Source organism: Bufo bufo, chromosome 6, assembly GCF_905171765.1.
Source record: "Bufo bufo chromosome 6, aBufBuf1.1, whole genome shotgun sequence".
Lineage (NCBI taxonomy): Eukaryota > Metazoa > Chordata > Amphibia > Anura > Bufonidae > Bufo > Bufo bufo.
The window spans coordinates 297856263-297928351 of NC_053394.1; the positions used below are offsets into that span (position 1 = coordinate 297856263).

General features: G+C 44.6%; 1 protein-coding gene and 1 pseudogene across 1 annotated transcript; both read left to right on the forward strand.

Moving 5' to 3' along the window:
- Window positions 1-200: 200 nt before the first annotated feature.
- On the forward strand, window positions 201-16034 carry LOC121005686 (annotated as a pseudogene).
- Window positions 16035-43116: 27082 nt separating this feature from the next.
- Window positions 43117-56936, forward strand: LOC121005517 (keratin, type I cytoskeletal 12-like). Its single transcript, XM_040438286.1, has 8 exons — window positions 43117-43823; window positions 44324-44406; window positions 44506-44662; window positions 51947-52108; window positions 53469-53594; window positions 55384-55598; window positions 55686-55759; window positions 56694-56936. Exons 1-8 carry the CDS (start codon window positions 43194-43196, stop codon window positions 56789-56791), a joined length of 1545 nt encoding a protein of 514 aa, XP_040294220.1. The 5' UTR covers window positions 43117-43193; the 3' UTR covers window positions 56792-56936.
- Window positions 56937-72089: the final 15153 nt, after the last annotated feature.

The following is a 72089-nucleotide window of genomic DNA, read 5'->3' on the forward strand; positions in this document are numbered from 1 at the left end:
TGGGATAATGACACTCCACCCCTATTACCTGTTTGATTTAATAAACATAGTTGTAGGCAAAAATATTTGCACATAGAAGAACATATTAAATAGGAATAAATTATTCACCTGGGCACCAAATCCCTAATCTTACACAACAGTTATTTCTTCCAACTGAAGACTAAAAGAGGATACACCCATCATTATTTCATATAAAAAGAAGGGAAACCTAACTGCACTACCGTCTGGTCGCTACAACAGCCACAGATTGCACTGAAAGTTCATTTTCGAATCCACCATCATGACAAGCCAATATGCAAGGTCGTTAGGTGGTGGCCAAAGTTCAGGGTCTGCTTCATTTAGGAGATCAACACAATTCAGTCAGAAATCTGGGGGAAGTAGTGCAGGTGGAGGATATGGTGGGGGTCAAGGAGGAATAATAATGAATGGAGCAGGCTTTGGAAATTTTGGCTATGATGAATTCGGTGGTGAATTTGGTGAAGGTTTTGCTGCGGGGGGTGGTGGAGGTTATGGATCAGGATTTGGTGGAGGTGTTAGTAGTGGCTATGGAGGGGGATTTGGTGGAGCAGCTGGTGGCGGAGGTGCATTTGGTGGAAGTGGGGGTGTGAGATTTGGTGGAGGAGTTAGTGGTGGATATGGTGGAGGATTTGGTGGAGGCGCTGGTGGAGGATTCGGGGGTGGAGGAGGTGCAATGGATGGAATTTTAGGAACCAGTGAAAAACACACCATGCAGAACCTAAATGATCGTTTGGCTGCCTACTTAGAAAAGGTCAGGGCATTAGAGGAGGATAATGCTGATCTTGAGCGCAAAATCCGAGAGTGGTATGAAAAACGCCGCCCAGGCTCCACTACTGAAGGAGCACCAGACTACAGCAAGTATGAAAAAATAATTGAGGATCTCAGGAATAAGGTAAGACATTACCATTGAGTGATTCCAGTTTTTCATTTAATGTATGTTGTGTTTACTACTGTGCATTGGGCTGCTTCATAGATGGCTTCAAATTCCTGTTCCAGATGGGAAAATGCATGTATACAATGGCTGACCTAAAGGGGTTCTCCAAGTTTTAACAACATTGACAATGGCCTTTGGATAAAGCTTACATTTTTAAAACCCATATTTTAGAAAAGCCATTAAATGAACTACATAACTATTGATGTAGAATTATGTACCAGAAATGTTGCCTCTTGGGCCCACATAATTGATGTAAGCTAATGTTGTGATCCTCCATTTTGCTTGAAGGTTGAAAGGACCTGAGCAGGGTTGTTAATCCTTCAACTTGAGGGAGACTAACAGTTGCTTTAGTGTCATACCATAATTCTGTTCTAGACATGAGTTAGAAGCGTCAATTTTTCATGTTTGGTTTCTGTGTCATAATAGTATGAAATCATTGTTTACACCTCATATTTTAGATCTTAGCTGCCACTATTGACAACGCCAAGATCATTTTGCAAATTGACAATGCCAGGCTGGCATGCGATGACTTCAGACTAAAGTGAGTAATATAATCAGGTTTATATGTTTAAGGTGAATAGCTGGTTGCACTTGAACCCATAAAGATGACAGTATATTAATGGAGATGATGTCTTCACAGATATGAGAACGAGCTGGCTCTCCGACAGAGTGTGGAGGCTGATATTAATGGTTTACGCAGAGTCCTTGATGAACTAACCTTAGCAAAAAGTGACCTGGAAGTACAGATTGAAAGCCTTACTGAAGAATTGATATATCTCAAGAAGAACCATCAAGAGGTAGGAAGTCAAACTCTATGTGGCTTTTATTGTGTGTCTGCCACTGGCACTAGACTGGTTTATGTGCAAATATAAATGTAAATATGTTCTTAGAAGACTACTCCTCCAAAAGACCATTTTTCACTACAATTTTGGGTTGTCATCTCAATGAGGTTTTACTGTTTTTAAAACTGTATGTTGCTGCTTTGCACCATCCAAAAGATCGATTCTATGCTGGATCCAACCCTGTCAGATGCAAGAATTGCACTACTGGAAATATTCATCTGAACTTTGACCGCTTTTTTTCAAAATTGTGTAGATCAACTTTGAGGTCCACTATGACATCATATGCCACTTCTTTATAGCATGAACATTCAAAGGGTTGTTTAAGATAATAATAATAATAATAATAATAATAATAATAATAATAATAATAATAATAATAATAAAAAAAGCATTATACTTACCCCTAGTTCCAGTCCCAGTTTGGTCCACCTACCGTTGTTTTAAAAAAGACAGCAGTGGTAACGTGCCTGGATATGGCAGGTGGCCGCTGAAGCCAACCACTGCTTTCAGTGGTCTGCCGCTGAGGACAGTGATTAGCTGCATAAGTCACTATGCACATCATCAGCATGCCACATAGTGAAATCCTAGGAAAGGGCATGTAACCACTGCAGCCAATCACAGTACTCATCGGTACACTGCTGAGGACAGAGATTGGCTGCAGTGGTCCCATACCCTATCCAGGCATGTTACCACTGCTATTTATAAACAAACAGAAGTAGGAAGACCGCACCAGCTCCGCCCAGAACGGTGCTGGAGAAAGTGATGAATATAATATGATTACATTTTGATACATTTTTGTACAAGATTTTTAATTACCAGACAACCCCTTTAATGGCTTCTTCTAATTAAGGATAAGATCATTGCACATTTAGGCCTCTTTCACACGGGCGAGATTTCCGTGCGGGTGCAATGCGTGAGGTGAACGCATTGCACCCGCACTGACCCATTCATTTCTATGGGGGTGTGCACATGAGCGGTGATTTTCACGCATCACTTGTGCGTTGCGTGAAAATCGCAGCATGCTCTACTTTGTGTGTTTTTCACGCAACGCAGGCCCCATAGAAGTGAATGGGGCTACGTGAAAATCGCAAGCATCCGCAAGCAAGTGCGGATGCAGTGCAATTTTCACGCACGGTTTCTAGGAGACGATCGGGATGGGGACCCGATCATTATTATTTTTAAGAGAAAATAATAGCATTCTTAATACAGAATGCTAAGTAAAATGTGGATTGAGGGATTAAAAAAAAATAATAATTAACTCACCTCCTCCTCTTGATCGCATAGTTGGCGAGCTCTTACTTTTTTAATCATGAGCTGCCGGCTAAAGGACCTGTGGTGACGTCACATCACATGGTCCAATCACATGGTCCATCACCGTGGTGATGGATCATGTGATTGGACCATGAGATGAGCTCAGTGACGTCACCACAGGTCCTGAAGAAAGAGCAGGAGACTGGCAGCTACGCGATCAATTGGAGGAGGTGAGTTAATTATTTTTTATTTTTTAACCCTCAATTGACCTACTACTAAGCAATCTGTATTAAAGAATGCTATTATTTTCCCTTATAACCATGTTATAAGGAAAAATAATAAAATCTACACTACAACTAACCCAAACCTGAACTTCATTGAAGAAGTTCGGGTCTGGGTACCACATTCAGTTTTTTCTTACGCGCGTGTCAAACGCATTGCATTCGCGCGGAAAAAACTGAACCACGCAACACAATCACAGTCAAAACTGACTGAAATTGTGTGCTCACTCGCACGATTTCTCCGCCATGCACCCGCATCCTATCCGGCCCCAATCCATAACACCCATGTGAAAGAGGCCTTAGGAAGTTACACAAGACAAAGGTGTTGATGAACTTTTGGATGGATGATGCATACAGCATGATATAAAGGATGATTATGATTGATGTTGACTCCCATAATCTACAATTATCCATTAAATAAATAACTGAAATATGTTCAAGTAGCTGAAGTTTAAACATATTTTCCCTCTGGCAACTGAGCTTTTGATGTCTAGAACCTGCCTGTTTATGACTTACACCTGCAGGAATTCTTCAAATCTTTGATTATGGGTGCTCTGTAATTTACATTCTCTCCTCGGTGGTGTCAAGAAAGTCCCAAATTCTACAGTATGGAGACCCTGAGCAAAGTCTTCCCTTCTGAGTAATGGATTTATTTCAGACCCTTCAAATAATGCTTGTATGAGAGTAGGAACAACGGTCTGTCTGTTGTCCAGAAAGTGTCTTGTGTTTGGGCTGCATCTGATATTGCAGCTCACCCCAGTGCCTTGGTGGCTGCAATACCTGCCATAGCCATGGAAAAAAGGTGCCTTGGTGGCTGCAATACCAGCCATAGCCATGAAAAAAGGTAGCACTGTTTATGGGATGGGGGGTGGTGAAATGTAGACCCTTAGGCCTCATGCACACGACCGTTGTGTGCACCCGTGGCCGTTGTTCTGTTTTCCGTGATTTTCTGCGGACCCATTGACTTTCAATGGGTCCGTTGAAAACTCGGAAAATGCCCCGTTTGTCATCCGCCTCCGTGATCCGTGTATCCTGTCCGTCAAAAAAATAGGACCTGTCCGTGATCTGTGTCCGTAGGCTACTTTCATACAGACGGATCCGAAGATCCGTCTGCATAAAGCTTTTTCAGAGCTGAGTTTTCACTTTGTGAAAACTCAAATCCGACAGTATATTCTAACACAGAGGCGTACCCATAGTGATGGGGACGCTTCTAGTTAGAATATACTACGAACTGTGTACATGACTGCCCCCTTCTGCCTGGCAGCACCCGATCTCTTACAGGGGGCTGTGATCCGCACAATTAACCCCTCAGGTGCTGGACCTGAAGGGGTTAATTGTGCGTATCATAGCTCCCTGTAAGAGATCAGGGGCTGCCAGGCAGCAGGGGGCAGAGCCCCCTCCCTCCCCAGTTTGAATATCATTGGTGGCCAGTGAGAGGGCCCCCCTCCTTCCCTCTATTGTAATATCATTGGTGGCCAGTGTGCGGCCTCCCCCCGGCCCCCCCCCCCCCCCCTTTATTGTGTTATCATTGGTGGCCAGCGTGCGCCCCCCCCCCCCCCCCCCCCTCCTTTTATTGTGTTATCATTGGTGGCCAGCGTGCGGCCTCCCCTCTCCCCCCCCCACCTGATCATTGGTGGCAGCAGAGAGTTCCGATCGGAGTCCCAGTTTAATCGCTGGGGCTATGATCGGTAACCATGGCAACCAGGACGCTACTGCAGGCCTGGTTGCCATGGTTACTTAGCAATATTACAATATTAGAAGCATTATACTTACCTGCTGCGCTGTCTGTGACCGGCTGGGAGCTCCTCCTACTGGTAAGTGACAGATCATTAAGCAATGCGCCGCACAGACCTGTCACTTGCCAGTAGGAGGAGCTCCCGGCAGGTCACAGACAGCGCAGCAGGTAAGTATGATGCTTCTAATATTGTAATATTGCTAAGTAACCATGGCAACCAGGCCTGCAGTAGCGTCCTGGTTGCCATGGTTACCGATCGGAGCCCCAGCGATTAAACTGGGACTCCGATCGGAACTTTCCGCTGCCACCAATGGTCGGGCAGGGGGGGAGAGGGGAGGCCACACACTGGCCACCAATGATATTACAATAGAGGGAGGGGGGGGCCGACAAAGGCCGCACACTGGCCACCAATGATATTACAATAAAGGGAGGGAGGGGGGGCCGACGGAGGCCGCACACTGGCCACCAATGATATTACAATAGAGGGAGGGAGGGGGGGCGGGGGAGGCCGCACACTGGCCACCAATGATATTACAATAGAGGGGGGGCGCACGCTGGCCACCAATGATATTACAATAAAGGGAGGGAGGGGGGGCGACGGAGGCCGCACACTGGCCACCAATGATATTCAAACTGGGGAGGGAGGGGGGTCTGCCCCCTGCTGCCTGGCAGCCCCTGATCTCTTACAGGGGGCTATGATACGCACAATTAACCCCTTCAGGTGCGGCACCTGAAGGGTTAATTGTGCTGATCACAGCCCCCTGTAAAAGATCGGGTGCTGCCAGCCAGCAGGGGGCAGTCATGTACACAGTTCGTAGTATATTCTAACTAGAAGGGTCCCCATCACTATGGGAATGCCTCTGTGTTAGAATATACTGTCGGATCTGAGTTTCACGATGTAACTCAAATCCGATGGTATATTCTAACATAGAGGCGTTCCCATGGTGATGGGGACGCTTCAAGTTAAAATATACCATCGGATTGGAGAAAACTCTGATCCTATGGTATATTAACTCCTGACTTTACATTGAAAGTCAATGGGGGACGGATCCGTTTGCAATTGCACCATATTGTGTCAACGTCAAACGGATCCGTCCACATTGACTTGCATTGTAAGTCAGGACGGATCCGTTTGGCTCCGCACGGCCAGGCGGACACCAAAATAACTTTTTTTTCATGTCCGTGGATCCTCCAAAAATCAAGGAAGACCCACGGACGAAAAAACGGTCACGGATCACGGAAAAACGGAACCCGTTTTTGCGGACCGCAAAGAAAAACGGTCGTGTGCATGAGGCCTTAATATAATATGTACAAATTATGAACTCTGTAAGATGATAGGCTGAGAGGGGCAGGTAATCCTGGTGCCACTTTGAAGGTCTATCAGACATTAGATTATCAATGGGACCCAACAAAATTAGTATGATTGTCCAGCTACTGTCTATGGGCAACTTTTAGGCAAAGATTCATACTATAAAATAGTTAATAAAGTAAGTTTCCAAATAAAGCCAGAACTCTATTATAACCAGAGGCAACCACACTAATTAAAAAGCCTATGAAAATGTATACACTGTTGTCCACCAATATTGGGTTGTTCATTCAAAGAGGACCTGTCTGCTATTTTTCTAAAAATATTTAAAGCCCTTGAAATAGCTATTCTGTCACATCTTTGCCTAGAAGTCTGCAAGGTGTGGATCCTCTGTTATTCTTCCTAGAATCATACAATTAAATTGCCAACTGGGTGATAGCATTTCATCTTGTCAATAGGGTGTGTCCTTAAATATTCTGACACTGACTAACCACAGCTAACACTGTCAGACTGTGTAGGGACACACCCCATTGACAAGAGGAGTGGTAACACCCAGTTGAAAATGTATTCATACTTCTCTAGGAGGAAGAGCAGAGGAACAATGCAGACTTCTAAGGCTACTTTCACACTAGCGTTTCTATTTTCCGGTATTGAGATCCGTCATAGGGTCTCAATACTGGGGAAAAAAACGCTTCCGTTTTGTCCCCATTCATTGTCAGTGGGGACAAAATGTAGCTGAACAGAACGGAATGCTCCAAAATGCATTCCGTTCAGTTCTCGTACGAAGAGCAAACGCAGCATGCTTTCCGTAATGGGATGCGGAGCAAGATGGATCCTTTATGACCCACCATGCAAGTCAATGGGGGCGGATCCGTTTTCTCTGACACAATAGAAAACTGATCCGTCCCCCGTTGACTTTCAGTGGAGTTCATGACGGATCCATCTTGGCTATGTTAAAGATAATATAACCGGATCCGTTCATAAGATGACCCTATACGCTGATATTACAGTTGTATCTTATACAGGTTCTTTTCAAAAAATTTGCATATTGTGATAAAGTTCATTATTTTCTGTAATGTACTGATAAACATTAGACTTTCATATATTTTAGATTCATTACATACAACTGAAGTAGTTCAAGCCTTTTCTTGTTTTAATATTGATGATTTTGGCATACAGCTCATGAAAACCCAAAATTCCTATCTCAAAAAATTAGCATATCATGAAAAGGTTCTCTAAACGAGCTATTAACCTAATCATCTGAATCAACTAATTAACTCTAAACACCTGCAAAAGATTCCTGAGGCTTTTAAAAACTCCCAGCCTGGTTCATTACTCAAAACCGCAATCATGGGTAAGACTGCCGACCTGATTGTTGTCCAGAAGGCCATCATTGACACCCTCAAGCAAGAGGGTAAGACACAGAAAGAAATTTCTGAACGAATAGGCTGTTCCAGAGTGCTGTATCAAGGCACCTCAGTGGGAAGTCTGTGGGAAGGAAAAAGTGTGGCAGAAAACGCTGCACAACGAGAAGAGGTGACCGGACCCTGAGGAAGATTGTGGAGAAGGACCGATTCCAGACCTTGGGGGACCTGCGGAAGCAGTGGACTGAGTCTGGAGTAGAAACATCCAGAGCCACCGTGTACAGGCGTGTGCAGGAAATGGGCTACAGGTGCCGCATTCCCCAGGTCAAGCCACTTTTGAACCAGAAACAGCGGCAGAAGCGCCTGACCTGGGCTATAGAGAAGCAGCACTGGACTGTTGCTCAGTGGTCCAAAGTACTTTTTTCGGATGAAAGCAAATTTTGCATGTCATTCGGAAATCAAGGTGCCAGAGTCTGGAGGAAGACTGGGGAGAGGGAAATGCCAAAATGCCTGAAGTCCAGTGTCAAGTACCCACAGTCAGTGATGGTCTGGGGTGCCATGTCAGCTGCTGGTGTTGGTCCACTGTGTTTTATCAAGGGCAGGGTCAATGCAGCTAGCTATCAGGAGATTTTGGAGAACTTCATGCTTCCATCTGCTGAAAAGCTTTATGGAGATGAAGATTTCATTTTTCACCACTGGTAAATGGTTTACTGACCATGGTATTACTGTGTTCAATTGGCCTGCCAACTCTCCTGACCTGAACCCCATAGAGAATCTGGGGGATATTGGGAAGAGAAAGTTGAAAGACCCAACACTCTGGATGAGCTTAAAGCCGCTATCGAAGCATCCTGGGCCTCCATAACACCTCAGCAGTGCCACAGGCTGATTGCCTCCATGCCAAGCCTCATTGAAGCAGTCATTTCTGCAAAAAGGATTCCCGACCAAATATGAGTGCATAACTGAACTTAATTATTTGAAGGTTGACTTTTTTTTGTATTAAAAACACTTTTTCTTTTATTGGTCGGATGAAATATGCTAATTTTTTGAGATAGGAATTTTGGGTTTTCATGAGCTGATATGCCAAAATCATCAATATTAAAACAAGAAAAGGCTTGAACTACTTCAGTTGTGTGTAATGAATCTAAAATATATGAAAGTCTAATGTTTATCAGTACATTACAGAAAATAATGAACTTTATCACAATATGCTAATTTTTTTTAAAGAACCTGTATGTCGATGCTACATATTATTCTTCAAAAGCGATAATGAGCTTAATTCAATTTCCTTTTGTTGTATCTAGGAGATGAATTCTTTTCATGGTTCACAAACCGGAGAAGTTACAGTTGAGATGAATGCTACTCCGGGAACAGATCTGACCAAAATTCTGAACAACATGAGGGAACAGTATGAAGCAATTGCTGAGAGGAACAGAAAGGAAGCTGAGGCTCGGTTCCTTGAGCAGGTATATGGAGATATCATGTTTTTATGTAAAAAGGGTAATGAGAGGGGTAAGCCATGGTGTATGTGCCCCAGAGTCCAGGGTTCCAAGATGGAAGGCCACACAAACCACTCTAAATTGGATAGGGTCTTTACGGTAGATTCAGGACTAGGGGTGCAAACATATTTTTTGACTTTGGGAAAGCAAGTCCTTTCTACAAGTCTGGAAAGGTGCAGATAGGCCCAGTTTTGTTTGATTTAGAAACCCTGACGTAACCCTGTAAGGGTAACAATTCTCACTTAAAAGAGGAAAGTGCCTGTTCTGGATCCTTAACTATTAGTCAGCGGCATTACAAAAAAAAAAGCAGGGCCACATAGCAAATTTTTGAACAGGCCCCCCGCCAAGCAACTTCCCTGCAATCCCCATCCTGCAGCTAGTCAGCACTGCCCACATTCGCCTTTCAAACCCCCACTCACTAAGTCATGTAAAAAACATGAAAATGAAACACTTACTAGTATTGGACAGGAGGAGGAGTCAAGAGTTTACTTTACAGTATGCCACCTGGGCCCTGTATGCCCCCTTAGTATCCCACACAGTAGCTATTTCCCCTTAGTGCCCCCTTTACAGTAGTCATGCCCCCTTAGTGCTCCCACACAGTAGTTATGCCCCTTTAGTGGTCCCCACACAGTAATTATGCCCTTTAGTGCCCTCACCCTAAAGTTACGCCCTCTTAAAGCTTCCACCCAGTAGCTATGCCCACCTTAGTTCTGAAACACAGTAAAATGCCCACTTAGTGACCCCCCTCTAGTGTTGCCTCTGTAAAATTAACAAAAGTAATACTCGCCTAGCTCAGTTCCCCTGTTGAACAGAGCACATCATGCTCTTCTCAGCAGCATTGTAGTTGTTGAGGTAAGAAGAAGACCTAGCTGCTGTGTATGTTATCCATTATGGTGTGGGCCTCACCTGCCACACGCACCCACAGTAGTCATTACATCTGCGAGCCCTGTAGAGCCACTAGTAGTTCCGCCCCTGCATATAGCATTCATAACCATCATCTCTCACTCTGGAGATCTAGCACATCTATATGTCACAAGGACCGACCTATTCAATGAGAACTGTTTGCTGTGACTCTTTAATATCCCCTGCAGGGAAGGGAATTAGACACTCGCTGTCAGGTACCACCATAGTTTACGGGTAATTATTGTGGGTCCTAGCAGTATGTTACCCTCTAATGAGCTTATTGTCAATGGGCTCTTTGTACCTAAAAGAATCGTGTGAAGGACACAACTTCTTTCATACATACAATCCCCCAAAAAAAACTACATGTGATTTCATATGTTAATTTAGAATTGATTTGTAATTTACTACTTTGCTGTTTCAGAGTAGGGAGCTGAGAAAGAAATTACAGCCGGGGTGGCCGAGGTGCAGACCAGCACTTCTGAGATCTCTGACCTGAAAGAAGTCTTCAGTCCCTGGAGATAGAGCTACAGTCCCCAGTTGGCAATGGTATGAATATAATAGTGTTAAACAAGAATACTAGAGCCTATGAGTAATCTAATCAATCAGTCTAATGAATAGATGGGAAATTGATGCTACATAGATTTACCATATTACACAGCACAATAAGACAAATGCTCAAGGCTAGTGATCCTTGTTAGCTACAAAACTACAAGTTCTGGCCTGCTGTAAGCCGCAGCTTCCAACAGCAGGAACACCAAAGGTTACAGATTACCACTGAAAGCAATGGTGCCAAGGTTAGGGAACTTTCACACTTGCGGCAGAGGATTCCGGCAGGCAGTTTTACGTCGCAACGGATGCATTTGTGAGACTGATCCGGATCCGTCTCACAATGCATTGCAATACCGGATCCGTCTTTCCGGTTGTCATCCGGAAAAACAGATCCGCTGTTTATTATTTTTCTCATTTTTTAAAGGTCTGCCTATGCGCAGACCGCAAAAACCGGATCCGTTTTGCCGGAACACTTGGGGCCAGATCCGGCATTAATGCATTTCAAAGGAAATTGTTGCCGGATCCGGCATTCCAGCAAGTGTTCCGAATTTTTGGCCAGAGAGAAAACTGCAGCACGCTTGCGGTATTTTGTCCGGCCAAAAAACGTAAGAGGGACTGAACTGATGCACCCATTCGGAATGCATTAGGATAAAACTGATAATTTTTCCCGGTATTAAGCCTCTGTGACTGAACTCAATACCGGAAAACAAAAACGCTAGCGTGAAAGTGCCCTTAGTAATCTCTTACACACCACCATCATTTTCTCTGATGTCAAAGTTTAGAGTTCCAGTTCCTGGTGTTGATTTGTCTTCTTCCTGATCAATAATCTTTAGTGCTGGGAAGGAGCCATAATGAGCCTCATGATCACAACAAGTCTGTTCTTGAAAGGAATCTGTCGTTTTCTCAAGAGAACTGGGGGCTATAATCTGTCATTTGCTAAATTCTTTATGATATCAGGAACCACTGTCAGATGATAGATGCTCCCTTTTCTTTGATTTTCTAAGCAAGTGGTCCAACTATTCACACAGACATGAAGCCTACATGGCAGTGCAGAGGCCTTATGCTTCGCTTGTACCAGGTTTGTGGGCAGCCGTACAGGCTTTGTTGAGTGACAGAAGGAATCTCTGAAATCTTGTGTATGAAATCAAAGCTATACAGAGGTACAGTAGAGGTCTCATGCAGCTGTGTACAATACAGAGCTGTTGTAGGTGCATGTGTCCACCTGAAGGACATATGCTGCCATACCATATCCTATGCCTCAGTGATCGTCATCTATTTGCATCTTCATTGCAGGGAACTATCATTGAATATTTCTCCAAACATCACATATTATAGTATCTTTACTATACTTGCACCTATAAAAGGTAAAATCCTTAAAAGGGTTTTCCAAGACTTTAATACTGATGACCTATCCTCCGGATAATTCATCAGTATCTGATCAGTGGGGTCCAACAACCCGGGCCCCTGCTGATCAGCTGTTTGAGAAGGGCATGGCACTCCTGTGAGCACCACTGCCTTCTCTGTGCTTACCAAGCACAGCGCAGTACATTGTATAGTGGCTGTGCCCCATTCATTTCTATTGGGGTGGCATGCGCCTAGGCACGAGATTTAGGAAAAGGTGTGAGCGCCGCTGCCTTCTCAAACAGCTGATTGGTGGAAGGCCCAGGTGTCTGACCCCACCGATCAGATACTACTGACCTATCCTTAAAAATAGGTCATCAATATTAAGCTCAGAAAAGACTTTAATACATGATACATGATTACTTTTGTTCACATCTGCAGAAAAGATCCCTTGAATCCACATTGGCAGAAACTGAAGGTCGGTATTGTGCCCAGATTGCACAAATACAGAACATTATCAGTAGCGTGGAAGAACAATTGGCCCAGCTGAGATGTGACATGGAACGTCAAAGCGATGAGTATAATCGGCTGCTCGATATAAAAGCCCGGTTGGAGCAAGAAATTGAGAAATATCGTCAGCTACTCGATGGAGAAGGGTATGGAAGATAAATAAGAAAAAATTATGGTATGATGGTTTCTTCTCACATCCATGTTTTGACTAACAAAACTCTTCCATACTCAAGGTCAAAACTGGGCATTTCATCAAGTTCTTCTACAGTTAAAAGGTCCCGGCAACTTCAGTGGACTCCTCTAAAGGTAAGCTGTCTTCAAGAATTACCATGAAACAGAATAACCTGAATAAGGTGCTGTCTAAGACAATGCATGTACAGTATGCAGTAATAGTGAAAACCAATCTGCCATCTTGTACATGAAACAAAGACAAAGACAACTCAGACATAATCCTCAAATATGCTAAGTTAATTATCACAAAAACATTGAGAAACATCAAGTCCCCTTTAAAAATGTAATCTTTTTTTAGATACGGTAAATATTAAAATAGATCTTCGCAATTTTTTTGGTTGTTTTCCCTACTATTCACGAAGATCTATTTTATTATTTATCTAAATAAAGATTTAATTTTAAAGTGGACTTGATGTTACTCATAGTTTTTGTGATAATTAATTCATCTATTGAGTATTCCCATAGGATATATCTAGGATTATAGTGTGGATGATATAGAGTGAAAATATGCTAAGTTTAAAACAGACTTTGTAAGGGCTGTCTCATTAAGATATTGACCTCAAGGAACATCTCTCTCTTTGGGGGACCTGACCCATCCAGTATTACATGATCATTCATTTATTTGGATAGGTACATAGGAATGCAAGGCTGCCCATAACTGTGTGGTAACTATTATCTCCAGCTGGACCACAAAAATTCCCATTGGCATGAATGAAGATTAAGTGGATACTGAAAACTTCTAGTGCCGCCTCTCTGAAGGAAATGAATATGTCCAAACTCCTAGTTCCCCCCTTTGGTAGATGGCTTGGATTAGTAGGGCCATTTCTCATACACATCGGCAATGGCAATGTAATGTAATTAAACATATAATTAAACAAGTAGAGACATATTCCGACTCATTGGTCATGTATTTAGTCACAGCAACAATTAGTCAGCAACACTGAACTTTTCATATCCAAAAATGTATTTCCCCAGTTAAATTATCAACTTTATTTTTCCTCCAAAGATCCAAACAGAACGAGAACTGTCAGGACCATTTTTGAAGACGTGGTGGATGGCAAGTCGTCTCTTCACAGGTTAGGGAAGTAAAAGAGAAATATTAACACAGACCTTTGCAGAAGCTGAGGAAACTTCCATTTCAGACCTTCCAGACCATTATCTTTCAAGGACCTTCTATTGTGCCTCCTTTTATAATGCTTTATGTGTCCTTTGCATGTTCTGTCCAATAAACTTTTGCAAGCAGTTTATCTGTAATTGTGTAGGTCGTCTTAGGCTATTTTCACACTCACGTTTGGTGCGGATCCATCATGGATCAAGCACAAACACATTCATTCAGATAATACAACCGTTCAGAACGGATCCGTTTGTATTATCTTTAACATAGCCAAACGGATCCGTCTAGAACACCATTGAAAGTCAATGGGGACAGATCCGTTTTCTATTGTGCCATATTTGTGTCAGTGAAAACGGATCCGTCCCCATGACTTACTTTGTGTGTCAGGACGGATCCGTTTGGCTCAGTTTCGTCAGACGGACACCAAAACGCTGCAGACAGCGTATTGGTGTTGCCTCCAAATCGGAATGGAGGCGGAACGGAGGCAAACTGATGCATTCTGAGCGGATCCTTATCCATTCAGAATGCATTAGGGCAAAACTGCTCCGTTTTGCACCGCTTGTGAGATCCCTGAATGGATCCTCACAACGGAACCAAACGCCAGTGTGAAAGTAGCCTTAGCAACGTAATATAGTTTTTCATGCAGATAATTCTAGAAATGTTTCCAAGTTGTTTTTAGAAACATTGACAAGGCACATCCTCTTGAATTATGATCAGGTGTTGTCCTAAGCTGAGCAATCCCTTTTAAATATTTAGGGGGAGATTTATCAAACTGGTGTAAAGTTGAACCGGTTTAGTTGCCCATAGCAACCAATCAGATTCCAGCTTTCATTTTCCAAAGGAGCTGTCCAAAATGAAAGGTGGAATCTGATTGGTTGCTATGGGTAACTAAGCCAGTTCTACTTTACACAGGTTTGATAAATGACCCCCTTAGTTTTTTTTTTTTTGTAAATTCTTTATTTTCAGAATTTTCAAGATACAGACAAACAATAGCCTGTTGGCCATAAATTGGGATTACATCAAGCCAATGGCACAAATATATAAGCATAACAGATAACAACTACATGAGGTAACATCGCATAGTCGTACATAGTAGCTCATGTTGTAGCAATAAATTCGGACTCCTATATGACTCCTAGAGGCATAAGATATTGACCGAATGATAGCCTAGTGGAGTGCCTAAGGGAGCTATGGCTGCCTGGATAGTATGCACATTTATACATTACAGAGGAAAGAAGAGAAAGAAAGAAAAGAAAAGAAAAAGAAAATGGGGGTATAAATAGGAGAAAAAAAAAGAGGGGAGGGGTGGGGGGGGGGGAAAGGGAGAAGAGAAACAGTGTTCAAGCAGCTTCAGTACGCAGTAGGATTATATGCATGTTAAAGGGCAAATCCCTAAATTGAGGCGACGGTCAGGTGATGCCAGCCCACCCCTAATTTACTATGTGGCTACCAAAGTAATTCACATCACTGCCCATCGCCCATCGACCTCCAAGGGAGCCAGGTTTTCAGAAATTTCTCATGACTTCTGTTAATCCAGCTTGTCATTTCTTCAAATTGACAGATTTGGTTTACTTTAGCTATCCATTCCTTTACTGAGGGAGCATTGGCGTCTCTCCAGTGGAGAGGTATGATGGCTTTGGCCGCTGCTATGAGATGGGTTATTAGATTGTGTTTGGATGGCCTATAAAGGTCGGTTGGAAGTGAGAAGAATACCATTTCAAGTGTAATCTTAAGCTCAGTAGGTGAAACTTTATTTATAGCCTTGTTGACGCCTTCCCAAAAAGGGATGATTAGACGGCATGTCCACCATATATGGGATAGAGATCCTTCTCCTCCGCCACATCTCCAGCAAGACCGATCAGGGGATAGACCACATTTGTGCAAGAACTCAGGAGTTCTGTACCATCTGGATAGGAGCTTGAAATGATTTTCCTGTAAACGTGTGCACGGTGATGATCCATGCGAGAAAGCTAGGAGCTTTTTAAGTTCCTACTCTGAGAAAACAATATCAAGCTCCCTCTCCCAGTCTCTGACATATAAAGGTTTTTTCGCCTCGCTCTCGGCTCCCACCAGGGTCTAGATCGCTGAGATTTTCCTCTGTTTACGAAGTGGGGACAAAAGAGTCTTTTCGAACTCTGTCAGTTGCCTTGCTGAGTTGAGCTTCTCTCTCAGTCCTCCGCAGACAGCACCTATGTATGCTCTTGTGAGAAAAAAGCTAGGGGAGTTTTTTTATCCGTTCTGGAATCCTGCTTAATATTGACGTTTCTGTGTCTGGGGTTAACTCCCCCAGTCTGACCTGAGCTAGAAGTGACCATACTTCCTGGTGGATATCTCCATTGTTTCCCAAGAGGTCTGGGATGAGGTTTGCAGGTGTTAGAGGGGACGGGTCAGGTGCTAACTTCCTGCCTAGTTCCTTCCATGTCTCTCTTATCCCTTTCAATAAGGGGTCAGTAGCATTACTCTTATTTTGACCGGTGTCATTTAGCCAGAGAAGCCGTTGGAGTGTAGGTCCAACACTATACTGCATAAGCTCCAATACATCTGGTTGTCTCTGGGGGTCTACTGATTCCAACCATCTATTTAGTTGGATAGCTTGGTAATATCTCAAGACGTCTGGAAGTCCTAAGCCGCCACTTGCTCTACTCCTGACTAAGAGGTGATGTGCGAGCCTGGGTTTTTTCCCATTCCACAGGAATTTCAGGAAGAGTCTCCTAATTTCCAGGAAGAATGTTTTTGGTAGGTGTATTGGTACAAGTTGCATGACATATAGGATCTTGGGGAAGACATAAGCTTTGATCACATTCTTTCTGCCGATCCAAGATAAATATGGCAGATTATATTTCAGCAATAGTTGTGTGATATCCTTTTTGAGGGGAGTGTAATTACATTTAAATAAATCATCTAGGTTTTTTGGGATCTTTATTCCTAGATACTGTATTGGGCCTTTGGACCAGTGAAAAGGGAGACTGTTCTGTAAGGAGGTAGCTCTGGAGTCAGTAAGTGAAATGTTCAGAATTTCGGATTTAGAGTGGTTGACCTTAAAGTCAGATATCTGGCTAAATATCTCAATCTTTTTAACCAGTTGGTCTAGTCCTTTATCCGGGTTAGTCACCAGGAATAAAAGGCCATCTGCGAAGGCGGTACATTTTAGTTCTCCCCTTATATGCTTGACGCCTTCGATTTCCTGAGTCTGTCTGACTAGCTGTATGAGTGTCTCTACAACTAGGATAAATAGGGAGGGTGACATTGGGCACCCTTGTCTGGTCCCATTTTATATTTCAAATGTTGGGGACAATGTTCCATTAACTTTCAGTCTGGCGTGTGGTTGTTGGTAAAGTGTGAATATTGAATGAATGAAGGGGTCAGGAATGGCAAATCTCTCTAAAGTCAGTTTTATGAAGTTCCAGTTGACCCTGTCAAACGTCTTTTCCGCGTCAATGCTCAGCAGGGTCAACGGGAACCGCTTTGTTTTGGCGGCGTGGATTACGTGGAAGATCCGGTGTGTGTTGTCCTTCCCCTCTCTACCCTGGACAAATCCAGACTGTTCTGGGCCTATCAGATAGGGAAGTATTTTACTTAGTCTGGATGCCAATATTTTGGCCCAGATTTTCAGATCCAAATTTAGGAGAGAAATTGGCCTATAACTCCCACAGTTCTGGGGATCCTTGCCTTCTTTATGAATAAGTGTTACATACGATTCCTGAGTCTGTCTAGGCAACGAACCTCCTTGTAGTAATGTATTGCATACATCAGTGAATCGGGGAGTTAGGATATCTTGGAAGCTTCTGTAGTACAGTAGGGGCAGACCGTCTGGGCCTGGGCTCTTACCAGGGGGGAAACTGCGAATGATAGAGGACACCTCCTCCAGGGTGACTGGGGAAGTTAATAGGTCTATGTCAGCTTGGCGGACTGTTGGGAGCTTGAGCGAGTTTAGAAATTCACTAATATGTGTATGTCTGGAGTCAGTTTAGTCTATAGACGTTGGTTTGTTTAGGTTGTATAACCCCTCATAGAATTGTTGGAAGGCTCTTGCTATTTCAGGTGTGTCCTGAGTAATTCTATCGTCAGACTGTTTTATTTTGGGAATATATGTAACGTTTTTTGTTTTTTTTAGCAGCGAGGACATCAACTTGCCTCCCTTATCCCCGTGTGCATACACTTTATGTTGAAAGTTCAACATTTGTTCCCTCACTTTCTGAGCTAGGAGGTTTTTGAGTTGGAGTCTAAGTTCTGTTAGTTCCCCCTGTTTCTGTCTACATGCAGATATTTTGTCTAATTTCTCTAGCAACATTATCTGGGTTAGTATGGAGTCTACCTTCTTTTGATGTTCCTTCTTTACCCTAGTGCCAATAGAGATGAAGGAACCTCTAATGTAAGCCTTATGTGCTTCCCACTCAATAGGTGAGGTGCTGTGTGCGGAGGAATTGATTCCGAAATACAACTCTAGTTGAGACCTAACCTGGTCAAGGTGAAGTCTGTTGTTCAACAGGGATTCGTTGAGTCTCCAGTTCCATTCCCTCCTTGGTAGTGAGGCCAGGGCGAGGGTCAGATGGCATGGTGCGTGATCAGAGATAGTAATATTCCCAATCTTGGCATTGCTGGAAACAGGCAAAAGAGAAGCAGATGTTAAGATGTGATACCCCCTTAGTTTTAAGTCGGTTCCAGATGAGGTGAAAGCCTGTAGATTCACTGGAAGTCTGATTATTGCAGCTGGAAGATAAGGATCTAAAGGGGTTAGGGCTTCTACAAACATGCCTCAAAGTAGGTGTTCCAGGAAATGTTGTGGGTTTCCCTGGTTGCATAGGAGGAGGGTTTAAAATGTTCCAGAAATAGTGCTTCAACTGTTCTGTGGTATAGGAATACAGATACTGAAATACATTGTGGACACCTAAAACTGGCCTCAGCACACACACATCTCCCACACCTATCAATGAGCAAATAAGGACATATGGACAAGACAAGGATTTATTTTACAAGACAAGGTCTTCAGCTTTCCTTTTTTAGGCTAAGGGCTATGCTGGTCATAACAACATAAAAACCATGCAGCACTGGCATATGTCACCTGGATGGAAGCATAGAAAAAACAACAAAGGCCAACCACTTCCCAGGTCAAAAATCACATTTAAATTTTTTATCCTGAGCTTTACTTTATAATATATGTGTTACAAGTTGGTACATATGTTACCTACTACCTATAATAATTATAAGACATATAAAGCACATGGACCATATGATCTATGATGTTTATTTCTATAGAGAAGACCAACCAATGGGAATTACATTTATTTTGGAGTATTTTCTGGTGTATAGCAGTGATATACTGCCAGTTATACAACAGGTGGTCTCATAGCCTTCCCAAAAGGACTCAAAGTTCTCCCAGCATTGCTTGTGAAACTTTGGACAACCTCTTGTGATGGAGGCAATCTCCAGTAAGTATTGAGGATGGACAACATGGTTGCATTAAAGTTAGATTTTTGCAAAGTGTGGGATCGGGGAAAGATGGAATGTGAGCCCCTTGAATGCTCAAATATTTTGTCCCATTCAATCAATTCAGATAGTATGCAGGTGGTATGCAGAGAGCAGGAGATATTCTAGGGTCTTAAAAGATTAAGAACACAAGTCCTAAGTCAGTTGTATCCTTGTAGGGTTGAAAATGCCCTCTGTAATTCTTGGTAATTGTACATTATAAATGGTGACTTTACAGGTGGCCTGTGAAACCGGGATAATGCCTTTTTTAGGCCATATACCATTAGACAGGATTGGAGTGGTTGAGCATGGTGACCATGCCCATCAGAAGGAGCGGAGCAGAGGGGGACATGAACCACCGCCATAACACCCACAAAGTAATATTGTCCCTTTGTGCCCCCTGGGGAATAATAATGTGGCCTTGACAGTAATAAAGTATCCCTTTTCTGCCCCAATCTAATAATATTGATCCCCTTGTGCTCAACTCACAGTAAAAATAATTAAAGGTGGACATTTTGTGTCGTGGCATTTTTATTTAGGGGCAGAAACAGGGTGATAATAATAATATTACCCTCTTTCTGCCCCTAGGACAGTCAAAAAAAATACACTTGTGCCCCTTACACTGCCTTAGATGCCCTTAGAGGAGGTACTGGCTCTCCTTAAAGAGCACCTGTCTGTCAGCAGGATCGACCCCGTTAAAGCAGATATACTGCCTAGTAGTGTTGATCCTGTTGATTAAATGGATACCTGTCTTGTGAAAATCAATTGCAGACTTTTATTCTTTATGTATAAGGGCTTTAGTGAATTAGCCAGCATGGCCGGCACAGGAAAACTAAGGAGCTGAGGTGCACTGAGGTGCTAGCCCCCACACCTCTGTGGATAAAGAATACCAGTATTTTTAACTCTACAAGGCAATAGGCCTGGGTTAACGTGTTGATCCTACTGATGGTTGCTCTGTATGGAGACTTAGTAGCAATGCTCCATAGGAAAACAACATCCAAATAGGTATCTGCAGTGACCCCCTGAGGAGTCAGTGCAGAGGATGGGAGTGGTAGTGACCTTGATGAGATGTTGTGTCATGATGTACTTCATCAGGCAGATGCTCTCTGGGGATCTGTGCAGAGGAAAGGTGGTTAAAAAAATTGGCCAGAAGTTAGGGGCAGACTGGGAACTTAAAGTGGCCTTGGAAAAAAAAAAAAGTGTCCCAATGTTGTAGGGGGGTCCGAACTGAAAGACGATGGGCCAACACAAGTAGGCAGAGACAACAGAAGTTTGCGGGGCCTGTGATACTATAGTGCAGCACAAAATATCGCCCCAGCAGATCCTAATATCACAGTGCGGCACAAAATACTGCTACCCTCACCAGAGAATTCAAGTTTGAGGATGGTGATACAGTTGAGTTCAGGAAGGCACCTGCAGCCATTAGCCAGGTACCTGATGCTCCTAGCATTAATTAATGCTGAGAGCATCAGATCATTATGTACCTAGCCGGTGGCCATAAGGAGGGCAAGGGTGGTCCCCAGGGTATTGGTTCACCAGGAAATTTCCTTGTATAGTCTTTGGTCTGTCTGCCCCTGCCAGAAGTAAATGACTAAAAGTAACTTTTTCACTGACTAAAGGGATAACTTGTAGTACATCCAGCAGTAGTTCGTACAAAGTACAATTTCTATCCCCAGATGATGAGGTAAGGTGCCTGAGATATAATGATACATCTATTGTGTTATCTTGGTAAAGACTTTCTCTTGCACTTCTGGCTAACAGCTGTATGCTACTACTTGTGGCTATGGGTGTCCATTGTGAAATGCAGGCTTTAGTTGCTCTGGTCTGGATGCAAGCTAGGTGACGGGTGTCTAAACCATAGTCCCTCAGCTGCAGCATGATCTGTAAAGCTATGGTTTGCTGGTCACTTCCTGGATTAGTAGTCTCACAAAAAAGCTGGATCAAGACTAGTCCCTAAGATCCTTGGAGTAGTTGGACATGCTTCCTGACTCCTCACTATCGAGACTAGAACTGACCTTCTGGTCACGAAGGAGGACTAGCCCAGTCCTATCAAGAGGGCAGGAACAGGGTGGTTAACCCTGTCCCTTCCAATCATACCATGTTATGCTGGGTGTATAAAGCATAACGTAACAACAGGAACAAACCAAAACATTTGCAGATACCCCCAGGTCTGGGGTACTGCATATCACATAGAGAAAGTAAAAACAGTTTTGCTAGTGCCACCTTCTGGAAGTGGCTCCCTATAAATCAATGTCTCACTTTTTAAAGTGATTACCTGACCCCCTTAGCTTAGGGTTGAGCGGTAAACTGGTGTCAATGATATACCGCGGTATTAAGAAACAGCGATATAGCAATATTGCTGTTTCCAAATAACCGCGGTATTTTGTGACATCATAGGAGCGGTCATATGCACGCTTACCGCTCCTAAATCTGTGTCAGCAAGCCCCTACATCGTGCATATGCGTACCATACATAACATATTAGTTCCTGCAGCGGCCGCCCACGGCTCCTCCTCCCATATTCAAGTCTCTGCCCACTGGCTGAGCACAGGAGTGAGGGGCGCAAAGTCAGTCAGCAGTCCATGTCTGAGCCAAGGTGGGAGAAGAGGAGTGAGAGTGCCTAACGGCCCGGGTGTCATGAATAAAGGTTATAACCGTTTGTCTATGTCTTCTACGGCCCTGGCCCTGCTTGCAAGCTGCACTGCACATGGTGATGGCACTTGATCTCTAATAGCAGGCATTAGGGAATAATATACAGGTCATCATGAGTCCCATCAGTATCATAGCCTCATACAGTATAAGGTCTCCCTGTTGCCCCTCTACAGGAGCAGCAAGAAGACATTACTGTATGTGGGCCACAAGACATTATTATACTGACGGGGGGTTACAAACTGTTGTCCCATACAGTATAATGTCACCTTATGGCCCCCTTACAGTATAGTTCCTGAGTCCAGACCATATAATGTCTCCTGGTGGGCCCATGCAGTATAGTGACTCTTGTAGCCCACTGCCTGCCCAGCAGCCAGCCCATACAGTTATTAATGTCTCCTTGTGGCCCACTGCCTGCCCAGCCAGCCCATACAGTGTGTAATGTCTCCTTGTGGCCCTCTGTCTGCCTAGCAGCCATACCATACAGTTATTAATGTCTCCTTGTGGCCCGCTGGCTGCCCAGCGACCAGCCCAAACAGTATATAATCAGTGGCATCGCCAGGGGGGGCCAGAGGGGGCCGCGGCCCCCCCTACATCATGCTGTGCCCCCCCCCATGTGCCCACCCAACTAAAATGCCCCCCCAACTGAGCGGCTGCAGCCGGGCACAACAGGGAGATGAGCGCTTCCATTGCGCTCATCTCCATAGTCATCTGCCTGTGCTGCGGCAGGGGAGGGAGAGGTGTGTCCCTTCCCCTTCCTCTGATAGGCTGCAGGCACTAGGCCGGCAGCCTATCAGAGGCCGGCGCAGGCGGCGCGATGACGTCATCGCGCCGCCTGAGCCATACAGCGCGGGACACAGGCCGGAAGAGGCCTGCATCGCATCGCTGACATGGAGGTAAGTATCAGTGTTTTTTGGTTTTTTTTACAATAGTTTTACTGGCACATTAGGGGGGCTCTTGTTACTGGCACATTGGGGGGGCTTATTACTGGCACATGATGGGGGGGCTTATTACTGGCACATGATGGGGGCTTATTACAGGCACATTAGGGGGCTCTTTTTACTGGCACATTGGGGGGCTTTTTACTGGCACATGATGGGGGGCTTATTAGTGGCACATGATGGGGGGCTTATTACTGGCACATGATGGGGAGCTTATTACTGGCACATGATGGGGGGCTTATTACTGGCACATGATGGGGGGCTTATTACTGGCACATGATGGGGGGCTTATTACTGGCACATGATGGGGGGCTTATTACTGGAACATGATGGGGGCTTATTACAGGCACATTAGGGGGCTCTTTTTACTGGCACATTGGGGGGGATTTTTACTGGCACATGATGGGGGCTTATTAGTGGCACATGATGGGGGGCTTATTACTGGCACATGATGGGGAGCTTATTACTGGCACATGATGGGGGCTTATTACTGGCACATGATAGGGGGGCTTATTACTAGCACATGATGGGGGGCTTATTACTGGCACATGATGGGGGGCTTATTACTAGCACATGATGGGGGGCTTATTACTGGAACATGATGGGGGCTTATTACTGGCACATGATGGGGGGCTTATTACTGGCACATGATGGGGGGGCTTATTACTGGCACATGATGGGGGGCTTATTACTGGCACATGATGGGGGCTTATTACTGGCACATGATGGGGGGCTTGTTACTGGCACATGATGTGGGGCTTATTACTGGCACATGATGGGGGGCTTATTACTGGCACATGATGGGGGGCTTATTACTGGCACATGATGGGGGCTTATTACTGGCACATGATGGGGGGGCTTGTTACTGGCACATGATGGGGGGGCTTATTACTGGCACATGATGGGGGCTTATTACTGGCACATGATGGGGGGCTCTTGTTACTGGCACATGATGGGGGCTCTTGTTACTGGAACATTGGGGGGCTCTTATTACTGGCACGTGATGGGGGCTGGGCTCTTATTACTGGCACGTTATTGGGGCACTTATTACTGGCACGTTATTGGGGGCACTTATTACTGGCACGTTATTGGGGGCACTTATTACTGGCACTTATTGGGGGCACTTATTACTGGCACGTTATTGGGGGCACTTATTACTGGCACATTATTGGTGGGCACTATAGGGGCATCTATTGAGGCCACAAAGAAGGGGTATTTTATATGGGGGCTCTGTACAGTAGCATTTTATACAGGGACACATTATGGTGGGTACTATGGGGAAGGGGGGAGAGGAGTACTATGGAGTCATCTAAGGGGGGCACTAATAAGGGGAATTTATACTTGCAAATTATGGGGGACACTGAGGGCATCTACTGGGGCACGATATATGGGGCATTTTATACTGGTACATTATGGGGGGCACTAGGAGGAAGGGGGGAGAGGAGCACTATGGGGGATTTACTGGGGGCACTATATAGGGGTATTTTATACTGGCACATTATGGGGACATTAGCTCAACTGGAGGCATTACAAGGGGGTATTTTTTGCATTGTCACATTATAAGGAGAATTATTTCTACTGGGGGGGGGGGGGGGGGGCATTATGGTGGGCTTTATTACTCCCCCCGGCCAAAGTGTTGAAGTGGTGTCCGAGATCCCCAAGGGTCAAGCCAAGTAACTGTAAGTTTTCATGTGAAATATGTTTGTTATACACATATAGCATACACTGCCCCACACAATATACAGTATACCTCTACACTATGCCACACAATATACAGTATACCTCTACACTGTGCCACACAATATACAGTATACCTCTACACTGTGCCACACCATGTACAGTATACATCTACACTGTGTAGTCTGTTCTATAAGCACCCTTGTTCTGTGGCGGCGGACAGAAAATAATCTGGAAGTGCCCCTCCCGAGACCAGGCTCTGGATCGCCACTGGACCGCTCACAGGAGTGTACATTTCTTCTAAACTGTAATCCGTATCCTCTGACCTGCAGAAATCAGCGCTCGCTTGGTAACAACTAACAGGCAGTGCATGTAGGCTGTAACCTGGCCCTGTTACCGAAGCTAGCCGAGTGGTGTAAGGTTAAGGTACTAGTAGAGATGAGCGGCCGCTGAATCCTGATTTAAAGTTAAAGTTACTGCAGGATATGGATTACAGTTTAGAAATGTCAAATGTACACTCCTGTGAGCGGCGGGGAGGGGGATCTGTGCTGTTCTTTCAAATTTAATTCCTGCACTGTATTATTATCTCTTCTTACTATGTTGTTTCATCTATTGTTCTCTGCTGCCATCTGCTGGCCGGAATTCGTATGCTGCACGCCTTGTTCCTTGTCTATAAAGTTTTTCTCTCTGGGCGTGGTTTTAGCAGCCTTGGTCCTTGTCACTTCCTGTAGCCATTTTCAGTGCTGCATTCCTGTGTGACTGGAGACACACACCTTGGCTTGTGAAGGCATCAGTTTTTGACCAGCAGTTAGCCTCAGGAAAGACATGCACATCACAGCATCTATGCATTCCTGTATTGCATCACCGTATGTCACTGCTCTGGATCAAATAAACCCACGTTTGATTGCATCCTCATGTCTACGTCTGGATCCATCTAACCTGAGCATCTGCCGGTCCGGTCTGCTCCACTGCTTGGATATGAAGGTAGGACAGTCACAAAGTCATTATCAGTTACACCTTCATTCGCCTTCATGTGGGGACAGAACAGGATCTGTGGATGACACTATCATGGGGTGGATCTGTGGCTGACACTGTTATAGGGAGGGGAATCTGTGGATTACACTGTTATAGGGAGGGGGATCTGTGGCTGACACTGTCATAGGGAAGGAAATCTGTGGATGACACTGTTATGGAGGGGGAAATGGGGATGACACTGTCATGGGGTGGATCTGTGGCTGACACTGTTATAGGGAGGGGAATCTGTGGATTACACTGTTATAGGGAGGGGGATCTGTGGCTGACACTGTTGTAGGGAGGGAAATCTGTGGATTACACTGTTATGGAGGGGGAAATGGGGATTACACTGTCATGGGTGGATCTGTGGATGGATCCATCTAACCTGAGCATCTGCCGGTCCGGTCTGCTCCATTGCTTGGATACGAAGGTAGGACAGTCACAAAGTCATTATCAGTTACACCTTCATTCGCCTTCATGTGGGGACAGAACAGTCAAAAACTGCCTTAAAGCCTTATACTCCAGTCAATATCTGTCTGAATGTCCAATGCCCGGCTACAGATTCCATCAGAGCCCAGTACCACACTCGGGAACCTCCCCTGCAACAGGCCCACTCCCAGCAAATCTGCCTGGCAACAGTGCATGTCCCATAAGCCTAAGGGGAAGCACGGCGTGTCCGCAGTAGATATACTCTCGCCTGGAAGTCCTCCACTACTCGCCAAGCCACTTTCTACATCCTATATTAACCCTTGCTCGCATGATATAAGAACTGTTCACGCACGTGGGGCCTCCCTCAAACCAAAACCCTGCAATTCACTCAAAACACTTTGGGAACCTCATCGGGGTGCCTCATCTGAGCCGCACTGCAATTTTCAGCCACCAATTCAAAAGTTCAATTTCTTAAAGAGACAGCGCACCTTAAATCAAAATGGCCGAAAAGGACCTTGTACAGTTCTCCAGTGATGAAATAAAGCAAATGCAACCTGATACTGATCATTATGAAGAGCTGGAGGTAGAACCCACACTTCCAGCAGACCAAGTCATGCGACCAAGGCGCTCTCTCAAACCAACTATAAAGATCACGGAAGACTATCACACCAGGAACGATGAGCTATGTGACAACCTGGAAGAGCTATGGGAACGAGTTTCCTCCCTCATATCAGGACTTAAGTCCTCCTCAGGCGATGCCACCAGTTTACAAGTTGCCGTCGGGCGGCTGAACGCAGCCCATGAAAGATACAAGAGACTGTCCACAAGGTATATAACCTTTCTAAAAGACTCTAATATTGAAGAAGCCCCGGCAGAATTGTGCAAGGCAGAATCAATAGACAGACAAAGAGACACCATGGTGCTGGATGCTAAAGATAAAGTGGAACTCTGCATCTCTCATTTGCAAGAAACCAGATCACACAGATCGCATTCATCCAAACATTCCTCGCAGTCCTACAGATCATCATGCTCTAGAAGCTCCGCCCTGAGCGACGGATTACTAGAGGCCCGCATAAATGCAGAGCAATCCAAATGAGGCGTTCCTTCACCGAAAAGGAAGTCCTTGCAAGGGCTGAAGCGGAGGCGGCGGCCAAGAGGGCTGAAGCGGAGGCGGCGGCCAAGAGGGCTGAAGCGGAGGCGGCGGCCAAGAGGGCTGAAGCGGCGGCCAAGAGGGCTGAAGCGGAGGCGGCGGCCAAGAGGGCTGAAGCGGAGGCGGCGGCCAAGAGGGCTGAAGCGGAGGCTCGAATAAAGATCCTTGAATCAGAGAGGGAAGAGGAAATTGCATTAGCAAAAGTAAGACTACTTGAGCAAGCATTGAGCCAAGGCCTTGATTCAGTCCGCTTGCCACCAGAGGAGATAGACGATCCAGCTGATCGCACCAGCGACTATCTACTGAAACAGTTATCTGCACCACCCCCATTTGCAGTGCTGTCCAAGCCAACAACACTGAAACCTCCAAGTCAGCTCTACCCACAGCACCCGAGCAATCCAATAGCAGTCGCCCAGATGCGCCCTCTCAAGGGCAGTTATTACAGCAAGATGGCTACCAGGTGTTTCCTGGCCTACCTCCACAGCTCAAGCAGCAGTCATCAAAATCTACAGAGGCTAGACCACAGCTCAACCCTGCAGCAACATCATTCTACCCGGAAGCATCTCACCCTTTCACACCACGCAGCCTATACGCCCCAGGGGCATCACAAGTTGTCATGGTAACAAGCAGTGAGAAATCAGATATGTCTGAGTTTGCCAGGTTTATGGTGAGCAGAGAGCTAATTAACACCAGTCTCTCAAAATTTGATGACCGTGCGGAGAGCTACAGAGCCTGGAAGGCAACCTTCAAAGCCGCCATCGCCAACCTCAACCTAACTGCAGAGCAGGAGCTCGACCTCTTGATCAACTGGCTGGGCCCAGGCTCCACAAATCGCATCAAGAGCCTTAGAACTGTCTATGTGGGACAAGCAGGTCTCGCTGCAGCCTGGCAGAGACTCGAACGCACCTTTGGCAGTGCAGAAGCAATAGAGAAGGCACTATTCAGGAGAATGCAGAACGTCCCCAAGATCAGTCTCAAGGATGTCCATAAGCTTCAGGATTTAAGTGATTTGCTCATGGAACTGGAGCTCGCCAAAAGTGACCCTCGTCTGTCCGGGCTGTGCTACCTGAATACAGCCCATGGGGTGAACCCAATTGTCGTGAAGTTACCATACAGCCTGCAAGAGAAGTGGGCGGCATCAGTCTCAAGGTACAAAAGAGTGCATGACATCACTTTTCCCCCATTTATTCATTTCTGTAGATTCATCGATGAACAGTCCCAGATGAGGAATGACCCCAGCCTCGACTTCCTGGAGTTCAATACTACAGCCTCAGTGACACCATCATCAAGGTATGAAAGCATTGTGCATAAACACAGAGATTTTAAGAGCAGCGTGAATGTTAGAAAGACTAACCTACCATCATCTGCAGTACCCACTGGTAAACAGTACACTACCTCATCAGGAGACAAGGCCTTCAATCGTGAATGTCCCATTCATAAAAAAACACGCTCGCTGAACAAATGCAGAGGATTTAGATCCAAAACCATACAGGAGCGCAAGAAAGTCCTCACCGAGCTTGGGGTATGCTTCAGGTGCAGCGCTTCATTGGAGCACATGGCTAAGGACTGTAAATCCATCATCAAGTGTGAGGAGTGTCATAGTGAAAGACATCCCTTAGCTATGCACCCAACTACACTCACAAGGGATTTACCTGCTGCAAGTACTACCTTCAAGTACTACATTAAGTACTAGTAAAGAGATATTGCAGGAGACTGAATAGATTCAAGAGATACTGCAAGAGATTGGCTTAGAGTCTCCAACTGGCTCATCTGTGTTGTTTTTGCTGATCATTGCTTGAGAAGAGGTAAGGAATTTGGTCAGGTGTTTGCTATTGTGCGTTTGCTAATGAGCCTAGCTCACTAAGGTGTTACATTTGTTGCTGGGGGAGGAGTTTGGGAAGGAGTGTGTGTATATATAGAGACAGACTCATTAGCTGGCCTAATTCATTAGCTGCAAGTACTACCTTCAAGTACTACATTAAGTACTAGTAAAGAGATATTGCAGGAGATAGTCAGGAGGTAGGCTGGAAGGTGGAAACAATACAAAAAAAAAAAAAGGTAAGATTTGTTTGATTTATTTGATTTAAAGTTACAATTTTTTATTTATTTTTTCTCCTCTTTAAAATGGCAGACTTGGTTCAGTGCAGGAATTGTTGTGCATTTATTTCATGTTCCACTCTTTGGAGATTCGGATGCTGTCAGATCTGTAGACAGTTCTCCTTACTGCAGCAGGAAATTGCATTTTTGAAAGCTGAAATATTTAAATTATCTGTTAAACAAACTCCAGCTAGGACTGCTGCAATGCCACTGCCACAGAGGACCCCCAGAAATGGCAGATGGGTTACTGTAGGTTCTGGAAGTCTTAGAGTGGTGGATAGAAGACATGTCCCACAGTCGGTGGTTCTCCATAATTCATTTGAAGCACTCTCAGAATGTAAGGACAACATGGATATGGACTCAAGCACAGAGGGTGAGAAACCATCGACTCCTATGTCTAATGTATGCAACAAAAAAGATAAAGTGAAGTCTCAAAGGAAGCAGCTGTTGCTGGGTGATTCAATCATAAGAAGTGTGGAGCTTAAAGAAAATGGTTTTGTGAGATGTCTCCCTGGGGCTACTGCTAGAAGAGATAGAAGACGTATTATTAATATTGTTAAGCAAGAAAAGCAGGAAGGGGACGTGGATGTTCTTGTCCATCTAGGGACAAATGACCTGGCTTGCAATGAAGTGTCATAGGTGAAAAAATCTTTTATCACACTTGGTAATGACGTACAGGATTTTGCATCCACCATTTCATTTTCTGAAGTTCTGCCTGTGCATAATGTTCAGAATGATAGGCAGAGGCGCATAAAGGAGTTCAACATATGGCTTGGTAAATGGTGTCAAGAGCAAGGATTTGGCTTTGTTTCTCATGATAGCTCTACTTGGAATAGAAAGGAACTGTACAAAAAAGATGGTTTGCATCTTTCTCTCAAAGGAACAAATGTACTTAGTGAACAACTCCAAGAATTTGCGAAAGAGTATTTAAACTAGGAAGGGGGGGCAAAAGAGTGAAAATAAAAGAGTCCAAGTGCCCCCCGAAACAATGCCAGAACAGGTCAGAAGCACAGAGGTTAAGAAATGATAAGCTCAGAGTCCTGTCTACAAATGCTCGCAGTTTAGGTAAAAAAAATCAAGGAACTTGGGTCAATAATGGCATCTGAGAATGTAGATTTAGTGGCTGTTACGGAGACATGGTTTAATGAAAGAAATGACTGGGACATAACCATACCAGGGTACTCTTTATACAGAAGAGACAGAGAAGGCCCTGTATGTGAAAGATAGCATTAAATCTAACCTAATACAAGTTGGTGAGGCCAACATAGAGTCAGTTTGGGTTACGTTGCAGTTTGCTAACCATGCAGTAACTCGTGTAGGTGTGATATATAGACCACCTGGTCAAGTTAAAGAACTAGATGATCTACTAGTTGAAGAAATAGCTAAAATGACAATGAAAGGAGAAGTTATCATTATGGGAGATTTCAATCTTCCAGATATAAACTGGAAAACCAAAATAGCAAGTTCTACCAGGAGTACAGATATTCTAAATTCCCTACTGGGGTTATCTCTACAACAAGTGGTTGAGGAGCCAACCCGGAGGGAGGCCATTTTGGATTTGGTATTCACAAATGGGGATTCGGTATATGATGTCATTGTAGGTGAAACCTTGGGATCTAGTGATCACCAGTCAGTGTGGTTTAATATAAGAACTGTGAAAGAGTCCCACCACACAAAAACAAAAGTTTTAGATTTTAGAAAAACAGACTTTTCAAAAATGAAATTAGTCATAAATGAGTCCTTATCAGACTGGAACGGATTACATGGAGTCCAGGAGAAATGGGACTACTTAAAAGGTGCTTTATTGAAGGCAACAGAAAATTGCATTAGACTTGTCAGTAAAAGCAAAAAAAGGAGGAGACCACTGTGGTACTCAGCAGAAGTGGCCCAAATCATTAAAAATAAAAGCTAGCATTTTGTAATTATAAAAAAACCCAGAGCAATGAAGATAAGGAAATCTACAAGATTAGGCAGAGAGAGGCCAAGCAAGTTATAAGAACTTCTAAAGCGCAGGCAGAAGAAAAACTAGCTCAGTCTATGAAAAAAGGGGATAAGACATTCTTCAGATATATAAATGAAAAAAGGAAATTAAAACAAGGAATAACTAAATTAAAAACAAAGGACGGAAGGTATGTAGAAGAGAATAAAGGGCTAGCCGACTGCCTTAATGAATACTTCTGTTCAGTTTTTACAAAAGAAAAAGGAGAAGGACCTCCACTAGAAAGAATGACTAATAAATCGTTTGATGCATGTATCTTTACAGAGGAAGATGTTCTAAGTTTGCTGTCTAAGGTGAAGACAAATAAGTCACAGGGGCCTGATGAGATACACCCAAAATTATTAAAAGAGCTTAGTGGTGAGCTGGCAAAACCGTTAACAGATTTATTTAACCAATCATTAGTAACAGGAGTCGTCCCGGAAGATTGGAAATTGGCAAATGTCGTGCCCATTCACAAGAAAGGTAGTAGGGAGGAATCGAGCAACTATAGACCAGTGAGTCTGACATCAATAGTAGGCAAATTAATGGAAACCCTATTAAAGGATTGGATTGTGGAACATCTAAAATCCCATGGATTGCAAGATGAAAAACAACATGGGTTTACTTCAGGGAGATCATGTCAAACAAATCTTATAGATTTTTTTGACTGGGTGAATAAAATAATAGACGGTGGAGGTGCAGTAGACATCGCATATCTAGATTTTAGTAAGGCTTTTGACACTGTCCCACATAGAAGACTTATCAATAAACTGCAGTCATTGAGCATGGACTCCCATATTGTTGAGTGGATTAGGCAGTGGCTGAGTGAAAGACAACAGAGGGTTGTAGTCAATGGAGAACATTCAAAACAAGGTCATGTTACCAGTGGGGTTCCACAGGGATCTGTACTGGGACCGATTTTGTTTAATATCTTCATAAGTGATATTGCAAAAGGCCTCGATGGTAAGGTTTGTCTTTTTGCTGATGACACAAAGATATGTAACAGGGTTGATGTTCCTGGAGGGAAACGCCAAATGGAAAAGGATTTAGGAAAACTAGAAGAATGGTCAGAACTCTGTAAACTGAAATTTAATGTGGATAAGTGCAAGATAATGCACCTGGGGCGTAAAAACCCAAGGGCAGAATATAGAATATTTGACACAGTCCTGACCTCAGTATCTGAGGAAAGGGATTTAGGAGTAATTATTTCAGAAGACTTAAAGGTGGGAAGACAATGTAATAGAGCAGCACGAAATGCCAGCAGAATGCTTGGATGTATAGGGAGAGGTATAAGCAGTAGAAAGAGTGAAGTGCTTATGCCGCTGTACAGAACACTAGTGAGACCTCACTTGGAGTATTGTGCGCAGTACTGGAGGCCATATCTCCAGAAGGATATAGATACTCTAGAGAGAGTTCAGAGAAGAGCTACTAAACTAGTACATGGATTGCAGGATAAAACTTACCAGGAAAGGTTAAAGGACCTTAATATGTATAGCTTGGAAGAAAGAAGAGACAGAGGGGATATGATAGAAACTTTTAAATACATAAAGGGAATCAACTCGGTAAAGGAGGAGAGCATATTTAAAAGAAGAAAAACTACCACAAGAGGACACAGTTTTAAATTAGAGGGGCAAAGGTTTAAAAGTAATATAAGGAAGTATTACTTTACTGAGAGAGTAGTGGATGCATGGAATAGCCTTCCTGCAGAAGTGGTAGCTGCAAATACAGTGAAGGGGTTTAAGCATGCATGGGATAGGCATAAGGCTATCCTTCATATAAGATAGGGCCAGGGGCTATCCATAGTACTCAGTATATTGGGCAGACTAGATGGGCCAAATGGTTCTTATCTGCCGACACATTCTATGTTTCTATGTTTCTATGCTGTCACCACCAGTCCTGCTCAAAGTCAGAACCACGCTAACACAGCCACTGCTGTTTCCTGCTCATGCTTGGACGTATGTGGGGAGGGCCAGAGTGAGAAATGTTGTGCCCGCATATGCCTAATCAAGGTCTACCCGGAGGGGCTACCAGAAAAGGCAGTAAAAATGTATGCCATCATTGACGACCAAAGCAACCACTCCCTAGCAGGACCTAAATTCTTTGAAGCCTTTGGAATAAAGGGACCATCAGAACCCTACATCTTAAACACCTGCTCGGGTCGCTTAGAGACTAGCGGCAGGAGGGCACAAGGATTCATCGCTTGATCCGTCAGTGGGGATATGGAAATACCTCTACCGACGCTGATTGAATGCGATCAAATACCCAACCATAGGGATGAAATTCCTACCCCAGAAGCTGCATTTCACCATCCACACCTAAGGCACCTAGCCAACGTTATCCCACCTATGGACAACAACGCCGAGATTCTACTCCTGCTAGGCAGAGACAATCTAAGGGTACACAAGGTGCGTCAACAGTGTAATGGTCCCTACTATGCACCATATGCCCAGAGACTGGACTTGGGATGGGTGGTCATAGGAAATGTATGCTTGGATCAACCAAGAATCCGCTCTTTAAAAACGTACGTGCGTGGAGATGGACGCACAACTTGCATTAAGCCTTGCCCTCATCACTATGAGGTGAAAGAGAAGCCTCCAGACCTCATACAACCACCCGACAACATTCCTCCCTTCTTTGCTGACAACTTGGGAAGATTAGTCTTTCACACAAGCAAGGACGATGATAAAGTAGCTTTGTCAGTAAAGGACAGAGAATTTATCAAGATAATGGACAATGAGTTCCTTAAAGACGAAACCAATCACTGGGTTTCTCCATTACCCTTCCGAACTACCAGGGTGAGACTCCCGAACAATAGGGAACAAGCTCTGTCTAGATTTAACTCTCTTCAGCGTACCATGAACAGTAAGCCTGAGATGAGAGAACACATCGTTGCCTTTATCGACAAAATATTCCACAACAACCATGCAGAACCAGCTCCATCCTTAGGGAAGAACGACGAGTGCTGGTACTTGCCTTCATTTGGAGTGTATCACCCACGGAAACCTAATCAAATTAGGGTTGTTTTCGACTCAAGTGCCAAACATCGAGGTGTATCTCTTAATAACCTAGTTGGAGTGCTGATGAGGTTCAGAAAAGAGCTCGTTGCCATCACCGCTGACATTGAACAGATGTAGTCAGAGAGGACCACCGGAATTTCCTCAGGTTTCTGTGGTACAAGAATAATGACACCAACGCAGAGATGGCGGAATATCGAATGAGGGTACACGTATTTGGAAACAGACCTTCACCTGTCGTGGCAACTTACGGCCTTCGGCGCACTGCATTAGAGGGAGAATCTGAGTACGGTAAAGACGCCAGAGACTTTGTAGAAAAGGACTTCTACGTAGACGATGGACTCAAATCACTACCGACTGAAGAAGCGGCTATCGATCTGCTCAAAAGGACTCAAAGTATGTTGTACCAAGCTAAACTTAGACTACACAAAATTGCTTCAAACAGCCTGGCCGTTATGAGGGCCTTCGAATCAGGCGATCATGCACCAGGATTCAAGGACATTAACTTGGGACTGGACAGTCCACATGTGCAGAGGAGCTTGGGCCTCAGATGGGATCTCTCGGCTGACTCCTTCGGTTTTCAGATAAGTTGTGCAGCCAAGTCCATTCAAGATCAGTTGGCGGAAAAGGGTTGCACCTGGATTTTCGATCCTCCTCATAGTTCCCACATGGGGGGCTCCTGGGAGAGAATGATCGGCATCTCACGCAACATCTTAAAGGGCTTCTGTCACCCCACTAAAGTCATATTTTTTTTTTGGGCTAGTTAAATTTACTTATATTGAGATATATGAAAATATAATGGTCTTACTTACTTTGATTCAGCAGTTTCTGTAAATTAGGTCTCTACCAGCAAGTAGGGCAGCTACTTGCTGGTAGCAGCTGCAGAAAACCGCCCCCTCGTCGTGTTGATTGACAGGGCCAGCCGGGATATCCTCCTCCGGCCAGCCCTGTCGGCATTTCAAAAATCGCACGCCTGTGTTCATTCGGCGCAGGCGCTCTGAGATGAGGAGGCTCGCCTCCTCAGAACTCCCTCAGTGCGCCTGCGCCGATGACATCACCGAAATAGAAGACGTCATCGGCGCAGGCGCACTGAGGGAGTGCTGAGGAGGCGAGCCTCCTCATCTCAGAGCGCCTGCGCCAAATGAATACAGGCGCGCGATTTTTGAAATGCCGATAGGGCCGGCCGGAGGAGGACATCGCGGCTGGCCCTGTCAATCAACACGACGAGGGGGCGGTTTTCTGCAGCTGCTACCAGCAAGTAGCCGCCCTACTTGCTGGTAGAGACCTAATTTACATATTATAAAACTTCGTTTTTAGAAGAAACTGCTGAATCAAAGTAAGTAAGACCATTATATTTTCATATATCGCAATATAAGTAATTTAACTAGCCCAAAAAAAAAAATGACTTTAGTGGGGTGACAGAAGCCCTTTAAATTCTATGTTGATGGATGTTAACTCGTCTAGACTCACACATGAGACTCTAGTCACCCTTCTCGCTGAAGTTTCGGCCATTATCAACTCAAGACCCCTTGTGCCAGTGTCTATGGATCCTGAAACACCAGCCATACTGACTCCAGCTATTCTATTTACCCAAAAAACTGAGAGTACGCTAATACCTAGTGGAGAATTTACTCATGCTAACATCTACCAAAAACACTGGAAACATGTACAATATCTAGCAGATTACTTCTGGAACAGGTGGCGAAAGGAGTACCTCAGTATTCTTCAAGGAAGAAGAATATGGCAACACAACAAACCAAACTTGAAGGAAGGAGACCTCGTATTGATGAAAGAGCAACAAACCGAAAGGATTGACTGGCCTATCGGACTAATTTCAAAGGTTTTCCCTAGCAAGGATGGCAAGGTCATGAAGGTGGAGTTGAAGATCTTCAGGAAAGGCGAGCTTAAAACGTTCTCAAGACCAATCAACAAACTCATTTTAATATTACCCATCGAGAACGTCCCTGCTGGGTGAACAGGACTGCATCTAGCTTCGCAGATCTTCTCCATTCCAAGTTGGAAAACAGGACTAATCTATGTTTTGCATTCTAACATGTTTTTTTACAGGTTGTTTATATTTTATGGACATTCGTCATAGTGAAATCCCCAAAGTAAATTTCAGAAGGGGAGTGTGCTGTTCTTTCAAATTTAATTCCTGCACTGTATTATTATCTCTTCTTACTATGTTGTTTCATCTATTGTTCTCTGCTGGCAGGAAATCGTATGCTGCACGCCTTGTTCCTTATCTATAAAGTTTTTCTCTCTGGGCGTGGTTTTAGCAGCCTTGGTCCTTGTCACTTCCTGTAGCCATTTTCAGTGCTGCATTCCTTTGTGACTGGAGACACACACCTTGGCTTGTGAAGGCATCAGTTTTTGACCAGCAGTTAGCCTCAGGAAAGACATCCACATCACAGCATTTACTGCATTTCTGTATTGCATCACCGTATGTCACTGCTCTGGATCAAATAAACCCACGTTTGATTGCATCCTCATGTCTACGTCTGGATCCATCTAACCTGAGCATCTGCCGGTCCGGTCTGCTCCACTGCTTGGATATGAAGGTAGGACAGTCACAAAGTCATTATCAGTTACACCTTCATTCGCCTTCATGTGGGGACAGAACAGGATCTGTGGATGACACTATCATGGGGTGGATCTGTGGCTGACACTGTTATAGGGAGGGGAATCTGTGGATTACACTGTTATAGGGAGGGGGATCTGTGGCTGACACTGTTATAGGGAAGGAAATCTGTGGATGACACTGTTATGGAGGGGGAAATGGGGATGACACTGTCATGGGGTGGATCTGTGGCTGACAATGTTATAGGGAGGGGAATCTGTGGATTACACTGGTATGGAGGGGGAAATGGGGATGACACTGTCATGGGGTGGATCTGTGGATGACACATATAGCATAAGATGCTATATACGGTATGTGTCATCCACAGATCCCCCCCATTGCAGTGTCATCCACAGATCCCCCTCCCTATAAAAGTGTCATCCACAGGCAACTAGGACATGTTGAAATCTGAGTGATTTTTTTTCTTTTTTAAACCACAGACAGCAGGACTTTTCTTCCCTGTTGTGGTTTTAGGTATTGGGTAAAGTATCAAATACTAAATAAGAGCGGAATAAGGCGGCACTGCTACTGCATCAGGTAAACAAATTCAGCCCCGTCTTCTGGCTCAGCGCCAACAAATGTAGTGACTAAATCTTCGTGTGTGGTGCTCAGCATTAAGAGAGAAAGCAAAATCGGATGCAACAATGTAGAGAAGGTAACAAAGCGAACATGCGGCACTCACCGAAGTAGCAAAAATGTATCTCTTTATTCTTCCTTCATTCAGGATGATAGTAAGTGGGGTCTGGGGTGGACAAACTCTTGCAGATGATCGGCGGCTACGGCCGTACTATCGCGCTTCTTCTGGCCGCTATAGACGTCATTGCGCAATGTTGCATTTTATAGAGGCGACGCCCCACAGCCGGAGCCATCAGCAACAGCCGTGCGCCGCAGGTTAGTGACGTTAAAAACATACATGTTAAGAAAACAAACTACATACAAATCAATACCACAGGTTAAGTCAGTCTTCATAATAATTCATATATTACGCATCGCTGTACAGTAATATTACTAATTTATGTAACATATAAGGGTGATCGCTATACAGGCCCCTTTCACACGGGCGAGTATTCCGAGTGGATGTGATGCGTGAGTTGAACGCATTGCACCCGCACTGAATACCGACCCATTCATTTCTATGGGGCTGTTCACATGAGCGGTGATTTTCACGCATCACTTGTGCATTGCGTGAAAATCGCAGCATGCTCTATATTCTGCATTTTTTGCGCAACGCAAGCCCCATAGAAGTGAATGGGGTTGCTTGAAAATCGCAAGCATCCGCAAGCAAGTGCGGATGCGGTGCGATTTTCACGCACGGTTGCTAGGAGACGATCGGGATGGAGACCCGATCATTATTATTTTCCCTTATAACATGGTTATAAGGGAAAATAATAGCATTCTGAATACAGAATGCATAGTAAAATAGCGCTGGAGGGGTTAAAAAAAATAAATAAATAAATTTAACTCCCCTTAAATCCACTTGCTCGCGCAGCACGGCATCTCCTTCTGTCTCCTTTGCTGAACAGGACCTGTGGTGACGTCACTCCGGTCATCACATGATCTTTTACCATGGTGATGGATCATGTGATGGATCATGTGATGACCGGAGTGACGTCACCACAGGTCCTGTTCAGCAAAGGAGACAGAAGGAGATGTCGGGCAGCGCGATCAAGGGTGACTAAGGTGAGTTAAATTATTCTTTTTTTTTTTTTTTTTAACCCCTCCAGCACCATTTTACTATGCATTCTGTATTCAGAATGCTATTATTTTCCCTTATAACCATGTTATAAGGAAAAATAATACAATCAACAGAACACCGATCCCAAGCCCGAACTTCTGTGAAGAAGTTCGGGTTTGGGTACCAAACATGCGTGATTTTTCTCACGCGAGTGCAAAACGCATTACAAGGTTTTGCACTCGCGCGGAAAAATCACGGGTGTTCCCGTAACGCACCCGCACATTTTCCCGCAACGCCCGTCTGAAAGAGGCCTTAAGGGGTCATAGAAACCTTTATTCTGACAAGGCTCAACACAAATAGGTTTCCTAGTGTCTCACTCCATATCTTAGAGGAATACGGACATGTCATTCCTATCGTTCAGCCCCGCTGCTCCAGTGGCTCTGGTGAGTAAAATCAACCTTGCTTCCCTCTGCAGGAGCAGCCGGTGTCGATCCCCTCCCTTAGGGATGGGTCGAACCTGTTCCACTCCTGCAAAGGAAAGACAACGCGGGCGGCCGCCTTACGCGGCCCTGATATGCTCAATCAAGCGGGGACATCCCCTGCCTGAAGGGATAGAATTGACATGTTCTCGTATTCGCTCGAACAGTGGACGAATTGTTTTGCCAATATAGAATCTCTAACAAGGACAAAAAACAACGTAAACAACAAAGGGTGTGCGGCACGTTATAAAATCCCGCACCACGTGTTTAACTCCTCCTATTTGTAACCACTTACTATGCAATTCACCCTCAATTACGGGGGTGAGTCGCTTGAATTTCTGAATGTGCGCGTCACAGTGAAGGATGGTGTATTACACACCACGGGCTTTCGTAAGCCCACAGCGACTAACTCGCTGCTTCACCAGACCAGCTTTCATCCGGCGTCTGTGAAGGGAGCCGTCAAAAAAGTAACCTCCCATACCTCAGGATGCAAATAATAATTTTACATTCAAGAAGATAAAATAATAAAATACAGCCCCTGAAACCAAGGCTGTTAGAGTAATTCGTGTTTATATTTCATTTTATTAATGATGAGAGATCTACCCTTTCAAGATTCAGCTGGCTGCAATCACAGGAAAGAATATATACAGTATACTGTATTCATATATACAGAACATTTCAGAAAAAAGGATACTTATTCATCATGCAATACCATCAGAAAGGCACCTGATTGGCACCAAATGTATTCTGCAGCAGCAGAACAACAACCTCAAACATACAGCCAATGTCATTAAGAACTATCTTTTGCATCAAGAAGAGCAAGGGGTCCTGAAAGTGATGATATGATCTCAAATGAGCTGTATGGGATTACTTGAAGAGACAGAAGGATTGGAGCAAGTCTACATCCACAGAAGAGTTGTGACTAGTTCTCCAAGATGTTTGGAACAACCTACCCGCTTAGTTCCTTCAAAAACTGTGTGCAAATTTACGTAGAAGAACTGCTGCTCTATGGAAATCATGAACAGACTGGAGCCAGAGGTGGCATATAGTGTTGAGCAAAGCGAAGCCTTTGAAGCTAAATTCGGTCTGAAGTTTAGGAAAACTTTGATTCGCAACGAATCCGAATCAGTTTTTGATAAAATGGCGCTGCACATGTTAAAAATGAAAGTAAGAAGCCTCGGAACGTGAGATCACCCATAATGATGTGCAACCAGCCAATCCGCAGATAGCCATCCCTTGGATGTCACCCCTATAAAGCCCTCATCCTGCATGGCCTTCGCCATTGTCCTGAGCTGAGCATAGGGAGAGATGTTGAAAGATGTTGCTGAAAACGATTAATAGAAGAATATTGGAGAGGGAGAGTGCAGGGACAGTGCAGGGACAGTGCAGGGACAGTGCAGGGAGAGTGCAGGGACAGCAGGGACAGTGCAGGGACTTATGCTGAGTCAGTTTTATTTATTTATTTCTACATTTACTTATTCCTACACCAGCAATAAACTAAGATTTGTAATTCAATACCAATAAGGCTACTTTTACTCTTGTGCTTTACCTTTCCGCTATTGAGATCCGTCATAGGATCTCAATTGCGCTGGTAAAACGCTTCCATTTTCTCCCCATTCATTGTCAATGGGGACAAAACTGAACTGAATGAAATGGAATGCAGCAAAATGTGTCCCCACACAATGTAAGTCAATGGGGACGGATCCGATTTCTCTGACACAACAGAAAACGGCTCCGTCCACCATTTGACTTTCAATGGTGTTCATGACGGATCTGTCTTGGCTATTTTAAAGATAATACAACCGGATCCATTCATAATGGATGCAGACGTTGTATTATCAGAACGGAAGCGTTTTTGCTGATCTTTGACGGATCCAGCAAAAACGCATGTGTGAAACTAGCCTAAGATGAAAGCCTTTATTATTCCGTTGCCAGCATGCCAACCAATACCATCCAATCTGCACCCGTTAGGAGGGCCAGATCTTAATGATGACCATCCTCATTCATTGCTGGCTTTACTTCTTCCAAATCTTCCTATAAAGTCTCCATGTCCTAGAAAAGTCAGCAAGATGCAGAGAGAGGAGGAGATGGATGTTCCTGATGACATATTCTCATCAATATTAGATGATGTGAAAAGGAGTAAAAGCAGATGGCAGAAGAACGGCTCCCACCTGTAGGGCAGGAGAGCGCTGGGTTGGAGAAGTGGGTATGCCAGAGCTGATTAATATTCTGTGTTTACTGTCAAATAACCTGCAGGAGATTGCAGGCCAGAACAGCAATAATTTGCATATTGTGCCCTCACCTAACCAGCCAAACCCCATACTAGCAACGGTCCCTGTTTAAAGGTGTCAATGAAGAAGGACTGTACAGTGTGGTCTTCATTATTAAATGAAAGGCAGCTGTGGGCTAATTGGCTGTGCCTTTCTTCACCGTAGCATGGCTGCAACTCGTCCGCAGCACGAACACTCCGTAGTGCCAACCCTAAGGCAGAGTGGCCTGGGTATACCTGATTTATAGTGATTTGTGATTAATTAATTCATAACTAATTTAATTTCTTGGCTAACTTTTAGTTGCCTAAAAGAATTTTTCAAAACGTTGCTCATCTCTAGTGGCATCCTGAGACAATGCCATGTTTATGAAACACCCAATGTGCAACTCAATAATTAGGCTGGGTGTTCACATACTTTTGGCTAAATAAAGTACTGTATATGTAAATGATTCAGCAATATAGACAATTTTGGTAATAATTATCATATCTACCGGTATTCGTGCAAGCCAAATCACAATAGTCTTTAGAATGGAGCACCAAAAGCAGCTACTTTGCCTCTTGTCTCAAGTTGGTGAGGAATACATAACAAGAATACGAGGAATATGTACTGTAATCTTCCATAGCACTTAATTTATGCTCTTAAAATAGAAACCTGCTCAGTAGTTTTCGCCAGACACAGCACCACTGTTATCCATTGGCCAAGCTGGTATTGCAGCTCAGCCTCATCGAGTATTTAAACTGAAAGAGACCCAGGGTTTAGATGGTCACCACCAGTCTTGCTGAAATCTGCAAAGTTGCAAAAGTTGTGACTAGTCCTCAACAGAGCTTAAGTAATTAGTTCATGGTCATTGTCAGGTGGGGGTGGGGGTGGGGGGGTCTTGCCTACAAAACAGCTGTTCTGGTTTCCTACTCAATCAGTCTCACAAATGCTTTGTAAGAACGGATCCGTCTCTCCGCTTGTCATGCGGACAGACGGATCCGTCTTGTATTTTTTTTCACATTTTTACTGGTCTGTGCATGCGCAGGACGGATCCGGCATTCCGGTATTTTGAATGCAGGATCCGGCACTAATACATTCCTATGGGGAAAAATGCCAGATCCGGCATTCAGGCAAGTCTTCAATTTTTTTTGCCGGAGATAAAACCGTAGACATCCTGATGCATCCTGAACGGATTACTCTCCATTCAGAATGCATGGGGATATGCCTGATCGGTTATTTTCCGGTATAGAGCGCCTAGGATGGAACTCAGCGCCGGAAATGAAAAACGCTAGTGTGAAAGTACCCTTATCCAATTGAAAATTTCTGAGGAGAACGCTAGGGTTCTCTTCTTTTCTTAAAAATTTACTTTACACCTAGCATGTGCTACTTTGTGTAGACCATCTGAATGATATATATTTATTTGGCTATAGCACCTATCTACCCCCAGGCAAGATCAATGACAACCTGGGCTACAGAAAGTAGGCATCTCACCATGTGGCATGGTTCCTGTGGCTTCCAGCAAAAGTCTTCGAATATGAAGCATTAATAATTTGTTTAGACAAGTTTAGAAAGCCTTCAGCAGATTAAAGACAATATAATGATGGGATAATGACACTCCACCCCTATTACCTGTTTGATTTAATAAACATAGTTGTAGGCAAAAATATTTGCACATAGAAGAACATATTAAATAGGAATAAATTATTCACCTGGGCACCAAATCCCTAATCTTACACAACAGTTATTTCTTCCAACTGAAGACTAAAAGAGGATACACCCATCATTATTTCATATAAAAAGAAGGGAAACCTAACTGCACTACCGTCTGGTCGCTACAACAGCCACAGATTGCACTGAAAGTTCATTTTCGAATCCACCATCATGACAAGCCAATATGCAAGGTCGTTAGGTGGTGGCCAAAGTTCAGGGTCTGCTTCATTTAGGAGATCAACACAATTCAGTCAGAAATCTGGGGGAAGTAGTGCAGGTGGAGGATATGGTGGGGGTCAAGGAGGAATAATAATGAATGGAGCAGGCTTTGGAAATTTTGGCTATGATGAATTCGGTGGTGAATTTGGTGAAGGTTTTGCTGCGGGGGGTGGTGGAGGTTATGGATCAGGATTTGGTGGAGGTGTTAGTAGTGGCTATGGAGGGGGATTTGGTGGAGCAGCTGGTGGCGGAGGTGCATTTGGTGGAAGTGGGGGTGTGAGATTTGGTGGAGGAGTTAGTGGTGGATATGGTGGAGGATTTGGTGGAGGCGCTGGTGGAGGATTCGGGGGTGGAGGAGGTGCAATGGATGGAATTTTAGGAACCAGTGAAAAACACACCATGCAGAACCTAAATGATCGTTTGGCTGCCTACTTAGAAAAGGTCAGGGCATTAGAGGAGGATAATGCTGATCTTGAGCGCAAAATCCGAGAGTGGTATGAAAAACGCCGCCCAGGCTCCACTACTGAAGGAGCACCAGACTACAGCAAGTATGAAAAAATAATTGAGGATCTCAGGAATAAGGTAAGACATTACCATTGAGTGATTCCAGTTTTTCATTTAATGTATGTTGTGTTTACTACTGTGCATTGGGCTGCTTCATAGATGGCTTCAAATTCCTGTTCCAGATGGGAAAATGCATGTATACAATGGCTGACCTAAAGGGGTTCTCCAAGTTTTAACAACATTGACAATGGCCTTTGGATAAAGCTTACATTTTTAAAACCCATATTTTAGAAAAGCCATTAAATGAACTACATAACTATTGATGTAGAATTATGTACCAGAAATGTTGCCTCTTGGGCCCACATAATTGATGTAAGCTAATGTTGTGATCCTCCATTTTGCTTGAAGGTTGAAAGGACCTGAGCAGGGTTGTTAATCCTTCAACTTGAGGGAGACTAACAGTTGCTTTAGTGTCATACCATAATTCTGTTCTAGACATGAGTTAGAAGCGTCAATTTTTCATGTTTGGTTTCTGTGTCATAATAGTATGAAATCATTGTTTACACCTCATATTTTAGATCTTAGCTGCCACTATTGACAACGCCAAGATCATTTTGCAAATTGACAATGCCAGGCTGGCATGCGATGACTTCAGACTAAAGTGAGTAATATAATCAGGTTTATATGTTTAAGGTGAATAGCTGGTTGCACTTGAACCCATAAAGATGACAGTATATTAATGGAGATGATGTCTTCACAGATATGAGAACGAGCTGGCTCTCCGACAGAGTGTGGAGGCTGATATTAATGGTTTACGCAGAGTCCTTGATGAACTAACCTTAGCAAAAAGTGACCTGGAAGTACAGATTGAAAGCCTTACTGAAGAATTGATATATCTCAAGAAGAACCATCAAGAGGTAGGAAGTCAAACTCTATGTGGCTTTTATTGTGTGTCTGCCACTGGCACTAGACTGGTTTATGTGCAAATATAAATGTAAATATGTTCTTAGAAGACTACTCCTCCAAAAGACCATTTTTCACTACAATTTTGGGTTGTCATCTCAATGAGGTTTTACTGTTTTTAAAACTGTATGTTGCTGCTTTGCACCATCCAAAAGATCGATTCTATGCTGGATCCAACCCTGTCAGATGCAAGAATTGCACTACTGGAAATATTCATCTGAACTTTGACCGCTTTTTTTCAAAATTGTGTAGATCAACTTTGAGGTCCACTATGACATCATATGCCACTTCTTTATAGCATGAACATTCAAAGGGTTGTTTAAGATAATAATAATAATAATAATAATAATAATAATAATAATATAATAATAATATAATAAAAAAAGCATTATACTTACCCCTAGTTCCAGTCCCAGTTTGGTCCACCTACCGTTGTTTTAAAAAAGACAGCAGTGGTAACGTGCCTGGATATGGCAGGTGGCCGCTGAAGCCAACCACTGCTTTCAGTGGTCTGCCGCTGAGGACAGTGATTAGCTGCATAAGTCACTATGCACATCATCAGCATGCCACATAGTGAAATCCTAGGAAAGGGCATGTAACCACTGCAGCCAATCACAGTACTCATCGGTACACTGCTGAGGACAGAGATTGGCTGCAGTGGTCCCATACCCTATCCAGGCATGTTACCACTGCTATTTATAAACAAACAGAAGTAGGAAGACCGCACCAGCTCCGCCCAGAACGGTGCTGGAGAAAGTGATGAATATAATATGATTACATTTTGATACATTTTTGTACAAGATTTTTAATTACCAGACAACCCCTTTAATGGCTTCTTCTAATTAAGGATAAGATCATTGCACATTTAGGCCTCTTTCACACGGGCGAGATTTCCGTGCGGGTGCAATGCGTGAGGTGAACGCATTGCACCCGCACTGACCCATTCATTTCTATGGGGGTGTGCACATGAGCGGTGATTTTCACGCATCACTTGTGCGTTGCGTGAAAATCGCAGCATGCTCTACTTTGTGTGTTTTTCACGCAACGCAGGCCCCATAGAAGTGAATGGGGCTACGTGAAAATCGCAAGCATCCGCAAGCAAGTGCGGATGCAGTGCAATTTTCACGCACGGTTTCTAGGAGACGATCGGGATGGGGACCCGATCATTATTATTTTTAAGAGAAAATAATAGCATTCTTAATACAGAATGCTAAGTAAAATGTGGATTGAGGGATTAAAAAAAAATAATAATTAACTCACCTCCTCCTCTTGATCGCATAGTTGGCGAGCTCTTACTTTTTTAATCATGAGCTGCCGGCTAAAGGACCTGTGGTGACGTCACATCACATGGTCCAATCACATGGTCCATCACCGTGGTGATGGATCATGTGATTGGACCATGAGATGAGCTCAGTGACGTCACCACAGGTCCTGAAGAAAGAGCAGGAGACTGGCAGCTACGCGATCAATTGGAGGAGGTGAGTTAATTATTTTTTATTTTTTAACCCTCAATTGACCTACTACTAAGCAATCTGTATTAAAGAATGCTATTATTTTCCCTTATAACCATGTTATAAGGAAAAATAATAAAATCTACACTACAACTAACCCAAACCTGAACTTCATTGAAGAAGTTCGGGTCTGGGTACCACATTCAGTTTTTTCTTACGCGCGTGTCAAACGCATTGCATTCGCGCGGAAAAAACTGAACCACGCAACACAATCACAGTCAAAACTGACTGAAATTGTGTGCTCACTCGCACGATTTCTCCGCCATGCACCCGCATCCTATCCGGCCCCAATCCATAACACCCATGTGAAAGAGGCCTTAGGAAGTTACACAAGACAAAGGTGTTGATGAACTTTTGGATGGATGATGCATACAGCATGATATAAAGGATGATTATGATTGATGTTGACTCCCATAATCTACAATTATCCATTAAATAAATAACTGAAATATGTTCAAGTAGCTGAAGTTTAAACATATTTTCCCTCTGGCAACTGAGCTTTTGATGTCTAGAACCTGCCTGTTTATGACTTACACCTGCAGGAATTCTTCAAATCTTTGATTATGGGTGCTCTGTAATTTACATTCTCTCCTCGGTGGTGTCAAGAAAGTCCCAAATTCTACAGTATGGAGACCCTGAGCAAAGTCTTCCCTTCTGAGTAATGGATTTATTTCAGACCCTTCAAATAATGCTTGTATGAGAGTAGGAACAACGGTCTGTCTGTTGTCCAGAAAGTGTCTTGTGTTTGGGCTGCATCTGATATTGCAGCTCACCCCAGTGCCTTGGTGGCTGCAATACCTGCCATAGCCATGGAAAAAGGTGCCTTGGTGGCTGCAATACCAGCCATAGCCATGAAAAAAGGTAGCACTGTTTATGGGATGGGGGGTGGTGAAATGTAGACCCTTAGGCCTCATGCACACGACCGTTGTGTGCACCCGTGGCCGTTGTTCTGTTTTCCGTGATTTTCTGCGGACCCATTGACTTTCAATGGGTCCGTTGAAAACTCGGAAAATGCCCCGTTTGTCATCCGCCTCCGTGATCCGTGTATCCTGTCCGTCAAAAAAATAGGACCTGTCCGTGATCTGTGTCCGTAGGCTACTTTCATACAGACGGATCCGAAGATCCATCTGCATAAAAGCTTTTTCAGAGCTGAGTTTTCACTTTGTGAAAACTCAAATCCGACAGTATATTCTAACACAGAGGCGTACCCATAGTGATGGGGACGCTTCTAGTTAGAATATACTACGAACTGTGTACATGACTGCCCCCTTCTGCCTGGCAGCACCCGATCTCTTACAGGGGGCTGTGATCCGCACAATTAACCCCTCAGGTGCTGGACCTGAAGGGGTTAATTGTGCGTATCATAGCTCCCTGTAAGAGATCAGGGGCTGCCAGGCAGCAGGGGGCAGAGCCCCCTCCCTCCCCAGTTTGAATATCATTGGTGGCCAGTGAGAGGGCCCCCCTCCTTCCCTCTATTGTAATATCATTGGTGGCCAGTGTGCGGCCTCCCCCGGCCCCCCCCTCCCTCCCTTTATTGTGTTATCATTGGTGGCCAGCGTGCGCCCCCCCCCGACCCCCCCCTCCTTTTATTGTGTTATCATTGGTGGCCAGCGTGCGGCCTCCCCTCTCCCCCCCCCACCTGATCATTGGTGGCAGCAGAGAGTTCCGATCGGAGTCCCAGTTTAATCGCTGGGGCTATGATCGGTAACCATGGCAACCAGGACGCTACTGCAGGCCTGGTTGCCATGGTTACTTAGCAATATTACAATATTAGAAGCATTATACTTACCTGCTGCGCTGTCTGTGACCGGCTGGGAGCTCCTCCTACTGGTAAGTGACAGATCATTAAGCAATGCGCCGCACAGACCTGTCACTTGCCAGTAGGAGGAGCTCCCGGCAGGTCACAGACAGCGCAGCAGGTAAGTATGATGCTTCTAATATTGTAATATTGCTAAGTAACCATGGCAACCAGGCCTGCAGTAGCGTCCTGGTTGCCATGGTTACCGATCGGAGCCCCAGCGATTAAACTGGGACTCCGATCGGAACTTTCCGCTGCCACCAATGGTCGGGCAGGGGGGGAGAGGGGAGGCCACACACTGGCCACCAATGATATTACAATAGAGGGAGGGGGGGGCCGACAAAGGCCGCACACTGGCCACCAATGATATTACAATAAAGGGAGGGAGGGGGGGCCGACGGAGGCCGCACACTGGCCACCAATGATATTACAATAGAGGGAGGGAGGGGGGGCGGGGGAGGCCGCACACTGGCCACCAATGATATTACAATAGAGGGGGGGCGCACGCTGGCCACCAATGATATTACAATAAAGGGAGGGAGGGGGGGGCGACGGAGGCCGCACACTGGCCACCAATGATATTCAAACTGGGGAGGGAGGGGGGTCTGCCCCCTGCTGCCTGGCAGCCCCTGATCTCTTACAGGGGGCTATGATACGCACAATTAACCCCTTCAGGTGCGGCACCTGAAGGGTTAATTGTGCTGATCACAGCCCCCTGTAAAAGATCGGGTGCTGCCAGCCAGCAGGGGGCAGTCATGTACACAGTTCGTAGTATATTCTAACTAGAAGGGTCCCCATCACTATGGGAATGCCTCTGTGTTAGAATATACTGTCGGATCTGAGTTTCACGATGTAACTCAAATCCGATGGTATATTCTAACATAGAGGCGTTCCCATGGTGATGGGGACGCTTCAAGTTAAAATATACCATCGGATTGGAGAAAACTCTGATCCTATGGTATATTAACTCCTGACTTTACATTGAAAGTCAATGGGGGGACGGATCCGTTTGCAATTGCACCATATTGTGTCAACGTCAAACGGATCCGTCCACATTGACTTGCATTGTAAGTCAGGACGGATCCGTTTGGCTCCGCACGGCCAGGCGGACACCAAAATAACTTTTTTTTCATGTCCGTGGATCCTCCAAAAATCAAGGAAGACCCACGGACGAAAAAACGGTCACGGATCACGGAAAAACGGAACCCGTTTTTGCGGACCGCAAAGAAAAACGGTCGTGTGCATGAGGCCTTAATATAATATGTACAAATTATGAACTCTGTAAGATGATAGGCTGAGAGGGGCAGGTAATCCTGGTGCCACTTTGAAGGTCTATCAGACATTAGATTATCAATGGGACCCAACAAAATTAGTATGATTGTCCAGCTACTGTCTATGGGCAACTTTTAGGCAAAGATTCATACTATAAAATAGTTAATAAAGTAAGTTTCCAAAATAAAGCCAGAACTCTATTATAACCAGAGGCAACCAACACTAATTAAAAAGCCTATGAAAATGTATACACTGTTGTCCACCAATATTGGGTTGTTCATTCAAAGAGGACCTGTCTGCTATTTTTCTAAAAATATTTAAAGCCCCTTGAAATAGCTATTCTGTCACATCTTTGCCTAGAAGTCTGCAAGGTGTGGATCCTCTGTTATTCTTCCTAGAATCATACAATTAAATTGCCAACTGGGTGATAGCATTCATCTTGTCAATAGGGTGTGTCCTTACATATTCTGACACTGACTAACCACAGCTAACACTGTCAGACTGTGTAGGGACACACCCCATTGACAAGAGGAGTGGTAACACCCAGTTGAAAATGTATTCATACTTCTCTAGGAGGAAGAGCAGAGGAACAATGCAGACTTCTAAGGCTACTTTCACACTAGCGTTTCTATTTTCCGGTATTGAGATCCGTCATAGGGTCTCAATACTGGGGAAAAAAACGCTTCCGTTTTGTCCCCATTCATTGTCAGTGGGGACAAAATGTAGCTGAACAGAACGGAATGCTCCAAAATGCATTCCGTTCAGTTCTCGTACCGAAGAGCAAACCGCAGCATGCTTTCCGTAATGGGATGCGGAGCAAGATGGATCCTTTATGACCCACCATGCAAGTCAATGGGGGCGGATCCGTTTTCTCTGACACAATAGAAAACTGATCCGTCCCCCGTTGACTTTCAGTGGAGTTCATGACGGATCCATCTTGGCTATGTTAAAGATAATATAACCGGATCCGTTCATAAGATGACCCTATACGCTGATATTACAGTTGTATCTTATACAGGTTCTTTTCAAAAAATTTGCATATTGTGATAAAGTTCATTATTTTCTGTAATGTACTGATAAACATTAGACTTTCATATATTTTAGATTCATTACATACAACTGAAGTAGTTCAAGCCTTTTCTTGTTTTAATATTGATGATTTTGGCATACAGCTCATGAAAACCCAAAATTCCTATCTCAAAAAATTAGCATATCATGAAAAGGTTCTCTAAACGAGCTATTAACCTAATCATCTGAATCAACTAATTAACTCTAAACACCTGCAAAAGATTCCTGAGGCTTTTAAAAACTCCCAGCCTGGTTCATTACTCAAAACCGCAATCATGGGTAAGACTGCCGACCTGATTGTTGTCCAGAAGGCCATCATTGACACCCTCAAGCAAGAGGGTAAGACACAGAAAGAAATTTCTGAACGAATAGGCTGTTCCCAGAGTGCTGTATCAAGGCACCTCAGTGGGAAGTCTGTGGGAAGGAAAAAGTGTGGCAGAAAACGCTGCACAACGAGAAGAGGTGACCGGACCCTGAGGAAGATTGTGGAGAAGGACCGATTCCAGACCTTGGGGGACCTGCGGAAGCAGTGGACTGAGTCTGGAGTAGAAACATCCAGAGCCACCGTGTACAGGCGTGTGCAGGAAATGGGCTACAGGTGCCGCATTCCCCAGGTCAAGCCACTTTTGAACCAGAAACAGCGGCAGAAGCGCCTGACCTGGGCTATAGAGAAGCAGCACTGGACTGTTGCTCAGTGGTCCAAAGTACTTTTTTCGGATGAAAGCAAATTTTGCATGTCATTCGGAAATCAAGGTGCCAGAGTCTGGAGGAAGACTGGGGAGAGGGAAATGCCAAAATGCCTGAAGTCCAGTGTCAAGTACCCACAGTCAGTGATGGTCTGGGGTGCCATGTCAGCTGCTGGTGTTGGTCCACTGTGTTTTATCAAGGGCAGGGTCAATGCAGCTAGCTATCAGGAGATTTTGGAGAACTTCATGCTTCCATCTGCTGAAAAGCTTTATGGAGATGAAGATTTCATTTTTCACCACTGGTAAATGGTTTACTGACCATGGTATTACTGTGTTCAATTGGCCTGCCAACTCTCCTGACCTGAACCCCATAGAGAATCTGGGGGATATTGGGAAGAGAAAGTTGAAAGACCCAACACTCTGGATGAGCTTAAAGCCGCTATCGAAGCATCCTGGGCCTCCATAACACCTCAGCAGTGCCACAGGCTGATTGCCTCCATGCCAAGCCTCATTGAAGCAGTCATTTCTGCAAAAGGATTCCCGACCAAATATTGAGTGCATAACTGAACTTAATTATTTGAAGGTTGACTTTTTTTTGTATTAAAAACACTTTTCTTTTATTGGTCGGATGAAATATGCTAATTTTTTGAGATAGGAATTTTGGGTTTTCATGAGCTGTATGCCAAAATCATCAATATTAAAACAAGAAAAGGCTTGAACTACTTCAGTTGTGTGTAATGAATCTAAAATATATGAAAGTCTAATGTTTATCAGTACATTACAGAAAATAATGAACTTTATCACAATATGCTAATTTTTTTTAAAGAACCTGTATGTCGATGCTACATATTATTCTTCAAAAGCGATAATGAGCTTAATTCAATTTCCTTTTGTTGTATCTAGGAGATGAATTCTTTTCATGGTTCACAAACCGGAGAAGTTACAGTTGAGATGAATGCTACTCCGGGAACAGATCTGACCAAAATTCTGAACAACATGAGGGAACAGTATGAAGCAATTGCTGAGAGGAACAGAAAGGAAGCTGAGGCTCGGTTCCTTGAGCAGGTATATGGAGATATCATGTTTTTATGTAAAAAGGGTAATGAGAGGGGTAAGCCATGGTGTATGTGCCCAGAGTCCAGGGTTCCAAGATGAAGGCCACACAAACCACTCTAAATTGGATAGGGTCTTTACGGTAGATTCAGGACTAGGGGTGCAAACATATTTTTTGACTTTGGGAAAGCAAGTCCTTTCTACAAGTCTGGAAAGGTGCAGATAGGCCCAGTTTTGTTTGATTTAGAAAACCCCTGACGTAACCCTGTAAGGGTAACAATTCTCACTTAAAAGAGGAAAGTGCCTGTTCTGGATCCTTAACTATTAGTCAGCGGCATTACAAAAAAAAAAAGCAGGGCCACATAGCAAATTTTTGAACAGGCCCCCCCGCCAAGCAACTTCCCTGCAATCCCCATCCTGCAGCTAGTCAGCACTGCCCACATTCGCCTTTCAAAACCCCCACTCACTAAGTCATGTAAAAAACATGAAAATGAAACACTTACTAGTATTGGACAGGAGGAGGAGTCAAGAGTTTACTTTACAGTATGCCACCTGGGCCCTGTATGCCCCCTTAGTATCCCACACAGTAGCTATTTCCCCTTAGTGCCCCCTTTACAGTAGTCATGCCCCCTTAGTGCTCCCACACAGTAGTTATGCCCCTTTAGTGTCCCCACACAGTAATTATGCCCCTTTAGTGCCCTCACCCTAAAGTTACGCCCTCTTAAAGCTTCCACCCAGTAGCTATGCCCCCTTAGTTCTGAAACACAGTAAAATGCCCACTTAGTGACCCCCCTCTAGTGTTGCCTCTGTAAAATTAACAAAAGTAATACTCGCCTAGCTCAGTTCCCCTGTTGAACAGAGCACATCATGCTCTTCTCAGCAGCATTGTAGTTGTTGAGGTAAGAAGAAGACCTAGCTGCTGTGTATGTTATCCATTATGGTGTGGGCCTCACCTGCCACACGCACCCACAGTAGTCATTACATCTGCGAGCCCTGTAGAGCCACTAGTAGTTCCGCCCCTGCTTATAGCATTCATAACCAACATCTCTCACTCTGGAGGATCTAGCACATCTATATGTCACAAGGACCGACCTATTCAATGAGAACTGTTTGCTGTGACTCTTTATATCCCCTGCAGGGAAGGGAATTAGACACTCGCTGTCAGGTACCACCATAGTTTACGGGTAATTATTGTGGGTCCTAGCAGTATGTTACCCTCTAATGAGCTTATTGTCAATGGGCTCTTTGTACCTAAAAGAATCGTGTGAAGGACACAACTTCTTTCATACATACAATCCCCCCAAAAAAAACTACATGTGATTTCATATGTTAATTTAGAATTGATTTGTAATTTACTACTTTGCTGTTTCAGAGTAGGGAGCTGAAGAAAGAAATTACAGCCGGGGTGGCCGAGGTGCAGACCAGCACTTCTGAGATCTCTGACCTGAAAAGAAGTCTTCAGTCCCTGGAGATAGAGCTACAGTCCCAGTTGGCAATGGTATGAATATAATAGTGTTAAACAAGAATACTAGAGCCTATGAGTAATCTAATTCAATCAGTCTAATGAATAGATGGGAAATTGATGCTACATAGATTTACCATATTACACAACACAATAAGACAAATGCTCAAGGCTAGTGATCCTTGTTAGCTACAAAACTACAAGTTCTGGCCTGCTGTAAGCCGCAGCTTTCCAACAGCAGGAACACCAAAGGTTACAGATTACCACTGAAAGCAATGGTGCCAAGGTTAGGGAACTTTCACACTTGCGGCAGAGGATTCCGGCAGGCAGTTACGTCGCAAACGGATGCATTTGTGAGACTGATCCGGATCCGTCTCACAAATGCATTGCAATACCGGATCCGTCTTTCCGGTTGTCATCCGGAAAAACAGATCCGCTGTTTATTATTTTTCTCATTTTTAAAGGTCTGCCTATGCGCAGACCGCAAAACCGGATCCGTTTTGCCGGAACACTTGGGGCCAGATCCGGCATTAATGCATTTCAAAGGAAATTGTTGCCGGATCCGGCATTCCAGCAAGTGTTCCGAATTTTTGGCCAGAGAGAAAACTGCAGCACGCTGCGGTATTTTGTCCGGCCAAAAAACGTAAGAGGGACTGAACTGATGCACCCATTCGGAATGCATTAGGATAAAACTGATAATTTTTCCCGGTATTAAGCCTCTGTGACTGAACTCAATACCGGAAAACAAAAACGCTAGCGTGAAAGTGCCCTTAGTAATCTCTTACACACCACCATTCATTTTCTCTGATGTCAAAGTTTAGAGTTCCAGTTCCTGGTGTTGATTTGTCTTCTTCCTGATCAATAATCTTTAGTGCTGGGAAGGAGCCATAATGAGCCTACATGATCACAACAAGTCTGTTCTTGAAAGGAATCTGTCGTTTTCTCAAGAGAACTGGGGGCTATAATCTGTCATTTGCTAAATTCTTTATGATATCAGGAACCACTGTCAGATGATAGATGCTCCCTTTTCTTTGATTTTCTAAGCAAGTGGTCCAACTATTCACACAGACATGAAGCCTACATGGCAGTGCAGAGGCCTTATGCTTCGCTTGTACCAGGTTTGTGGGCAGCCGTACAGGCTTTGTTGAGTGACAGAAGGAATCTCTGAAATCTTGTGTATGAAATCAAAGCTATACAGAGGTACAGTAGAGGTCTCATGCAGCTGTGTACAATACAGAGCTGTTGTAGGTGCATGTGTCCACCTGAAGGAACATATGCTGCCATACCATATCCTATGCCTCAGTGATCGTCATCTATTTGCATCTTCATTGCAGGGAACTATCATTGAATATTTTCTCCAAACATCACATATTATAGTATCTTTACTATACTTGCACCTATAAAAGGTAAAATCCTTAAAAGGGTTTTCCAAGACTTTAATACTGATGACCTATCCTCCGGATAATTCATCAGTATCTGATCAGTGGGGGTCCAACACCCGGGCCCCTGCTGATCAGCTGTTTGAGAAGGCATGGCACTCCTGTGAGCACCACTGCCTTCTCTGTGCTTACCAAGCACAGCGCAGTACATTGTATAGTGGCTGTGCCCCATTCATTTCTATTGGGGTGGCTTGCGCCTAGGCCACGAGATTTAGGAAAAGGTGTGAGCGCCGCTGCCTTCTCAAACAGCTGATTGGTGGAAGGCCCAGGTGTCTGACCCCACCGATCAGATACTACTGACCTATCCTTAAAATAGGTCATCAATATTAAAGCCTCAGAAAAGACTTTAATACATGATACATGATTACTTTTGTTCACATCTGCAGAAAAGATCCCTTGAATCCACATTGGCAGAAACTGAAGGTCGGTATTGTGCCCAGATTGCACAAATACAGAACATTATCAGTAGCGTGGAAGAACAATTGGCCCAGCTGAGATGTGACATGGAACGTCAAAGCGATGAGTATAATCGGCTGCTCGATATAAAAGCCCGGTTGGAGCAAGAAATTGAGAAATATCGTCAGCTACTCGATGGAGAAGGGTATGGAAGATAAATAAGAAAAAATTATGGTATGATGGTTTCTTCTCACATCCATGTTTTGACTAACAAAACTCTTCCATACTCAAGGTCAAAACTGGGCATTTCATCAAGTTCTTCTACAGTTAAAAGGTCCCCGGCAACTTCAGTGGACTCCTCTAAAGGTAAGCTGTCTTCAAGAATTACCATGAAACAGAATAACCTGAATAAGGTGCTGTCTAAGACAATGCATGTACAGTATGCAGTAATAGTGAAAACCAATCTGCCATCTTGTACATGAAACAAAGACAAAGACAACTCAGACATAATCCTCCAAATATGCTAAGTTAATTATCACAAAAACATTGAGAAACATCAAGTCCCCTTTAAAAATGTAATCTTTTTTTAGATACGGTAAATATTAAAATAGATCTTCGCAATTTTTTTGGTTGTTTCCCTACTATTCACGAAGATCTATTTTATTATTTATCTAAATAAAGATTTAATTTTTAAAGTGGACTTGATGTTACTCATAGTTTTTGTGATAATTAAATTCATCTATTGAGTATTCCCATAGGATATATCTAGGATTATAGTGTGGATGATATAGAGTGAAAATATGCTAAGTTTAAAACAGACTTTGTAAGGGCTGTCTCATTAAGATATTGACCTCAAGGAACATCTCTCTCTTTGGGGGACCTGACCCATCCATGTATTACATGATCATTCATTTATTTGGATAGTGTACTATAGGAATGCAAGGCTGCCCATAACTGTGTGGTAACTATTATCTCCAGCTGGACCACAAAAATTCCCATTTGGCATGAATGAAGATTAAGTGGATACTGAAAACGTCTAGTGCCGCCTCTCTGAAGGAAATGAATATGTCCAAACTCCTAGTTCCCCCTTTGGTAGATGGCTTGGATTAGTAGGCCATTTCTCATACACATCGGCAATGGCAATGTAATGTAATTAAACATATAATTAAACAAGTAGAGACATATTCCGACTCATTGGTCATGTATTAGTCACAGCAACAATTAGTCAGCAACACTGAACTTTTCATATCCAAAAATGTATTTCCCCAGTTAAATTATCAACTTTATTTTTCCTCCAAAGATCCAAACAGAACGAGAACTGTCAGGACCATTTTTGAAGACGTGGTGGATGGCAAAGTCGTCTCTTCACAGGTTAGGGAAGTAAAAGAGAAATATTAACACAGACCTTTGCAGAAGCTGAGGAAACTTCCATTTCAGACCTTCCAGACCATTATCTTTCAAGGACCTTCTATTGTGCCTCCTTTTATAATGCTTTATGTGTCCTTTGCATGTTCTGTCCAATAAACTTTTGCAAGCAAGTTTATCTGTAATTGTGTAGGTTCGTCTTAGGCTATTTTCACACTCACGTTTGGTGCGGATCCATCATGGATCAAGCACAAACACATTCATTCAGATAATACAACCGTTCAGAACGGATCCGTTTGTATTATCTTTAACATAGCCAAAACGGATCCGTCTAGAACACCATTGAAAGTCAATGGGGGACAGATCCGTTTTCTATTGTGCCATATTGTGTCAGTGAAAACGGATCCGTCCCCATTGACTTACTTTGTGTGTCAGGACGGATCCGTTTGGCTCAGTTTCGTCAGACGGACACCAAAACGCTGCAGGCAGCGTTTTGGTGTTGCCTCCAAATCGGAATGGAGGCGGAACGGAGGCAAACTGATGCATTCTGAGCGGATCCTTATCCATTCAGAATGCATTAGGGCAAAACTGCTCCGTTTTGCACCGCTTGTGAGATCCCTGAATGGATCTCACAAACGGAACCAAAACGCCAGTGTGAAAGTAGCCTTAGCAACGTAATATAGTTTTTCATGCAGATAATTCTAGAAATGTTTCCAAGTTGTTTTTAGAAACATTGACAAGGCACATCCTCTTGAATTATGATCAGGTGTTGTCCTAAGCTGAGCAATCCCTTTTAAATATTTAGGGGGAGATTTATCAAACTGGTGTAAAGTTGAACCGGTTTAGTTACCCATAGCAACCAATCAGATTCCAGCTTTCATTTTCCAAAGGAGCTGTCCAAAATGAAAGGTGGAATCTGATTGGTTGCTATGGGTAACTAAGCCAGTTCTACTTTACACAGGTTTGATAAATGACCCCTTAGTTTTTTTTTTTTTGTAAATTCTTTATTTTCAGAATTTTCAAGATACAGACAAACAATAGCCTGTTGGCCATAAATTGGGATTACATCAAGCCAATGGCACAAATATATAAGCATAACAGATAACAACTACATGAGGTAACATCGCATAGTCGTACGTAGTAGCTCATGTTGTAGCAATAAATTCGGACTCCTATATGACTCCTAGAGGCATAAGATATTGACCGAATGATAGCCTAGTGGAGTGCCTAAGGGAGCTATGGCTGCCTGGATAGTATGCACATTTATACATTACAGAGGAAAGAAGAGAAAGAAAGAAAAGAAAAGAAAAAGAAAATGGGGGTATAAATAGGAGAAAAAAAAAGAGGGGAGGGGTGGGGGGGGGGGGAAAGGGAGAAGAGAAACAGTGTTCAAGCAGCTTCAGTACGCAGTAGGATTATATGCATGTTAAAGGGCAAACTCCCTAAATTGAGGCGACGGTCAGGTGATGCCAGCCCACCCCCTAATTTACTATGTGGCTACCAAAGTAATTCACATCACTGCCCATCGCCCATCGACCTCCAAGGGAGCCAGGTTTTCAGAAATTTCTCATGACTTCTGTTAATCCAGCTTGTCATTTCTTCAAATGACAGATTTGGTTTACTTAGCTATCCATTCCTTTACTGAGGGAAGCATTGGCGTCTCTCCAGTGGAGAGGTATGATGGCTTTGGCCGCTGCTATGAGATGGGTTATTAGATTGTGTTTGGATGCTATAAAGGTCGGTTGGAAGTGAGAAGAATACCATTTCAAGTGTAATCTTAAGCTCAGTAGGTGAAACTTTATTTATAGCCTTGTGACGCCTTCCCAAAAAGGGATGATTAGACGGCATGTCCACCATATATGGGATAGGAGATCCTTCTCCTCCGCCACATCTCAGCAAGACCGATCAGGGGATAGACCACATTTGTGCAAGAACTCAGGAGTTCTGTACCATCTGGATAGGAGCTTGAAATGATTTTCCTGTAAACGTGTGCACGTGATGATCCCATGCGAGAAAGCTAGGAGCTTTTTAAGTTCCTACTCTGAGAAAACAATATCAAGCTCCCTCTCCCAGTCTCTGACATATAAAGGTTTTTTCGCCTCGCTCTCGGCTCCCACCAGGGTCTAGATCGCTGAGATTTTCCTCTGTTTACGAAGTGGGGACAAAAGAGTCTTTTCGAACTCTGTCAGTTGCCTTGCTGAGTTGAGCTTCTCTCTCAGTCCTCCGCAGACAGCACCTAGTATGCTCTTGTGAGAAAAAAGCTGGGGAGTTTTTTTATCCGTTCTGGAATCCTGCTTAATATTGACGTTTCTGTGTCTGGGGTTAACTCCCCCAGTCTGACCTGAGCTAGAAGTGACCATACTTCCTGGTGGATATCTCCATTGTTTCCCAAGAGGTCTGGGATGAGGTTTTGCAGGTGTTAGAGGGGACGGGTCAGGTGCTAACTTCCTGCCTAGTTCCTTCCATGTCTCTCTTATCCCTTTCAATAAGGGGTCAGTAGCATTACTCTTATTTTGACCGGTGTCATTTAGCCAGAGAAGCCGTTGGAGTGTAGGTCCAACACTATACTGCATAAGCTCCAATACATCTGGTTGTCTCCTTGGGGGTCTACCTGATTCCAACCATCTATTTAGTTGGATAGCTTGGTAATATCTCAAGACGTCTGGAAGTCCTAAGCCGCCACTTGCTCTACTCCTGACTAAGAGGTGATGTGCGAGCCTGGGTTTTTTCCCATTCCACAGGAATTCAGAAGAGTCTCCTAATTTCCAGGATGAATGTTTTTGGTAGGTGTATTGGTACAAGTTGCATGACATATAGGATCTTGGGGAAGACATAAGCTTTGATCACATTCTTTCTGCGATCCAAGATAAATATGGCAGATTATATTTCAGCAATAGTTGTGTGATAATCCTTTTTGAGGGGAGTGTAATTACATTTAAATAAATCATCTAGGTTTTTTGGGATCTTTATTCCTAGATACTGTATTGGGGCTTTGGACCAGTGAAAAGGGAGACTGTTCTGTAAGGAGGTAGCTCTGGAGTCAGTAGTGAAATGTTCAGAATTTCGGATTTAGAGTGGTTGACCTTAAAGTCAGATATCTGGCTAAATATCTCAATCTTTTAACCAGTTGGTCTAGTCCTTTATCCGGGTTAGTCACCAGGAATAAAAGGCCATCTGCGAAGGCGGTACATTTTAGTTCTCCCCTTATATGCTTGACGCCTTCGATTTCCTGAGTCTGTCTGACTAGCTGTATGAGTGTCTCTACAACTAGGATAAATAGGGAGGGTGACATTGGGCACCTTGTCTGGTCCCATTTTATATTTCAAATGTTGGGGACAATGTTCCATAACTTTCAGTCTGGCGTGTGGTTGTTGGTAAAAGTGTGATATTGAATGAAATGAAGGGGTCAGGAATGGCAAATCTCTCTAAAGTCAGTTTTATGAAGTTCCAGTTGACCCTGTCAAACGTCTTTTCCGCGTCAATGCTCAGCAGGGTCAACGGGAAACCGCTTTGTTTTGGCGGCGTGGATTACGTGGAAGATCCGGTGTGTGTTGTCTTCCCTCTCTACCCTGGACAAATCCAGACTGTTCTGGGCCTATCAGATAGGGAAGTATTTTACTAGTCTGGATGCCATATTTTGGCCCAGATTTTCAGATCCAAAATTTAGGAGAGAGAAATTGGCCTATAACTCCCACAGTTCTGGGGATCCTTGCCTTCTTTATGAATAAGTGTTACATACGATTCCTGAGTCTGTCTAGGCAACGAACCTCCTTGTAGTAATGTATTGCATACATCAGTGAATCGGGGGAGTTAGGATATCTTGGAAGCTTCTGTAGTACAGTAGGGGCAGGACCGTCTGGGCCTGGGCTCTTACCAGGGGGGAAACTGCGAATGATAGAGGACACCTCCTCCAGGGTGACTGGGGAAGTTAATAGGGTCTATGTCAGCTTGGCGGACTGTTGGAGCTTGAGCAGTTTAGAAATTCACTAATATGTGTATGTCTGGAGTCAGTTTAGTCTATAGACGTTGGTTTGTTTAGGTTGTATAACCCCTCATAGAAATTGTTGGAAGGCTCTTTGCTATTTCAGGTGTGTCCTGAGTAATTCTATCGTCAGACTGTTTTATTTTGGGAATATATGTAACGTTTTTTTGTTTTTTTAAGCAGCGAGGACATTCACTTGCCTCCCTTATCCCCGTGTGGCATACACTTTATGTTGAAAGTTCAACATTTTGTTCCCTCACTTTCTGAGCTAGGAGGTTTTTGAGTTGGAGTCTAAGTTCTGTTAGTTCCCCCTGTTTCTGTCTACATGCAGATATTTTGTCTAATTTCTCTAGCAACATTATCTGGGTTAGTATGGAGTCTACCTTCTTTTGATGTTCCTTCTTTACCCTAGTGCCAATAGAGATGAAGGAACCTCTAATGTAAGCCTTATGTGCTTCCCACTCAATAGGTGAGGTGCTGTGTGCGGAGGAATTGATTCCGAAATACAACTCTAGTTGAGACCTAACCTGGTCAAGGTGAAGTCTGTTGTTCAACAGGGATTCGTTGAGTCTCCAGTTCCATTCCCTCCTTGGTAGTGAGGCCAGGGCGAGGGTCAGATGGCATGGTGCGTGATCAGAGATAGTAATATTCCCAATCTTGGCATTGCTGGAAACAGGCAAAAGAGAAGCAGATGTTAAGATGTGATACCCCCTTAGTTTTAAGTCGGTTCCAGATGAGGTGAAAGCCTGTAGATTCACTGGAAGTCTGATTATTGCAGCTGGAAGATAAGGATCTAAAGGGGTTAGGGCTTCTACAAACATGCCTCAAAGTAGGTGTTCCAGGAAATGTTGTGGTTTCCCTGGTTGCATAGGAGGAGGGTTTAAAATGTTCCAGAAATAGTGCTTCAACTGTTCTGTGGTATAGGAATACAGATACTGAAATACATTGTGGACACCTAAAACTGGCCTCAGCACACACACATCTCCCACACCTATCAATGAGCAAATAAGGACATATGGACAAGACAAGGATTTATTTTACAAGACAAGGTCTTCAGCTTTCCTTTTTTAGGCTAAGGGCTATGCTGTTCATAACAACATAAAAACCATGCAGCACTGGCATATGTCACCTGGATGGAAGCATAGAAAAAACAACAAAAGGCCAACCACTTCCCAGGTCAAAATCCATTTAAATTTTTTATCCTGAGCTTTACTTTATAATATATGTGTTACAAGTTGGTACATATGTTACCTACTACCTATAATAATTATAAGACATATAAAGCACATGGACCATATGATCTATGATGTTTATTTCTATAGAGAAGACCAACCAATGGGAATTACATTTATTTTGGAGTATTTTCTGGTGTATAGCAGTGATATTACTGCCAGTTATACAACAGGTGGTCTCATAGCCTTCCCAAAAGGACTCAAAGTTCTCCCAGCATTGCTTGTGAAACTTGGACAACCTCTTGTGATGGAAGGCAATCTCCAGTAAGTATTGAGGATGGACAACAGGTTGCATTAAAGTTAGATTTTTTGCAAAGTGTGGGATCGGGGAAAGATGGAATGTGAGCCCCTTGAATGCTCAAATATTTTGTCCCATTCAATCAATTCAGATAGTATGCAGGTGGTATGCAGAGAGCAGGAGATATTCTAGGGTCTTAAAAGATTAAGAACACAAGTCCTAAGTCAGTTGTATCCTTGTAGGGTTGAAAATGCCCTCTGTACTTCTTGGTAATTGTACATTTATAAATGGTGACTTTACAGGTGGCCTGTGAAACGGGATAATGCCTTTTTTAGGCCATATACCATTAGACAGGATTGGAGTGGTTGAGCATGGTGACCATGCCCATCAGAAGGAGCGGAGAGAGGGGGACATGAACCACCGCCATAACACCCACAAAGTAATATTGTCCCTTTGTGCCCCTGGGGAATAATAATGTGGCCTTGACAGTAATAAAGTAGTCCCTTTTCTGCCCAATCTAATAATATTGATCCCCTTGTGCTCAACTCACAGTAAAAATAATTAAAGGGTGGACATTTTGTGGTCGTGGCAATTTTTATTTTGGGGCAGAAAGAGGGTAATATTATTATTATCACCCTGTTTCTGCCCCTAGGACAGTCAAAAAAAAATACACTTGTGCCCTTACACTGCCTTAGATGCCCTTAGAGGAGGTACTGGCTCTCCTTAAAGAGCACCTGTCTGTCAGCAGGATCGACCCCGTTAAAGCAGATATACTGCCTAGTAGTGTTGATCCTGTTGATTAAATGGATACCTGTCTTGTGAAAATCAATTGCAGACTTTTATTCTTTATGTATAAGGGCTTTAGTGAATTAGCCAGCATGGCCGGCACAGGAAAACTAAGGAGCTGAGGTGCACTGAGGTGCTAGCCCCACACCTCTGTGGATAAAGAATACCAGTATTTTTAACTCTACAAGGCAATAGGCCTGGGTTAACGGGTTGATCCTACTGATGGTTGCTCTGTATGGAGACTTAGTAGCAATGCTCCATAGGAAAACAACATCCAAATAGGTATCTGCAGTGACCCCCTGAGGAGTCAGTGCAGAGGATGGGAGTGGTAGTGACCTTGATGAGATGTTGTGTCATGATGTACTTCATCAGGCAGATGCTCTCTGGGGATCTGTGCAGAGGAAAGGTGGTTAAAAAAATGGCCAGAAGTTAGGGGCAGACTGGGAACTTAAAGTGGCCTTGGAAAAAAAAAAGTGTCCCAATGTTGTAGGGGGGTCCGAACTGAAAGACGATGGGCCAACACAAGTAGGCAGAGACAACAGAAGTTTGCGGGGCCTGTGATACTATAGTGCAGCACAAAATATCGCCCCAGCAGATCCTAATATCACAGTGCGGCACAAAATACTGCTACCCTCACCAGAGAATTCAAGTTTGAGGATGGTGATACAGTTGAGTTCAGGAAGGCACCTGCAGCCATTAGCCAGGGTACCTGATGCTCCTAGCATTAATTAATGCTGAGAGCATCAGATCATTATGTACCTAGCCGGTGGCCATAAGGAGGGCAAGGGTGGTCCCCAGGGTATTGGTTCACCAGGAAATTTCCTTTGTATAGTCTTTGGTCTGTCTGCCCCTGCCAGAAGTAAATGACTAAAAGTAACTTTTTCACTGACTAAAGGGATAACTTGTAGTACATCCAGCAGTAGTTCGTACAAAGTACAATTTCTATCCCCAGATGATGAGGTAAGGTGCCTGAGATATAATGATACATCTATTGTGTATCTTGGTAAAGACTTTCTCTTGCACTTCTGGCTAACAGCTGTATGCTACTACTTGTGGCTATGGGGGTCCATTGTGAAATGCAGGCTTTAGTTGCTCTGGTCTGGATGCAAGCTAGGTGACGGGTGTCTAAACCATAGTCCCCTCAGCTGCAGCATGATCTGTAAAGCTATGGTTTTGCTGGTCACTTCCTGGATTAGTAGTCTCACAAAAAGCTGGATCAAGACTAGTCCTAAGATCCTTGGAGTAGTTGGACATGCTTCCTGACTCCTCACTATCGAGACTAGAACTGACCTTCTGGTCACGAAGGAGGACTAGCCCAGTCCTATCAAGAGGGCAGGAACAGGGGTGGTTAACCCTGTCCCTTCCAATCATACCATGTTATGCTGGGTGTATAAAGCATAACGTAACAACAGGAACAAACCAAAACATTTGCAGATACCCCCAGTCTGGGGTACTGCATATCACATAGAGAAAGTAAAACAGTTTTGCTAGTGCCACCTTCTGGAAGTGGCTCCCTATAAATCAATGTCTCACTTTTTAAAGTGATTACCTGACCCCCTTAGCTTAGGGTTGAGCGGTAAACTGGTGTCAATGATATACCGCGGCATTAAGAAACAGCGATATGGCAATATTCCTGTTTCCAAATAACCGCAGTATTTTGTGACATCATAGGAGCGGTCATATGCAGCTTAACCGCTCCTAAATCTGTGTCAGCAAGCCCCTACATCGTGCATATGCGTACCATACATAACATATTAGTTCCTGCAGCGGCCGCCCACGGCTCCTCCTCCCATATTCAAGTCTCCGCCCACTGGCCGAGCACGGGAGTGAGGCGCGCAAAGTCAGTCAGCAGTCCATGTCTGAGCCAAGGTGGGAGAAGAGGAGTGAGTGCCTAACGGCCCGGGGTGTCATAAATAAAGGTTGTACCGTCTGTCTATGTCTTCTACGGCCCTGGCCCTGCTTGCAAGCTGCACTGCAGATGGTGATGGCACTTGATCTCTAATAGCAGGCATTAGGGAATAATATACAGGTCATCATGAGTCCCAGCAGTATAATAGCCTCATACAGTATAAGGTCTCCCTGTTGCCCCTCTACAGGAGCAGCAAGAAGACATTACTGTATGTGGGCCACAAGACATTATTATACTGATGGGGGGGTTACAAACTGTTGTCCCATACAGTATAATGTCACCTTATGGCCCCCTTACAGTATAGTTCCTAAGTCCAGACAGTATAATTTCTCCTGGTGGCCCCATGCAGTATAGTGACTCTTGTAGCCCACTGCCTGCCCAGCAGCCAGCCCATACAGTATATAATGTCTCCTTGTGGCCCACTGCCTGCCCAGCAGCCCATACAGTGTGTAATGTCTCCTTGTGGCCCTCTGTCTGCCCAGCGACCAGCCCAAACAGTATATAATGTCTCCTTGTGCCCCGGATGCCTGCCCATACAGTATATAATGTCTCCTTGTGGCTCGCTGTCTGCCCAGAGGCCAGCCCATACAGTATATGTCTCCTTGTGCCCCGCTGCCAGCCCATACAAAATATAATGTCTCCTTGTGCCCCGCTGCCTGCCCATACAGAACATGTCTCCTTGTGCCCCGCTGCCTGCCCATACAGATATAATCTCTCCTTGTGCCCTGCTGCCTGCCCATACAGGAGCAGCAAGAAGACATTACTGTATGTGGGCCACAAGACATTATTATACTGACGGGGGGGTTACAAACTGTTGTCCCATACAGTATAATGTCACCTTATGGCCCCCTTACAGTAAGTTCCTGAGTCCAGACAGTATAATTTCTCCTGGTGGCCTCATGCAGTATAGTGACTCTTGTAGCCCACTGCCTTGCCCAGCAGCCAGCCCATACAGTATATAATGTCTCCTTGTGGCCCACTGCCTGCCCAGCCAGCCCATATGGCAAGCGCCCGACCGTATAGCGCCCGACCCTAGGGTGTTTATTTAGGGAGTCTGGCCCCCGTCACATTAATGGTTAAGTAGGTGGCAGATTAGGAGCCATTAAGGGTTAAATCACTGGGGATCCTCCTTAGACAGGATGTGGGCGGTACAGGAATCCTGAAGGTTACATATACCCCCCTCCTGTTTCCGGGCACTTCCTCTTGTAAGTGGAAGCAAATTGGTGAGTACTGCCATTGCTCTGTCCACACCTAGGAGGGTCCGCGGGTGATTCTGTCTTTATGGGTGGCTCTCCTGGCGAGATTTGCAGAGGAAGGTGAGTGTGGCTGCACTCTTTTCTGAGCAGCATCGGCCTCTCCCCGACCTTCATTTTCCCCTGCCTGTCTGCGGATACCTGCTGGGAGCTGCCGCGGCCGGCAGTTAGTTCTAGTTCTTCTGCGAGGGATAAGCGGCCCGCTTGGCGTTCCTGCCCCCCCCATCCCCCGTCCGGCTTGGCCATATTTCCTTACGTTCCCGTTCTCCGGGCGCTAGGCGCTGACTGCGCACCGCTTATCCCAGCCAGCTGTGTTGAACTCGTACCCACCCCCCTTCCTTGTGACACTCTCCGGGCGCGAATGACACAGGTGCCGTGCGGCATGCCAGAGTGTATGGCACGATGGGGCCGATTAGCGGATCTTCATCCCAGGGCCGTCGCAGCCCCTCGTGTCCCTCGGGAATATGACTCTGCTCATGTGGTGGGGGCATAGCTGCCCCCGCTTTCAGTGTTCATGGCGCACATGCCCTTGGGGGATCGCAGCGGTGCACGTTTAGAGCATCCCCACCCCCCTTATCCGCTCGTATTGCAGTGCGCCCCGCGGGTATAGTCTTCTGGCAGGGGAGCTGTTGCTGCCCCCCGTTTCTGTAGTCAGCGCACCTACAGTACCGTGGGGGCCTCAGTGGTAGCCTAAAATATATAACACTATATAACGACTATATAAACTGACTATGGTCTCCTTCTGCACTGGTCTCTGCTGCACTGGTCTCTCTGCTGCACTGTACCGTATTTTTCGCCCTATAAGATGCACCTAGTTTGAGGAGAACAGTAAGAAAAAAATATTTTTCATTACACCTCCGGTCAGGACCAGCAATCAGACCCCCAATATTAATCAGACCTCAGATCAGACCCCCAATGGCTCAGATCAACCCCCAAACCTTTAGCCATCTATCAGCCCCCAATGTCAGCCATAAACCCCCCCCAATGTCAGCCATAAGCCCCCCATTTCAGCCATAAGCCCCCCATTAGCCCCTCATGTCATCCATAAGCCCCCATTAGCCCCTCATGTCAGCCATAAGCCCCCCATGAGCCCCTCATGTCAGCCATAAGCCCCCATTAGCCCCTCATGTCAGCCATAAGCCCCCATTAGCCCCTCATGTCAGCCATAAGCCCCCCATTAGCCCCTCATGTCAGCCATAAGCCCCCCATTAGCCCCTCATGTCAGCCATAAGCCCCCCATTAGCCCCTCATGTCAGCCATAAGCCCCCATTAGCCCCTCATGTCAGCCATAAGCCCCCCATTAGCCCCTCATGTCAGCAATAAGCCCCCATTAGCCCCTCATGTCTGCCCCATGTCCCCAGGCCAGCCATCAGCCCCCAGTGCAAATAAAAAAAAAAAAAAACACTTACCTCTCCTGCTCCTGGTCACCTCTTCATTCTTCATTCTGCTGTCGGCTGGCTGTGTATAGCGGCGCACAGCGTGAGGTCACAGAGAGACCTCACGCTGTGCGCAGCCATGCACAGCCAATAGCCGAGCCGTGGACCAGGAAGTAGTGAGTACAGATCCTTCACCGCTTCCTGGTCCTTCTGTACTAATGAAGTACTTCCATAATGGAAGCGCTTCATTAGTACAGCGTTAAAGACTGCCCTGACTGCCCGACAAACCATCTTCCAGGCCCGGTCCTGGGCGCTGCCTGCCCGGCGGTTAGGGACCGCTGCATTAGCCCTCCCCCACCCGAATTACCGTGAACCCACTGCTATGGCTTGACTCCAAGGGGTGTTCCTGCTGCCCCTGTTTCTGCAGTGGTGCCCCTCTTGGAGCGCAATGCTGGCGACAAATACCCCCGCCAACGGTCTTTCATATATCTTCTTTGCGGTGCAGAGAGAGGACCACAGGCCCAGTGGGCGTTTTTGGTTGTCGAGAGGTGGAAGTCTTTTGGAAGAGGATCCGGGAATTCAGGTGGTCATAACATCTTCCGGAGGTGGTTGGTATAGAGTTCTGCCGGAGGCGCGGTGATGCTGGTGACCCGCGCTGTGGTAATGCCCCTTGTCTATTTCGAGCTCTGGACCTCATGAGTCCTTACATATGATGATCCCTGTTTTTTTTTTTTGTTTTTTTTTTCTGGAGGTTGGTAGTAAGGTAGTTGGTGGTAATCTCCCAGGTGGGTTGTTCTGGGCCATATATGTGAAGGCGTTAGGAATACAATAGAAAAGGTATAGATCAAGGGGCGGTAGTTCATCACCGTTATCAGGAAGTTGCAGCTATATAGTGTAGTGTTTATAGTCCTCTGGATAAACGACCCCTCTCTAGTAGCTATAGCCTGTAATATTATATACACTTAAGAAATACATCTAGACCCCTCTTGAACTCTTTTAGTGAACTCACCATCACCACCTCCTCAGGCAGAGAGTTCCATAGTCTCACTGCTCTTACCGTAAAGAATCCTCTTCTATGTTTGTGTACAAACCTTCTTTCCTCCAGACGCAGAGGATGTTTTCTTGTCACAGTCTCAGTCCTGGGGGTAGATAGATGATGGGAGAGATCTCTGTACTGACCCCTGATATATTATACCTGTTAATTAGACCCCCCCCCCCCCCCCTCAGTCGTCTATTTTCTAAAGTGAATGATCCTACTTTTGATAATCTTTCAGGATACTGTAGTTCCCTCATTCCAGTCATTACTTTAGTTTCCCTCTTCTGAACCCTCTCCAGCTCTGCTATGTCTGCTTGTTCACGGGAGACCAGAACTGTACACAGTACTCTATGTGTGGGTCTGACTAGTATTTTTAAATGGGGTTGGACTATGTTCTCATACGGGTATCTACACCCCCCTTTTTGATGCAACCCGTCTTCTTATTGGCCTTGGTTTTAATGGGAACTGATGGTGTATTCCGCTTGGATGTTAATTGGTACAATTCCTTTTTGGCCTGTAAGAAAGGTTTAAACAGATTCGGTTCTGCTGGTGGTGGTCGGAAACCCCATTGGGAGAACGGGTCTCCTCCGTGGCGGCATTTGAGTACAGCAGAGATATGGTGGTAGCAGATAGCGTACTTGCCCGCTGGAGTCCAGCGGTGGGCATACCGCTCTGATGATTACGGTTTAACTTGCCCGCTGGGAGGCCAGCGTTTGGCATATTGTTCCGATATTATGGTTTATTAAGGTTTGCCGCTTTAATTAAGAAGCTGTGGCCATCACCACCCAGCAATAAAATTATACAGTTGTTGGTGTTTTTGTTATGGGTCAAGGTTGGGTAAAGGGGCCAAGGGTGAGTTAAAGGTGTTTACCCCTTCCCATGTTTCCCTGGATACCAGCAGTCCAGTTATTAATGTCTCCTTGTGGACCGACTGCCTGCCCAGAGACCAGCCCATACAGTATATAATGTCTCCTTGCGCCCCGCTGCCTGCCCAGCGGCCAGCCCATACAGTATAATGTCTCCTTGTGGCCCCCATACAGTATAATCTCTCCTGGTAGCCCCCATACAGTATAATGTCTCCTTCTAGTCCCCATACAGTATAATGTCTCCTTGTGGCCCCCATAATGTATAATATCTCCTTGTGGCCCCCATAATGTATAATATCTCTGTGGCCCCAAGTTTTTAATTTTTTTTTCTAAATGGGTATTCATCGCGATATATATCGTTATCGCAATAAATATCTTAATATCGTTATCGTGGGAATATTTTTCATATCGCCCAAGCCTATTTCAGCTATGGCCCCGACAATGCTCAGGCAAAAAAAAAACAAGGGGGCACATTTATTAGAACCAGTGTTTTATCCATTTTCTACGCCTAAAACAGGTGTAGAAAATGGTGATTGTGACAGGCCTGCTGGTCCATCCCCGCCCACGCCAGGCCCACAATTTTAGACCTGGCGTGAGCGGGGAGAAGTCGTAGATAGCGACTAATTAGGTGTATTTCAGTATAGTAAATGACCCCCCAAACCTCTTACCTAGACAGGTGCTCTCTTCCATGCATAGAGTACCATCCCTGCCGCTTCTGGTCCCCTGTGGACTGCCAGGGTGGCTGCCCCATCTGTTGTCACGTGTACACTGCAGCCATTCACCAGCCTCAGTGGTCACATGCTACTTGGCTACTTTTTTCACAATCCATTGCTAGGAGACACTGTAGAAATCCCCTTTTTGGCCTTAGCAGTGCACAAATAGATACAGTTCTGTGCCCCTACCTTTTTAAGCACAGAGGACAAAAACAGACACACAGAACAAAAAAGGATGGAAAAACGCAGACATCATCCCAGAATGAAAAACAGAAATTTTTTTTCAAGGACAGAAAATGAACACGTGTGAATAAGACCTAACCACTGGCTTTCATCCATTAACTCTTTAGGGTAACTTCACACAAAGCAGATTTTGTCACAGAAATTTTCTGCGACTGGAAACCATTTTCATTCACAGGCATGAGACTTTCAGAAATCCATGTGATTTTCACAAAAACAACCCCATTCAGTTAAGCAGAACTGATTTTCAGTCACAGAAGAAACAAAAATCAAGGTGCCCTTTTATTTATGTTCTGCCAGTATAATTTATTCCTAATGTGAGATCTCCCTCTAGTGTCCGGATGGTGCAGTGACAATGACAATGTAATTAAAAGAAAAAAGATACAGTATCAGGGATCATTCCCATGAACGTAAGGCCTCCATGCCCGTGCAGGGGCTCCGGTGGTACAGATGCGGACCCATTAACTAGAATGGGTCCACAATCTGCAAAATATCTTATCTTTTGTGGTGCGGAAGCACAGACCCGAAAGCCCATGTAAGTGCTTCATAGGGCTTCTGTGGCCTTATATTTCGTGCCTCCGTTCCACAAAAGATACTATCCTATCTTTTGCTAGATCTTGCAGATCATGGACCCATTGAAGTCAATACAGGCACAGAGCCCCTTACGTTCTTGGGCATGAGCCCTACAAAGAGGATACTTCAGTGTAAGGCCTCATGCACATGGCTGCACTGTGTTTTGCAGATACTGGCCTAGTGGCCTTGTGCGTTCTGCATTATGCACAACAGAAGTCTGGGGCCTCGAGAGACCAGACCTATCCTTATCTGTGATATAGGAGAATGGTCTATTTTTTTCCGAGGCTGCGGAAGTGAATGGGTCCACAATCCGAGCCCGGATGCAGACCCAAACAATGTTTGTGTGCATGAGGCCTAAGGGTGTGCTCACACTGTCAGTGTTTGGTCAGTAATTTCCATCCAGAGTTGTGAGCCAAAACCAGCGGCGGCTCTAAACACAGAACATGTGCAGATCTTTCCCTTATACCTGTGGAGGCTCCGATCCTGGTTTTGGCTCACAATCACTATTGGAAATCACTGACCAAACACTGGCAATATGAAAAAGGTGGGTTTTTTTTCAGCTGAAGCTTGGGCAGACAGACGCGCCAAAATTACGTCAAAATCCTGCTGGCAGCATCATTCTTTCAGCCTCCTATTCATTTCAATGGGAGGCAGCAATGACGATCGAGGAGCGGCGGATAGAAGGCGCAGCCACACTGAGAATGGACATGTCCCTTCTGGATGCAGCTTTGGTTTAAAGGGGCTATCCAATGCTGCCCGGGCTCCTACCGGTGTTCTCCTACCTTCGTGCCCAGCCGCGCCCCAACTGTCGTTTCCTACCGCCGCCAGCTCATTATTATACACTGCGCTGGGCGGCTCTTACATTCCCCGATCCTATCAGATCCTGCGCATGCCCAATTAGAGTTGGGAGAGATCCGGCACAGGCGGAGACACAGAGAGCAGCCGCATAGAAGAAAACGGGACGTAGTCGCATTACATTTCAGGCTTGGGAGGGTGCCGGATACAGGTGGTCCGATTTAGGCTGATGCCCATAAGTCTCTATCGGGCATGCGCGGGATCTGACAGGATCGGGGAAATGTAAGAGCCGCCCAGCGCAGTGAATAATAATGACCTGGGCGGCGGTAGGA

Coding starts and splice junctions, on each gene's coding strand:
- LOC121005517 (XM_040438286.1), top strand. CDS start 43,194: ATGACAAGCCAATATGCAAGGTCGTTAGGTGGTGGCCAAAGTTCAGGG. Junction 43,824..44,323: donor TTGAGGATCTCAGGAATAAG/GTAAGACATTAC, acceptor CTCATATTTTAG/ATCTTAGCTGCCACTATTGA. Junction 44,663..51,946: donor TCAAGAAGAACCATCAAGAG/GTAGGAAGTCAA, acceptor TGTTGTATCTAG/GAGATGAATTCTTTTCATGG.